The following is a 71518-nucleotide window of genomic DNA, read 5'->3' as shown; positions in this document are numbered from 1 at the left end:
CCCATGATCATGGCCACCCGTACCCTTTCTTCTACACGTGTGAGAAATCAACCTATTTTTAGAATATATTTGGCCTATGTTTTATGTGGTTACTATTTTTAAATGAAAATAAATCCAAAAATAAATTGAGAAGAGACTTTAATTAGTTGTTGGATTTAGTATGATTTATTTGCTAGTCTTTCATTTCTTTCTAGAAGGTTGGATTCTAACCATTTATAATGTTTTTATTCTTTAAAAATAAAAATAATTTGGATAATGATCTAATTAATTTTGGGTCCTTCTCATCCCACATCTTAGGAATTAAAAAAAAAAAAAAGAGTAAAGAAAATTAGCCCCCCAAAAAAGCTTTAATAAAAAATTATTATTTTTTAATTTGTAATTAATTTTATTTAAATTCTACTATATATAATAAAAACATAATAAAATGAACTTTTTTATAACTTTGTAATTGATATTTTATTAAATATATATATATTTATTTAAAGTTGTGAGTTATTGAAGCCTTGATTTTGAAAATTTTAAAATATTTTTAGCTTTAATAAAATAATGACTAACTTAGAATTGACTATACATTTATTTAATTTTTGATAAATTTACTATTCATTAAAATTAATCAAGCTTACATATGTAATGATGTCACGAGAATTTTTAAAAATAAATTTTAAAGATATAAGGTAAATCCATACATTTTGTATAAGATATTCTACTTTTACATAAAAATTAGTTGATGAATTCATCGTGTAACTTATTAACTCGTAATAATGAGACATATATTTTATCATATTACATATAATTTAGAAATAAAAGATTTCATCGTTCACTTATTAAAGTTTACTTAACTCTTTCCTTGAATATAATTTAAATCAACTCGAGGCCTCTTAACTCAACTCCAATCTAATCCTAATAAATTCCGAGATTAAAAGAAGTAATCCAAATTCAATATATCAACATCAAATTAGACTATAAATGAAATGTTAAAAATTAACTTACATTATTAATTTAGGCAAACTAAACCCAAAGTATCATATCATTAAACAAGAGTATAGACAAGATGCCATAAATGTTTTACATTTGGAATTCAGGAGGGTTCGTTAGTTTCGCCCGGGAAAGTTAGTTAGTTTGGCGGTTAGGACAACATTTAATAATTCACTTTTCCATTTACTTGACAAACAAGATAGCGGAGAATTGTGAAAATGTTAAAGTAAGAATTTGAAACATTTAGGCCGCCTCTGATTCTGTCCTTCGAATCAGTATATAAACCTTCCATTCCTCATGGTTTTCTAACATAGAACAAGGTTTTAGCACTACAAAGTGCATAGAGAAAAGAGGGGAGGACACCCATCTCTGACTGAGTTTTTTTCAGCTCCAGAGATCAAAACTTGGGCTTCTCCTGATTTTTTGGAAAAATTTCTGGGTTTTGGTGGGTTCTGGTTAGTTTTGCAGGGGGGTTCCTCGTTTCGTGTTGCAATGGAAACAGCTGAAATTTATACAGCCAGTGGTCGTAGAGCCAGTGGTAGTTTCAGGAAGAACAGTTCTTCCATATGGAGGAACTCTGGTGCGGAGGTTTTCTCCCGTTCTTCAAGGGATGAGGATGATGAGGAAGCTTTGAAATGGGCTGCCCTCGAGAAACTTCCCACCTACAATCGGCTGAGGAAAGGTTTGCTGATCGGATCAGAGGGTGAGGCCAGTGAAGTTGATATACACAACCTTGGGCCTCAGGAAAGGAAGAATTTAGTCGAGCGGTTGGTGAAAATCGCTGAAGAGGACAATGAGAAGTTCTTGTTGAAGCTCAAGAATCGTATGGATAGGTGCGATTTCTCTTCTTTTCTTGCGCTCCTCGCCTCTTTTTGAACATTGAAAACAGTGGAAAAGAAAGAATTCATCTTAAGTATGCCTGATAGTGTTTCCTATATTTTCTTTGCAACCAAACAACATCTTCCTTCGACTTTTTAATAACGAGTTTTCGTGGCTCTTCCATTTTTCAGAGTTGGGATTGATCTTCCCGAAATTGAAGTTAGATTTGAGCATCTTACCATTGATGCAGAAGCTCATGTAGGAAGCAGAGCTTTGCCTTCATTCATTAATTCTGTTTTTAATCAAATTGAGGTAACTAAAATGCAAATGCAGATCATTAGCTAATCAATAAGTACTCTCTTGGGAAAGTTTGTTTTTAGATTATAATTTTTCTTTCTGTTTTAAAGGATATCTTGAACACTCTTCGGATTCTTCCAAGTAGAAAGAAGAAATTCACCATTCTTCATGATGTTAGCGGAATCATCAAACCCGGAAGGTGAGAATTTGAATTTATTTCTAGTAAAAAATTGATTGATAAATCAAATGATTTTTTCCTTTCTCAAATTTAGAATGCCCTGAAGATCAATACTCAATTTTTTGTGCATATTTTTTTTCTGCAGAATGACGTTGCTTTTGGGTCCTCCAAGTTCTGGAAAGACCACTCTCTTATTGGCTCTGTCCGGAAAGCTTGATTCCAGTCTAAAGGTTGAACGGACAAAAAAAAAAAAAAAAAAAAAAAACTCTTATTGCTTTTCTTCTTTGATGCGTATTCAATTTTTAGCTCTTTAATCTCTTATCCAATTTGAAAACTGAAATTTCTTGTTTAGGTTACGGGAAGAGTGACATACAACGGTCATGGCATGAATGAGTTTGTACCCCAGAGAACTGCCGCCTACATAAGCCAACTTGATACCCATATAGGAGAAATGACTGTACGGGAAACCTTGGCCTTCTCTGCAAGATGCCAGGGTGTTGGAGATCGATATGGTTAGTCTAAACCATTGCCTTCACTTTTATTTTCTTTGTTTTTGAAGGTTGTGGATGTAGTTGTATGACATTTGCCTAGGCCAGGAGATTGACTCTTATTTTGGCTATCTGCAGACATGTTAGTAGAGCTCTCAAGAAGAGAAAAAGCAGCAAATATAAAGCCCGATCCTGATATCGATGTCTTCATGAAGGTGAGACAGAAGCTACTTAATGAAATTGATCAGCTATTTGTTTTTCGTGGAGAACATGGACACTTGTCTTCTCTAGAATGAAAATTTTGATCTCTCACATAGATATGCAAATTGACTTTGTTTTCTTGATGTTCTGTCGATCTTATCCATGGAATATCTTCATGTACCAAACTAACTTTAATGGTTGTTGAGATTTTCATTATTGGTTTCTAACATTTCAGGCAGCGGCAGCTGAAGGCCAGAAGGAGAATGTGATCACTGATTATACACTAAAGGTATCATAACCATAAAACTTTCAATGATGGAATACAGATTTCTGAGAAAATCCAGTTCTAACTCATAATTTGTTTATTTTCATTTAAACTTAAATTTACAGATTCTGGGACTAGAAATCTGTGCAGACACCATGGTAGGAGATGAAATGGTGAGGGGTATCTCTGGAGGACAAAGGAAGCGTGTCACAACTGGTAGGATAATTTGTGTTCTAACATGAAAAAGGAAAAAGAAAAAGAAGAAGATATTTTTTGTTCATTAATCTAATATAGTTCAATTATTTGAAAATATATGAATGATAGGTGAGATGCTGGTTGGACCATCAAAGGCACTGTTCATGGATGAGATCTCTACTGGCTTGGATAGCTCAACAACTTATCAAATCGTAAATTCTCTCAGGCAAACCGTCCACATTCTCAATGGGACTGCTCTCATCTCTCTCCTCCAGCCAGCACCTGAGACTTACGATCTTTTTGATGACATCATTCTTCTCTCTGATAGCCGGATCATTTATCAGGGTCCTCGTGAAGACGTTCTTAACTTTTTTGAATCCATGGGGTTCAGATGTCCTGAAAGGAAGGGTGTGGCAGACTTCCTACAAGAAGTGAGTGCTAATAGCTTTGTACCTTTTGGCATCTTCTCATTTTTTCCCTTCTTTAGAAAAAACCAAGCTAGAACACGAATTTTAAAATTGATTGCAGGTAACATCTAGGAAAGATCAGGAGCAGTATTGGGCACATAAAGATGAGCCTTACAGTTTTGTCACAGCCAAGGAATTTGCTGAGGCATTCCAGTCATTTCACTTTGGACGGAAACTAGGAGATGAGCTTGCAACTCCATTCGACAAGACCAAAAGCCACCCGGCTGCTTTGAAAACTGAAAAATATGGTGTTAGAAAGAAGGAACTGTTGGATGCTTGCATCTCAAGAGAGTACTTGCTGATGAAGAGGAATTCATTTGTCTATATTTTCAAGCTCACCCAAGTGAGTATTATTATTGTTGTTACTTATAACAATGGCTTTTAATTTTGTACATTTGATCGTAATTTATTATTTTTATTTCTGCTTTTAGCTCACAATAGTCGCAATGATTGCAATGACAATCTTCCTAAGAACTGAGATGCACAAAAACACAACAGAAGATGGAAACATTTACACTGGTGCTTTGTTCTTCACTGTCATGATGGTCATGTTTAATGGAATGTCAGAACTTGCCATGACCATTCTAAAACTTCCTGTCTTTTACAAGCAAAGAGGCCTGCTCTTCTATCCTGCATGGGCATATGCTCTTCCCTCATGGTTCCTCAAGATCCCCATCACATTTGTTGAAGTTGGTGTTTGGGTATTCATCACTTATTATGTCATTGGATTTGATCCAAATGTGGGAAGGTAAAAGTTAAAAACTTGTGAAGTTGCAGAAACTTGTCCAGATTTGTTTCACATGTTTTCTCTGTTCCAAAATGATCTATGCTCAATAAACAAATCTTCTTATTGCAGATTGTTTAGACAGTATCTACTCCTCTTGCTTCTTAATCAGACGGCATCTTCATTATTTCGATTTATAGCAGCAGCTTGTAGAAGCATGATTGTTGCAAACACATTTGGGTCATTTGCATTAGTTCTGCCCTTTGCATTGGGTGGTATTGTCCTGTCACGAGGTATAAGGAGGAAAGAAATTTTCAGGAAATGTAGAACCTTCTTGTTGATAAACACTAATAATGGATTTTTGTTTTCTTTTTGTATTTGGTCAATGCTGCAGAAAATGTCAAGAAATGGTGGATTTGGGGTTACTGGTCTTCCCCTATGATGTATGCACAGAACGCCATACTGGTAAATGAATTCCTTGGGAAGAGTTGGAGCAAAGTAAGTTCTTGAATTTTGCATGTGAGTATTTGTGTTTATTTATGTGTGTCAGTCACTGATGATTGAATGTATTTCCATTTTTCAGAATGCTTCTACCAATTCAACAGAATCCCTTGGAGTAGCAGTATTGAAGGCTCGTGGGTTCTTCACGGAGGCACACTGGTACTGGATAGGAGCTGGGGCACTGCTTGGATTCATATTTGTCTTCAACTTCTGTTACACTGTGGCTCTGACTTACCTAAATCGTGAGTATCTTTACCGTCTCTGCATTGAAACTCCTAAATGATTGGAGGTTAGTGTATTAAGATTTTTGCAAATTGTGCAGCATTTGAGAAGCCTCAAGCTGTTATAACAGTAGAGTCCGACAATGCCAAAACTGAAGGAAAGATTGAGTTATCGTCCCATAGAAAAGGCTCGATTGACCAAACCGCATCCACAGGTGATGAAACTCATACATGGTGCTTGCATGCCTTTGTGTGCCTGTGTTCTTGTCATTTAACCCATGTTCTATATTGCTCTCTAAATTTAAACTTAACATGCAGAGAGTGGAGAGGAAATTGGGCGAAGTATCTCATCCGTATCCTCTTCTGTGAGGGCAGAAGCCATTGCTGAGGCGAGACGTAACAACAAAAAAGGAATGGTTCTTCCATTCCAACCACTTTCTATCACCTTTGATGATATTAGATACTCAGTTGACATGCCAGAGGTAACTTCATATTTTTGCAAATAATGTACATGTTTTAGCAGCACTAATAAACCAAAAATGAGAAGTAAGTTGTTTGAATTGAATTTGCAGGAAATGAAAAGTCAAGGTGTCCCTGAAGACAGATTGGAGCTTCTGAAGGGGGTGAGTGGTGCTTTCAGGCCTGGTGTTCTTACAGCTTTGATGGGTGTTAGTGGTGCTGGTAAAACCACTCTCATGGATGTATTGGCTGGTCGGAAAACTGGTGGATATATTGAGGGTAGCATCAGCATTTCTGGCTACCCAAAGAAGCAAGAGACTTTTGCTCGCATTTCTGGATACTGTGAGCAGAATGACATCCACTCTCCTCATGTTACTGTCCATGAGTCCTTGCTCTACTCAGCTTGGCTGCGATTGCCTCCTAATGTGGATGCTGAAACAAGGAAGGTGAGAGTTTTCTGTGTTGTTTCCACATTTTTCTGATTGAATTTAGTGCTCTGAACAAGCAAAGCCCTAGAATTGATTTTTCAAACTTGGTTGAGCTATGGTCAGGTTCAAGTTTGGCTTGACCTATACTCTGAGGAAAAGTGCTGGTTCAAACAATTTCTAATCTTTGGTAATGGTTATAGATGTTCATTGAGGAAGTCATGGAGCTCGTGGAACTGACCCCATTGAGGGGTGCACTAGTTGGGTTGCCAGGTGTAAATGGTCTCTCAACCGAGCAGCGCAAGAGGCTGACCATTGCAGTTGAGCTTGTGGCAAATCCCTCAATAATATTCATGGATGAGCCAACTTCAGGGCTAGATGCAAGAGCTGCTGCAATTGTTATGAGAACAGTCAGGAACACAGTGGACACAGGAAGAACAGTTGTGTGCACCATCCATCAGCCAAGTATTGACATCTTTGATGCCTTTGATGAGGTTGGAAATGTTAATGGATAGAAAGGATTTATTCTCTTCTATGCTCTCCTGCATATAAGTACTGACATATTCAAAATGGGTTTGCAGTTGCTCCTGTTGAAGCGTGGAGGGCAAGAGATATATATGGGACCACTGGGTAGACATTCTTCCCATCTGATAAAGTATTTTGAGGTAAACTTCCATGATAAATTAAAAGCTATAAGCAGCAAATACTTTAGTTTAAGTTAATTCATATAAAGTGCTTACTAATACATGTGACTTGCTTTCATTAAGGGAATTGAAGGAGTAAGTAAAATCAAAGATGGTTATAACCCTGCAACTTGGATGTTGGAAGTTACCGCTTCTGCACAAGAATTAATTTTGGGGGTGGATTTCACCGAAATATACGAAAAGTCAGACCTATACAGGTGATTCAACTATAGGATATCTGAATGCTTTATGATATTGAAATGTCATATACAGCCATCTCAAAGTTCATCATGCAAGCTTGAATTTGTTGTTGAAGCCTTTTCTAAGATGTGGCATATGTTTCAGGAGAAACAAAGATTTAATTAAAGAATTGAGCCAACCTACCCCTGGTTCTAAGGACCTCTATTTCCCTACTCAATACTCCCAGTCCTTCTTCACCCAGTGTATGGCATGCTTATGGAAACAACGTTTGTCATACTGGCGAAATCCACCATACACGGCAGTGAGATTTTTCTTCACAACTTTCGTAGCCTTGATGTTTGGGACAATGTTCTGGGATCTCGGCACCAAAAGGTAGTTTGAAGTCAGTTCAGAATTTTGAGAACTCAGTATGCTTCTCCATATCAACTTTAATTTTTTACTTCACATTGGCAAATGCAGGACAAGACAACAAGATATATCTAATGCAATGGGCTCTATGTATGCCGCTGTTCTCTTCCTTGGGTTTCAGAATGGCCAATCGGTGCAACCAGTCGTGGCAGTTGAACGGACAGTCTTTTACAGAGAAAGAGCTGCAGGAATGTATTCAGCCATGCCATATGCCTTTGCACAGGTAATTAGTTTTCTTATGCTATAGACTTCGTATATCTCTAATACTTTATGGGTTTTATTAATCAAATTTCATCTCTTCTTTCAGGCTTTAGTTGAGATACCTTATGTCTTTTCACAAGCTGTGGTGTATGGTGTTATAGTTTATGCAATGATTGGATTTGAATGGACAGCTGCTAAGTTCTTCTGGTATCTGTTCTTCATGTTCTTCAGCTTATTATACTTCACCTTTTATGGCATGATGGCTGTGGCTGCCACACCAAATCAACATATTGCTGCCATCGTTGCCTCATCATTTTATACATTATGGAACCTCTTCTCAGGTTTTATAGTCCCACGAAATGTAAGTGCTCTCAACCCATAATTCTTTAAATTGCAACTTTCTTTAGCACATGGATACAGAAACGGTCTCATTTTGTTGCATTTCTTCCATGATGAATACAGAGGATTCCTGTGTGGTGGAGATGGTACTATTGGGCATGTCCAGTTGCATGGAGTTTGTATGGATTGGTTACATCACAGTTTGGAGATATCGAGGACACACTACTTGACTCAAATGTAACAGTGAAACAATACTTGGATGACTATTTTGGATTCAAACATGATTTCCTCGGAGTGGTTGCAGTTGTGATTGTTGGGTTTACGGTGCTTTTCTTATTTATCTTTGCCTTTGCCATTAAGGCATTTAACTTCCAAAGGCGATAACAGCACAAGTTCTTCACAGATGAAAAAAAGTTTTGGTCTATGTCTATATGCTGTTAGAGAGCATCATAGAGGGTAGTATTTATCTTGTTAAATTCTTGTATTTTGTTTTCTCCCAATTTTATTGTATTTTGTTTTCTCCTATTTTTTTGTATTTTGAAATTTGAAATTCAAGACAATAATATAACCTTATGCAATCCTTTCATGTTGATGACCAACTTACCGGTATGGTGCTCCAGTTTCAGTCTCTGCTTTAAGCTGCTGAAATCATAAAGACAGGTATCAGCATGAAAATAGTATGGTTTCAAGACCAACAAGTGTGTATGTGGGGCAGGGTTTGAAATACTATTAAATTTAGACTTGAGCTAGCAAAAAGAAAAGTTTTGGCCTTCTTCAGAAAGTTCAGAGGTATCTCCAGCAGTTCCATGACTGCACTTACAGATCCCATTTCTAGTTATATGCTTGACCCATGAAGAGAAGTAGTTCAGTTTTCCTAGTATTCAACTCATTCAATGAAAGAATGTTTGGTGCTCATACAGTGGTGTCCTGATGATCATATCCAGATGAAGCAGTTATACTTTGAATTGTAGAATCACTGCCTTCCAAATTTACGACTCTTCCAAGCTCAAAAACTCATCAAATTTCTTGAGTAGTTGAATCTAGGCGATAATAATTTCAAAATCTGTCATATTCTGAATGTTTTTCACTTGCTTTGATTGTTCAGAATTTTGGAAGCCTTGCTTAGTGTGCATCATCCCATAACAAATTCTGCACGAATCCTTGCTTAGTGGTGAGTTTGTAAAACCTTTTCTTCTAATTTTCTCGTCATCTAAACAAGGGTGAAAGACATGCAGGGGATCATCTGACTCTGTAAAAGTCACATTGAGAACTCTAGGACTCAAGGGAGCCAGGTTTGCTGCTCAAACTCAGCATTGAACTCAAGTAATCTCCATGAACAAAGCCAAGTCTCTTCATACAAAGCCTGCAATTTGAATGGATTTGAATGCAGTGTGTGTTTTAATAGTACAATGCCAAACACGGGGACCAAGTCAGAGGTAGAGTTTTATAGTATCCTGATAAAAGTAAAGGAAAAAGAAATTCCAATGGAAAAGACTGCAAATGCTACAAAATAGAAATACTAAATTGAGAAGGTGACTGCTATCATTTTGGCATCATGTCCACTGCAATCACTAATCTGTATCATATTTTCCATCACTAGACTCTAGTGACTCCGACTTCAATTTTTTTTTTTTTTAAATGTACAAAAAATGACATTCAAATCAAAATCAATATTCCTTTCCATAAACCTCCATAGGCAGTAAGATACAGTGATGAGAATTATGTACATGTCTATTTATCATTAGTCATTACTTTCCATATCTTTCCTTTAATTGTCTTGTTATGAATTAAGTGCACACTCTGAACTCTATATAAGTAAAATGAATTATAGTAGTGTGTTCTTCTCTAGGAGCTCCCAAAGTTGCTAGTTGAGGGCTAAAAGAGGAAGGGTTTGTACTTGCACATGAAGAGTGCAGTTCTTTCATACAAGTTTATAATTACAAAGTTCCTTCTAGCTTCGGAACACGGTCTTCTCTGCATTAGAAGAGCTGTTTGTACACAGAAACCAAACTGCAAAATGCTCATAATAAGCCTTACCATGGCTATGTTGGGCAATATGCCCAACTGCCTCTTCACCATTGATGAAAATTTCGAAAAATTTCGTCGAAATTTCCCCAAAATTTCTTCTGTCGGCAACTGGCGACACGAAATAAGCAAGCGAAAATCCAGTGAAGCGATTTTTCGGTCTGGTCAATGTGCTGTCAAAGCTTCAAAATTGTGCAATTGTGCATGTGGGCGCGGACTCAACCGCCTAACCCAAAAACAAACCAAGTCTTTCCTTGCATGACCACCGGGCTAACTACCCATTTGTTAAATACTATGCACCAGACAAATATATAATAAAACTATAAAAAATTATTTCCATAAACAAATTAGTTCTAATTATTTTATTTTAAAATTTCATTTAATTAATCACTAAAAATATGAAGTCTATCATTATAATTTTCTTAATCCTTTTTTTATATAATTTATATATTAATTAAATATAAAAATATAAATATTAAAAATAATTATACATATATCATCATTTATTTTATATTATTTAATATAATTGAAATTAAATAAATTATAATTTTAAAGTGAGATATATTATAATCAAATATCATAATATTATTGTCAAATAACATTTGATGTAATTTAATAAATTTATAAAATTCATATTTTTTTTTATGGATGCATACAATATTATTATCAAATATAATTAATTATGTTATATGCATATATTATTTATTTATTTTTAAATAACTTTAAAATGTATATTATGGTTTATTATATCATTTTTAGAATTTTTCTCAATATTTTCATAAGTTTTGATCAACTTTAGACTACCTAAATTTTTTTCCCAAAATATCTGTCTATATATTTCCGATATATCTGTAAAATTGAAATACCAATATATTCGTGATTACCGATATTTTCATCAATGCCTTTCACAGAAATTAAGGGATATAATGACAGTTGTTGTAGATACCACATTGCGCTGGGGGATACTTAGCTCCAGAAAGGGATAACTGATGTTACCGGGGGGATAGGGAATACTAGTGAGGGATGGTAAACACGACCCGTGTGGGCCTGCAGTTCTCAAAAAAGAGGTGATGATACATCCCTTGGAGAGACTCTGACTCCATGGAAAAATGAATGTTTGATTTTTAAAAACTCGTTTTTATTTTAGTTTGGATTTATCACTTAGTTTAGAAACAAAATAAGAAAGAAAATAGCATGTGACTAGTGGTCTAGTGGGAAGGTGTTATGCACCCTACTAACCTCAAAACAAAATCAGTTTTCAATAAATGGATGAAAATTTGACATTTGATTCACCGATAGATGCCAAATTAAAGTACACACACGCACATACGCATGCACGCACACATACGCATTGTTGTCAGTTAACTGCATGTATTATATGGCTCTCTAAATTTAAACTTAACTTGCAGAGAGTGGAGAGGAAATTGGGAGAAGTATCTCGTCCGCATCCTCATCTGTGATGGCAAAAGCGATTGTTGAGGTTAACCATAACAAGAAAAAAAGGGATGGATGGTTCTTCCATTCCAATCACATTCTATCACCTTTGATGATATTAGATACTCAGTTGACATGCCAGAGGTAACTTCATATTTGTGCAAATAATTTGCATGTTCTAGCTGTAAGTTGAATACACGTGTGAGTTCACACGTTCTCACTTCATGATATGGTCCAATACTTTGACCAAGTCTTCCACCATCTCACTTCCGCTACGATTAAGGAGCACGTTCCACCAACTGCTCAACATGGTGGCAAGAGGCAACGTGGTTTGATGGAAGCCACTGTTATAAATTTTTTCAGAAAATTGTCCCGAACTCACTCTGCTATTATCTTCAGAAAAACACCATCTAAAAAAAGGAGAGATCAGAGTTTGGAAATCTGGGTTTTTGAAACCAACTACAATGGCTGGAGGTAAGTAGACTATTCTTAGTCTTTTCGGTTTTGATTCATGTTGCAAGCATAGTGGAATCGAATATAGCATGTAAATTTCTAACATTTGGTATCAGAGCCATAAATCTTGCCTCTGCTTTGTATGATTTCTGAGTGAAAAAATTCTTGTTTTATGATCTCTTGATAATTATTTAAACTATTGTTGTTGGAGATCCATATATATATAGTTGGCATCATTCATTTATAAAAAAGGCCATTACAGGCGTTCAAAAGATGCCATTTTCTGGCGCTCCAGCAGCGCTATTAAGGCGTCATTTTCAGGCGCACCAGTGACTCCGTTTCAGGTGCCATTTTAGATGCGCTTTAGGCCCCATACCTGGCGCTGTTCAGCTGCCATTTTTGGGGCTGCAACCAGCCCCATTGCAGCGCCATACCAGCGCCAATTTTCAGGCGCGTTGAAATGCAATTTTCTGGACTGCAACATGCGCCATTGTAGCACCAATTTTCAGGCGCCATTCAGGCGCGTTGAAGTGCCATTTTTTGGGGCTACAACCAGCGCCGTTCAAGCGCTGTTACTAGGCGTCGTTCAGGCTCCATTTAAGGCGCACCTTAGCCACCATCTCAGCGCCGTTCAGGCGCCATTGGAAACGCCATTTTTTTGGGCTGCAAGTCGTCGTTCACATGCCGTGTTGAAGCACTGCAGACGGCTTCATGGCTTGGACTGCATCCAGCAAGGGTGCAGTCCACGTGGGTGGCGGCGAGAACGTCGCTGCCGGTATTGAAGCAGTCCACTAAGTGGCAGAAAAATAGGATCTTGGGTTTTGGGTTGCAGGTGATATTAAAATAGTGAGAAATCATAAAATAAGATGGGGCTCCACTAAGGTTATGGGCTTTTAAATAACTGGCTATTGGGCCCATTGGATTCAAAGCATGGACAGTGGCCCATTTTGCAAAGATAAAAGACATTAAATGTTAGGCCATGTATAAATGTAAAAATTGGGCCAGTTTATGCTCTTTTTGGCCCGATTTGAATTTTTTATTTTAACTATATTGGGCATGGAATTAATTGTGTTTTATTTGTATTTAGGCACTCATTCATACCTTTAAAATTATCATGTAAATTTTATACATGCAAAATAAATAATTATATACTGCTTTATATGTTTGTATATGTAAAAATGTTGCCTAAAATTTAGTTAGATATATTAAGATTATATCATATAGTATGCATGCAATTGTTGACATTGTTGACTAAATTTAGTTAGATATATTAAGATTATATCATATAGTATGCATGCAATTGTTGCCTAAAATTTAGTTAGATATATTAAAATTATATCATATGATTTTAATGTCTAGTGAATCCATATGATTTTTTAAATAATTAAGGAATAGCCACAGCATCCTTAATTATATAAAAAAATTATATATTAATAAGGATCGCATTATGGATATTAATTGTAATTAACTATATAAATATGATGTTTTACCCCACAGGGTTTTCATTATATTTATATAATTAATTAGGATAAAATATTAAAATTAATTTTTTCTAATTTACCCACAGGAGTTAGGAAGAATTAATTTAATAAGTTTATCATAAAGATTATAGACAGAAAATATCAAACTATATTTAGAATAAATTTCATGATTTAATAAAATAGTTTGATAAAGTCTATTATAAAGATAATGAATCTTATTGAATTAAAGATTTAGCCCACAGGCAATTTTTAATAAAATTAGATTCAATTTTAAGCATGTTCTACATTGGTAAAGCATGAATTTATATTAAAGCCTCAAATTTTTAATAAGCTTGTAATCCTTTTGTGCAGTTTTACCTAGCATATCTGATATTCGTTGTGAGGTTCCCGAACTTAGAGGAGATAATTTTAAGATATGGAAGGAGAGAAGTCTTCTTCAATTAGGGTGCATGGACATAGATTATGCTATAAGGAAAGATGAACCGCATAAGATCACTGATACCAGCACACCTGAACAAATTTTATTGTACGAACGCTGGGAGAAATCTAATCGCCTTAGCGTGATGTACATTAAGACAAAAATCAGTGCTGGTATACGTGGTTCAATCGAGCAACATGAGAATGTCCGTGAATTGTTAAAGGCTATTGACGAGCAATTCGTCACTTCAGATAAAGCCTTGGCAAGCACCCTAATTATGAAGTTCACATCCCTGAAGCTCACCGGTATAAGAGGTGTGCGTGAACATATCATGGAGATGAGGGACATTGTGGCTCAATTGAAGAAACTCGAGGTAGAAATGTCTGAATCTTTCTTGGTGCACTTTATCCTTAACACTCTTCCACTTCAGTATGGACCTTTCAAAATCTCTTACAACACACATAAGGATAAGTGGTCTATCAATGAATTGATGACCATGTGTGTTCAAGAGGAAGGAAGGTTATTGATGGAACAAGGAGAAAGTGCCATGCTGGTGACGCAAAGGAAAGGAAAGAAAGGAAAACCTCAAGCTAGTCAGAAAGGAAAGCAACAAATTCCTCCTAAATCTGACATTAAGAAAGACGAAAAGTGTTTTTTCTGTAAAAAGAAAGGACACGTGAAGAAAAAATGTCTGAAATTTCAGAATTGGCTTGAGAAGAAAGGTAACCCTACCTCATTTGTTTGCTATGAATCTAATATGGTTAATGTAAACACCAACACATGGTGGATTGATTCTGGATCTACAATCCACATTTCAAATTCCTTGCAGGGTATGCAAAACCTAAGGAAGCCAGTGACAAGTGAGCAATTCATCTTATCCGGAAACAAGATGGGCTCGCATGTGGAAGCAATAGGGACATGTTATTTAACTTTAAATAGTGGTTTTGTTTTAGAATTTCAAAAGACTTTTTATGTACCAAGTTTCTCACGAAACTTGATTTCAGTTTCTAGACTTGTACCGTTTGGATATTCCTTTCATTTTTCAGAAACATCTTTCAGTTTGATTTATAAATCTGAATGTGTTGGGAATGGTATCTTGTCTGATGGTCTTTATTGTATATTCTTACAAAATGATACTGCTTATAATTCATTGCATGTCCAAACTGGCATTAAGAGATGTGTTGTAAAAGAGGATTCCTCTACATTGTGGCATCGGAGATTAGGTCATATCTCCATAGATAGAATCAAAAGATTGGTGAATGATGGGGTACTTAGTACTCTAGATTTTACTGACTTTGAGACTTGTGTGGACTGCATTAAGGGTAAGCAGACCAATAAGTCAAAAAGAGGTGCTACTAGGAGTTCCACCATACTAGAGATCATACATACTGATATATGTAGTCTTGACATGGACTCTCATGGTCAGAAATACTTCATCTCTTTCATAGATGATTTCTCACGATACATGTATCTCTACATACTTCATAATAAAAATGAAGCTTTAGATGTCTTTAAAGTCTTCAAGGCAGAAGTAGAGAAACAATATGGTAAACAAATTAAGATTGTGAGATCAGATAGAGGTGGAGAATATTATGGTAGATACTTGGAAGATGGACAATCACCTGGACCATTTGCGAAGTTTCTTCAAGAGCATGGGATTGTTGCCCAATACACCATGCCTGGTTCTCCAGACCAAAATGGTGTAGCAGAAAGAAGAAACCGAACTTTATTGGACATGGTGAGGAGTATGCTTAGCAGCTCAAAACTTCCTAAATTCTTATGGACTGAAGCACTTAAGACAGCTGTGTATATATTAAACCGAGTTCCAACCAAGGCTGTCCCAAAGACGCCATTTGAGTTATTGAAAGGTTGGAAACCGAGTTTGCGACATATGCGCGTTTGGGGATGCTCGTCTGAAGTGAGAATTTATAATCCACAAGAGAAGAAACTGGACCCAAGGACTATTAGTGGGTATTTCATTGGATATGCTGAAAAGTCTAAGGGGTACAGATTTTACTGTCCATCTCACAGCACTAGGATTGTGGAATCGAGAAATGCTAAATTTCTTGAATATGACTTGGTCAGTGGGAGCGATCAATTTAGAAACATAGTTTCTGATATTGATCATACAGAGTCTCAACCTTCCACTTCAAGTGATAGATTGTTTATTGTTCATAACACCCCTCAAGTACAATCGGGTGTAGAACGAACAATCACTGAAGTTCAACCAGTTGTTGAAGTTCCACAAGCTGTTGACAACATTCCAGTAGATCAAGTTGATCAGGAGATTCCTGATACTTCTGGACAACAAGTTGAACCTCATACTTCCTTAGAAGATATTGGTGCAACCTTAAGAAGGTCTACTCGAACTAAGAGGTCAGCAATTCCTAATGATTATGTAGTGTATCTACAGGAATGTGACTACAATATAGGAGCCGAAAATGATCCCGAATCTTTTTCACAAGCCATGAGTTGTAAAGAATCAGAATTGTGGTACAATGCCATGAAGGATGAGATGAGTTCCATGAAGTGCAACGATGTTTGGGACCTTGTTGAGTTGCCTAATGGTGCAAAAACCATTGGTTGTAAATGGGTTTTTAAGACAAAGAAAGACTCATTAGGCAACATTGAGAGATACAAGGCCAGACTTGTTGCAAAGGGGTTCACTCAGAAAGAAGGAATCGATTACACGGAAACCTTTTCTCCTGTATCTAAGAAAGATTCCTTGCGCATTATATTGGCATTAGTAGCCCACTTTGATTTAGAATTGCAACAAATGGATGTGAAAACAGCATTTCTTAATGGGGAGCTAGAGGAGGAGGTTTACATGAAACAACCTGAAGGATTCCCCTCTAGTGATGGTGAGCAATTGGTTTGTAAGCTTAAGAAATCCATATACGGTTTGAAGCAAGCATCCCGCCAATGGTATTTAAAATTCCATAACATAATTTCTTCATTCGGTTTTGTTGAAAATGTTATGGATCAATGCATATACCTTAAGGTCAGTGGGAGTAAAGTTTGTTTTCTTGTTTTATACGTGGATGACATCTTACTTGCAACCAATGATAAGGGTTTACTTCATGAGGTAAAACAATTCCTCTCTAAAAATTTCGACATGAAGGATATGGGCGAGGCATCTTATGTCATTGGCATTAAGATCCATAGAGACAGATTTAAAGGTATCTTAGGTGTGTCTCAAGAAACCTATATCAATAAAGTTTTAGAGAGATTTCGGATGAAGAATTGTTCACCTAGTATTTCTCCTATAGTGAAGGGTGATAGGTTCAATCTGGACCAATGCCCGAAAAACGATCTTGAGAGGGAACAAATGAAGAACATTCCATATGCACCTGCAGTCGGAAGTTTGATGTATGCTCAGGTCTGCACAAGGCCTGACATTGCATTTGCTGTTGGAATGTTAGGACGATATCAGAGTAACCCAGGTATAGACCACTGGAAAGCTGCAAAGAAAGTGATGAGATATCTTCAAGGAACCAAAGATTACAAGCTTATGTACAGACGAACAAGCAATTTAGAGGTAGTTGGCTACTCAGATTCAGACTTTGCTGGCTGTGTTGATTCACGTAAATCAACATCTGGATACATTTTTATATTGGCCGGTGGAGCTATATCTTGGAGGAGCGTTAAGCAGACCATGACTGCTACTTCTACTATGGAAGCTGAGTTCATATCTTGTTTTGAGGCTACTTCACATGGTGTATGGCTTAAGAGTTTCATTTCCGGGCTTAGAGTTATGGATTCAATATCTAGGCCATTGAGTATATATTGCGACAATTCAGCTGCAGTCTTTATGGCGAAGAACAATAAAAGTGGAAGTCGAAGCAAACATATCGACATTAAGTATCTAGCCATAAGAGAATGTGTTAAAGAAAAGAAAGTGGTTATTGAGCACATTAGCACTGAATTGATGATCGCTGATCCTTTGACTAAGGGCATGCCACCATTGAAATTCAAGGATCATGTAGTGAACATGGGACTTAGTTCCCTTATGTAGTTTCTATTGTACAAACTCTTATTATGATGTTTTCTCATATTGATGCGCACTTTTTATTTAATTTTGAGAAAATTCAACTTCATTGGACCAAGAATGAACATAGGGTTTATTCATTAAGTAATATTGCCACATAAAGTATAATGTTAAGAAATGAGTACATTGTAATACATGGAAGGTAACACTCGTTAAATAGAGGACTTATCACCATGATTCATGTATTTGTTACTTAATGGGACAATTGATGGACTAAATTAGGACATTAGGTTAAAGGTGTGGACCAAGTGGGAGAATGTAAGTTGAATACACGTGTGAGTTCACACGTTCTCACTTCATGATATGGTCCAACACTTTGACCAAGTCTTCCACCATCTCACTTCCGCTACGATTAAGGAACACGTTCCACCAACTGCTCAACATGGTGGCAAGAGGCAACGTGGTTTGATGGAAGCCACTGTTATAAATTTTTTCAGAAAATGGTCCCGAACTCACTCTGCTATTATCTTCAGAAAAACACCATCTAAAAAAAGGAGAGATTAGAGTTTGGAAATCTGGGTTTTTGAAACCAACTACAATGGCTGGAGGTAAGTAGACTATTCTTAGTCTTTTCGGTTTTGATTCATGTTGCAAGCATATTGGAATCGAATATAGCATGTAAATTTCTAACACTAGCTCCACTGAAGTTTTGTTACTGAACTAATAAACCAAAAATGAGAACCAAGTTGTTTGAATTGAATTTGTAGGAAATGAAAAGTCAAGGTGTCCTTGAAGACAAATTGGAGCTTCTAAAGGGGGTGAGTGGTGCTTCCAGGCCTGGTGTTCTAACAGCTCTGATGAGTGTTAGTGGCGCTGGTAAAACCACTCTCATGGATGTATTGGCTGGTCGGAAAACTGGTGGATATATTGAGGGAAACATCAGCATTTCTGGCTACCCAAAGAAGCAAGAGACTTTTGCTCAAATTTCTGGATACTGTGAGCAGAATGACATCCACTCTCCTTATGTTACTATCCATGAGTCCTTGCTCTACTCAGGTTGGTTGCGGTTGTCTCCTGATGTGGATGCTAAAACCAAAATGGTGAGACTTTCCTGAGTTGTTTCCAGATTTTTCAAAATTGGTTGAGCTTCACTCTGGGGAAAAGTGCTGGTTCAAACAATTTCTAATCCTTGCTAATGGTTACAGATGTTCATTGAGGAAGTCATGGAGCTCGTGGAACTGACCCCATTGAGGGATGCACTAGTTGGGTTGCCAGGTGTAAATAGTCTCTCAACCGAGCAGCGCAAGAGGCTGACCATTGCAGTTGAGCTTGTCGCAAATCCCTCAATAATATTCATGGATGAGCCAACTTCAGGGCTAGATGCAAGAGCTGCTGCAATTGTTATGAGAACACGCACGCACCCACCGACGCATGCACGCACGCATAGAGGTTCAAGAATTAAGACAATACACCAACACAAGTTTAAGTGACCTTCAAGAAAAAATTCATAAGATCTTAAGTAATAAAAATCAAGATATCTTAGAATCCTCAAAAGTCAATGAAGGTTCATCAGACTCGTATCTCAATGTTATAAATAGGGTTATCTTTCAAAAATGAAATATTTTCCTAACAATTGTAATTAACAATGAGTTCATCATTAGGACAGTTGCCTCATAATGTTTTGAAATTATGAGAGGACATTTTAAAGACCAAACGATACTAAATTCCATTCATAATGTCCAAATGGTATTGTAAAAGTTGGTTTATACATGGTTTTTTTTTCTATGATCTGGATTTGCCAAAAAAGCTTGATTTCACGTCAAACTTAGAGAATATCCTACACTTAGCTAATCTCTGAAGAAGGTCTATCTTATTTGGAATATGATACCTAATCCATCTTAAGGCTTCATTAAGGGGTTTGTAACTAATCACAAGCCTAGGTGTTCCTCTTTCAAATTTTGTTTGTTTTTTTAACATAAACAATAGAGAAATTTGTAGCTATCCAAATTTTTAGTGGATTAAATTACCATTAAATAGGACTTCAAAATTGTAACTTCATATTTCAACAAAATTTAGGCTTGACAAGTCATGAGACATGTGGCATGCAACTCAGAAGGTAACACGTAGTAAAATTTGGAAGACTATGAAATTAAGTCTTCTAATCGAAGAGAAGTTGAAATAGATATTCTCTTTTTAACAAATTTCCTAAAAAAAGGGAGCAAAAATCTCCAACCAAATAATAGATATTATCTTGTTGACAAAACTTTAGCGAGGAAGGAGAAAAGTTATGAGAACAATCAAGGAACCAAATTCCTTGAATGAAGTAATCAAATCTTGAAATTCAAAATTTAATTTCCTATTTTCACATATAAATAAAGGTGACTTCTTTCAAGGAAAAGAGAGATTGGCAAAAGGACTTCACATAGGAAAAAAAGCTTTACAGAGAAAAAAAAAGATTTTATAAAATCTCCCTGCAAGTATGAGAAAATGCAAAAGTACTGCATATGTGTTTTTCACCATTTAACAAGTTCATTCGAGAAAAAACCACTCTAGGCCTTGGATTGATTTTCAAAAATCAAGAAAAGACTCTTGTCATCATCTTTAGGATTGTAATAAAAGTGAATGAATCAAAGGGAAAATATTCTTTTGTAAAGAATATTATATTTGAGTTAGTACCGCACAATCAATTAATTTTAATATAAAGTTTTTATCACATATATTTTTCCTATAGTTTTTGGTTGTTTTGCAAGACTTCACGAAATTTGCGCATACACAACTTCAAGGAGATTTAGATTCTTTATTAATTTTTTATCAAAGAGTTCTTAAATTTCCTTTTCATAATATCTCAATGGTTTTTGAATCATTTGAATTGGTCTTGCCTTAGTGGGAATATCATTTTCCCTAAATTCTAGGTTGTAAGGTAGTTCTATAACATGTTCATCCCTATGCCAAAATACATTAGGGAATTTAGGATGGGCTTCTCTAACCAACTTTTCTTTGAATTATTGGATAGCATCTTGAGTCTTTTTAACTTCCAATTGTTCTTCAATTCTCTTAGATCTAACTTCTTGAACTAAAAAAATGATATGATTATCCTTAGCCTGTATTTTTGTTAGAAATAATCAAGGATCTTAATTTATTTAGGTTTCTTTTTAGAGGATATGCAAATTCAATAAGAGTCTCTTGATTTAAGAGTTTAGTCTTATACCTTGACCATCTACTCTAGTGATAGGGTAGACAATTAAAAAGGGCATTCCAAGAATATTTCTTCTCTTAAATCTTATACCAAATTAGATGTTGTGTGCACCCCTTGATTATTGATATGAGCCTTAGACAATTTGTAGCTAATCTTAAGTTTGACCTATTAGCATGCCATAAAGAAGCTACTCCTGAATCTATTAAGACAGCAAGTAATCTTAGCGATGAACTCATTGTTAATCACAATTGTTAGGGAAACATTGCATTTTTTAAAGATGACCTTATTTATAACATTGAGATATAAGTGTGATAAATCTTCATTAACTTATAAGGATTTTAGGATATATTAATTCTTATTACTTACTATCTAATTAATTTGTTCTTGAAGGTTTGTTAAACATATGTTGGTTTATTGTCTTAATTCTCTAACTTCTAACATCATCATATTTCCTATTGAAGATCTTTAATAATCACTTTTTTAGGGAATTATAGTTAAATCTTGTCAAGATTTCATCGATGTTGTAAGGTTTTATAGTTTTTTTTTTCATTTCTAGTTTAGAAATAGATTTCTTACAAATTTCACATAATTATGTTTTTATTGAAGAATCTTTAACCTTAATAAATAATTCTAAAATCAATTCTTATTCCTTAGTGATTACATTTAAGGTCTTTGGCCGGCAACTATCTTTTATGCATATTTCTTGGTGATTGGAACTTTGGCTTAGATTTTCTTCAATGTTTTGAAAAAGTCTAACATCATCTTGATGATTTGATTCTATTAAGGATTTTGATTTTGAAGTAGTTTGATAATCATAGTCTTGTATGATTATACCTTGCTCTCATTATTTTCAAGCATCCTATTTTGATGTGATAATGAATAATTATGACCAAAATTTTAGATTTTCTTAAATTCATATGCTTAAGCATTATTAATATTTCTCTTATTAAATTTATACCAACATCTCATTAATTAACATTTGACTCTCATTTTTTTTTTTTTTTGTAACTTTTAAAGACAAATTCTTTGGTTTCATTATTTTCTATCGTAGTCTCATTTGATTATACCTTTCATTATTTTCAACCGTTCCTATATATATTTGATGTGATCATGAATAATTATGACCAAAATTTTAGATTTTCTTAAATTTATATACTTAAGATTGTCAATATTTTTCTAATAAATTTATATGTATGTTAATTCATATTTAACTCTCATTTTTTCATGCATTCACTATAAGAAAATGTATTTTTCGTGACAAAAATTTAGGGGCGAAGTCTACTTTTGTCACTAAAAGTAACTTTTATCGATGAAATTTTAAATGTTGTCAATAATGCCAATTTTCTACAAACTTTTCCTAATGAATTTGAAATTATTGTAGTTTAAAGATGTGGCGGGAAAATTTGGGCGCAAACACTTTTGTGACGAAAATAAACTATTTTCCTATGAAAATATTTATCACTAATTATAATTTTTTGTGATGAAAATAATTTCCTTACTAAAAGTTACAACTTTTTATCTATTTTTGCTTACAAAATGGTTTCGTTGGTAATTATATTATTTCCTGACAAATTGAGTAATTTTGTCACCAAATAACGTTATTAAATTGTGATATTAATAAAGAATATTAATAAATAAGTAGATGATTTATACTATGAAATAATGTAATATATATTTGTTGACACTTAATATTTATACTATAATATTTTATTTATATAAATAATAATAAAAATTAAGGATACATAAAATTAAATACTAGAATGTAGATTTATTTAAATTTAAATGTTTGTGGACCCTGTATTTCGGCTCATGCGTTTCCCACTCGATGGCGAAACTCGCTTTTTATATTTGAAAAATGATTTAATTCATTAAAAAAACTGACTTGGAGTCGCCACTTATTTTTGTTTTATTTTTTAAAAGTGTAAACAAAATAAGAAAGAAAAACCCTAAGTGTGACTCCTTGTTTTAAAAAAAGGCGGTCTGTGAAAAACCGGATCGGGTTCGGGGGTCAGGTTACTTATCGGGAAGGTACGGTAGAGACTGTAGCATCCCTCTAAGTCCCTAAAAACGGGTCTCTACTAATAAAATGAAGCAATCATGGCAATTGATGAGTAAATCCATGAATACCTAAGATGACCATGCTCATGTGAAAATCAAAACACTCAATAAGAACGATTGAAGTGGGAGCGGAGCATACCTTGGCACCAAACGATCAACGCGCCATCAAGAAAGGGGGTTAGCGCACAGTTAAGAAATAATATCATGCATGTCATAGAGCAGAATAACTCAATCATGTACTACCATCAAATCAACTAATTAATCAATCAATCATAAAAATGTGTATGTGGGGCCCCCACCAAAGCCCGATTTATATTGCATGAATTAATATCATAAATTCCATTATTCGGAATTACGGAAAATTCATTCTTGCTTATTAAAGTTGAGAAACATGAGATTATTTGAAAACCGGAATGGAATTAAAACTATTCGAGTGAAGACTAGATTTTTGAAATTTGTTTGAAAATTGGAGTATTAGGAATTAAATTTAAGAATTGGAATTTTAGAATTTAAGTTCACAAATTGGATTTATTTAAAAATTGGAATTTATTTAAAGTTGGAATTTTCAAAAATAAATAATTAAGATGAATAAAATAATAACAATAGCGAAAATAATAATGATTAGATAAAGAAATGTGAAAAATGGAATTTTGAGGGATTATTTAAAAATGGAATTCTTTTAAAAATGAATGAATCAACAAATAAATGGATATAATAATAATGAAAGTAATAATGATTAATTAAATAATGTGAAAATTGGAATTCCGAAAAATTGGATTTTTGAAAATTAGATTTTGAGAATTAAAGTTTCGGAAATTAAATTTGGAAATCGGAGTTTTAAAACTTATTTAAAAACAATTTGGGATTTTTGAAAAATTAGTTGAGAATTGAGATTTTGGAAATTAGATTTAAAAACCTAAGTTTTAAAAATTTTATTTGAAAACGTGAAGTGGAAATTAAGAAAGAGATGAGAGCATTTAATAAAAAGGGAGAATTGTGTTTTGGGCCCAGCTGGGCCCAAAAATTAACATTTGGTTCTCCAACCACCCATATTTAAGCCCAAGATCCAAACAAAGTATGAAAATTAAAATGAAGGATATTGTCTTTCATTAATTCCTAAAATACCCTAATCCCTTATATGCTTACAAGTGAGTGTGAATTTTAATTTTAATTTTTAATTTTTTTTCCTTTTCTATTCCCTATTAAATATTACTCATTTCTAACTTTTTTTTTCCTTTTTATTCCAATATATATTTCTATTTTATGTCAAATAAAAAATAATAATATTTTTTTATTTTTCATTTTTAAAGATATTGAATCTTTTTGCTCTTATTAAAAGCAATGATAAAAATTTTGGGATTTTTCATCCAAATATTTTTTATCCTTTTATATTTATCTTTTCGTTTAATTTTAATTTTTTATTTTAAATTTATAGTACCCTTTCATCTATATTTTTATCTTATTTTTAATTATTTTTTTATATTTTCTACATTAACCATATTTTAAAAAATTTTAAAATTAACTATCACTTCACTTTATTATATATATATATATATATATATATATATATCTTTTTAGCTTTTTAATTTTTAATGTTTTTATTTTAAAATTTTTCTTATCTAGATAGACTAATGCAAAGTATTTTGACCCACAACAAGAAAATTGTCAATACAATTTTTTAGTTAAACTTTAAAAATTAAGTTTCAAATAAAATATATTATATAAAATTTTATCTAAAAATTATTGAAAGTGGTATTTAATTTTTTTATTTATTGACTTTGAAACTTATCTAATTTTTTACTTGAAAGGTAATAGAACATGTTTACAAAAAAAAAAAAAAAAAAAAAAAAATTAGTTTTTCATTTTTTAAATAAATGAGTATAAATATATTAAAAGAATTAAAGATAATCTTAGTAAATTTTTTGATAAATATGATTATAATTTTAAATATAGATTCATTTGGATAAAATTTCACAAAAAAAAATATATATAGTGAAAAGAAATAACATTGCTAAAACTACAAAAACAAAATATGCAATTACAAATTTTTGATGATGAAATTTAAAAATAAAATTCGAAACAATTCTTGAGTGAGAGAATTTGAGTGGGGGAAAAATCTTTGAGTGGAAAAAAATAGGAAATTTTTTCAAAATCACTTGAAATCCTTAACAAAAAGTAGTCTTGTACACCCTTGTACAATCAGTAAATTTGTCTTGTACAATTAGTGTAATACCTTGTACAATAACTCAATAACTCAAAATTTTATTTCTTATGTGTTAATTTTTGTAGAGAATGTCTTAATGAAATAGTTTGATAAAAAAAAGAAAAAAAAAACTATCAATAATCGTCTTAATATCAAATTCAAGTTGTTTAAAAATCGTACAAAACCTATTAGGAGCCTCGTACACTCTTGTACACTTAGCACATTTCCCTTGTACAATTAGTATAATACCCTTGTACAATGACATAAATTTCATATTTGTCATAACTTAAACGTATTTTCAAAAAGAGGCAATATAGAAAATAAAAACTGGAAAAATATTTTAAAACCAAACTCAAATATAATCTATATAATTTTTAGTTACTTGTTTTCATCTAAAACAAGTAAATATACCTTTCAACCCTTTTATATATATAAAAAAATCAATCTCTACTATGTATTGATATAATCCACTTATAAAATTAGGTCATATGAAAACATTTTAATTGAGTACTAAAAATAAAAACTCTCCATCCATCCTCATTTTAATCGAGTACTTAAAATAAAAACTCTCAATCCATCCCCTTTCTTTATTTTTATTTTTCTTATTTTAATAAAATTTCAATTAATTCAAATCATTAAAAAAAATCCTTAATAAACAAATTTGTAGCATTTCATATAACTTATTACTAAAAGTCATGTTCAAAAAGTTGTTAAAATAAGGAAGGAAGAAGATTAAACAAAAAAAATTGAACTTTTTATTTCATAATAGTAAAAAAAAACCTTAAAATACTTTTTATTATAAAAAAATAAAATAGTGAATATATTTATTTTAAATGGTATTTTAATCATTAAATTATTTACTTCTAAAATGTAAACGATAAAAATAAATACAAAAAGATAATTTTTATTTATTTAAATTAATATTTTTTTAAAAAGTATTTTCTAAAATAGTCTTTGAATCATTAATATAATTTTTTTTATTTATAATTTAAAAATAAAAAATAATGTAAATTTTCAATTATTTATAAAAGAGTTTTAAAAAAAATGAAAAATCCAAAAATGGTTAAATAAGAAAGAAGAGTGACAAGTAGTAGAATAAAGATAAAAATGAGTCAAGTGGGTATTTTTGTCAATTACTATCTCATATCCTTGGACTTAAATATGGGTGATTGGAGGACCAAATGTTAATTTTTGGGCCCAACTGGGCCCAAAACACAATTCTCCCTAATAAAAAAAGAAAATGGGTCCATTGTCTGCAGGCTTCAATATTTTATAATGGGTTGTGTACTACTTTGTTGACTTTTGTTTTTTTAATTTATTTATTTATTTGTTTTTGCTTCAGCCTTTGCTAGAGACCTTCACAGTAGAGAAACCCATTTTCTGGTTTTTTTGAAATAGCGCTCAAATTTCTGGGCATGACTGGTTATGGATGGAGAGACCCATTTTCAGGCGACATCCGTGGCCAAGGTGGATGGAATTAACAGAAGCGAAAAGCATGATTTCGGGCATCAAACTCAAATAAAACAGAGACAAAAATAATTCCAACACCAAAATGAAGAAAACGAAATGAACTATAACTCAGTTAATGCAACTCACGAATTAGTTAAATATGCTATCTGATTCGCACCTGGAAAATCTCGAAAATCCCTTTTGCTGAAAATCCTTTTTCAAACCCTCTTTCCCAGCTCCTCTCTCTCTCTCTTCCCGTTCCTCTGTTCTGCTCTCCAGATTTTTTTCTCTTCCAAGAATCCTCCCAACTGCTACCCGTTTTCCTCTCTTTCACCCAGCCCCAGCTGTTCCTGATTTTTTCTCTCCCCGCTGCTGCTCCCCAAAGAAATACATATATATTTTTTTTCTGCTGGCAGCTTCTCCTCCAAGCTGTCTCTCGCCGCCACCAGCAACTCGCCTCATCCCATCCCATGGCCGCCCAAAACAGCTCGTTTCCCGGGTGGTTAGAAAAGTAATCATGATAGCAAAATAAAAATGGCCAAAAACTCCTCCTCCCTGGGAGGGGGTCTACAATGTTCTATTATGTAATAATAGTATTGTTATGAAATAAAAAAAATGTAAATTATTTGACTATTAGCCCAAGGATTCTCCTAATAGGTTTTTTTATAATTACAAAATAAAGTTAAAATTACTAATAGTTTAAATCAAATTAAGTTTTTTAAGTTTGCTATTGAAAATCCAAAGAAAGCTCAAGTAATATGGAAGACTTAGGATCCTTGAAAACTTAAATTAACCTAAAATGTTGTGTAAAATTAAGATCATATATATATCAAAGAAGTGGAGGATTTTTTATTTTCCATTAAAACCTTGAGCTAAATTACTTCTAAATTTATTCTGAAAAGTTTTAAGAGGTTAACGTAAATTATTGGAGGTTTCAAACCTTAAACCATGTCATTTACAATTGAGGAGTTGAGGAATCGGTTGAATAGATTAGAGTTGATAAATTAAGAGACATTTGTTATTTTTCTTTTTTCTAGTAGTTAAAGCTTTGACTAGTCGAGTATCCGTCAAATTGATTGCTCAACTAATTAAGGATGTAAGCCTAAGTGATCATCTGTCAATGCATTAAATGCATAATGACTAGTAACTGATTAAATATATATATATATATATATATATATATATATATATTTTCAAATTTCTAACATTAGCAAATTTTTTTTTCCTAGAACCATAATCTCATATTTAGTAATAAAACTAGGGATCAAATATTAAAATCATGCAAAACTAGATCCTCTTAATGATCTCTCCTAAAAATTTGACAATAATAAATAAAATTATCATAAAATTGATTTCTCATATTAATTTATTAAAATTATATTGCTAATAAATATATTTATAAATTTATTAAAATTATCTTACTAATAAATATATTTATTAATTTATTAATTATATAATATTGAGTGCAAGTCACTATGGAAAAATCCTCACATAATAATTTTATATTTTGCATTATATAAATCAAACATTCTTGATTAAAACATCCCATCTTTTTATCTCTTTTAAAAAAATTGAATAAAAATTTTGTTGGTTGGCCTAAATAATAAAATAAAAGATTTTAAAAATAAAAAATACAATAAAAAGTAAAAAAAAAAACTTTAATCCTAAAAATATAAAAATGACATATATATTAACTCTTAATGCATTTTCAACTCTTTCTCAATATCTATCTTTTGTTTATTTATTATTTATCATTATTGTTATTACTACTATTATATACAATAATAATGAAAATTATTATTATTGTTATTATTATTATTATTATTATTTATGTTTATTTATATTCAATTTTGTTTTGCAGGAATTTTAGTATATAATAATGATAATAAATAAATAAACAAAAGATATTGTGGACCCTACATTTTTGCACGATGCTTTCCCACTCGATGATGAAACTTGTTTTTATTTATTTATTTGGTGAAAATTTGATTTTTAGAAAAAGACTTGGAATGACTACTTATTTTAATTTTTTTTTAAGAAAAAAACAAAATAAGAAAGAAAAACTCTTAGTGTGACTCCTGAAACAGGTCTGTGGAAAACCGAGTTTGGGTCGGGGGATCAGGTTACTTATTGGGAAGGTACGGTGGTGAGCTGTAGCACCCTTCTAAGCCCGTACATGCACGACCTCTATTAAACGAATTAAAGGAATTATGACAATTAATTAATTAATTATGGATACCAAGAAAAATAATCAATGTATAAGTCATGATGAAAATCAATATATGCAAAAATAATGATGAAAATCTAATTATAAGAATACACAAAATAAATTATAAGAGGATTATGCAAAATGATTTATTGAACTAAATAAAATAAAATAAAAAAGATATTAAAAAAATTAGTTTTCAAGAAACTTCAAAGAATTTTATTAAAAATGATTTTGAATTAATGATTTCAATTTATTTATTTAAAAAAAAGGTTATTTACATATATTATATCAAAAGAATTTATGACAAAAATTTCAATTTGGGCACAAAAATTATTTTTACTTACTTTTACTAGAAAATAATGAATTTTTATAATTTTATTTACAAAAGTATTTTGATTCATTTTCATTTAAAAAAAAAAGTGATTTATACAAATTATTTAAAAAGACATAAATTTATTTGCAAAAGAAATTTTAATTAAAAAGAAAAAAAAATTTAAATCCTCTATTTCTAATCTAATTAAGAAAAAAAAAGAATTCATTTAAAAGAAACATTTTTTTTGGACAATTTTATTAAGAATTAATTTTTGGGACAATTTTATTTACAAAAAAAAATTTGGATAATTTTTATTAAACAAAGAAATTTTTGGACAATTTTTATTAAAAACAATTTTTCAAATCCTACGAAAAACAATTCTTTTGGATTTTTCTAAATGCATTTTTATGATTTTTTATAACTAAAAAATATTATTAAAAAAAATATTTTAAAATTATTGTTTTATTAAAACATATTTATTGAATTCTTCCTCTCATTTAAACGAAATTTCTAGTTTGTTCGATATTCAATTCTATACACACTTAATAGGTATATACAAACGAATATTTACAAGAACTAATAAAAATAAAATCAAATAAAAGTGAGAAATAAAATATGTACCAAAATAAACTCACAACAAATTTTTCTATGAAATTCCATGCTACATGCATCATAAATTCGTATTTAGCCAATAGAATTGGGGAATGGACCCATGCAAAAACAAAAAATACCCAATGTAAATATCTAGAGATGTACAAAATCCCAAACAAATATTTAAACCCAAATTCAAAATTCAAATTAGTTTTATAAATTTCACAATTAAAATGAGTCTAAATTATTATAGGTCTTAGCCCAAAACATCCAAATTAATAACCAAAAATACAAGTACGATTAACCAAACTTAAAATTGGATAAATTAAAATAAATTCTACTAAGCCTAAATTTAATATCTCATAATTCAAGCCTAATATACACCACGATTGTTTCATGTCCAAATTAAACAATTCAAATTATCCAAGCTCATATCAAATATTCAAGTCACCCAACAAATCCCACCCACATTGTGGGCTCAAAATTCATTTCAATTAACAAACAAATTAATAATGTACATGACCAAAGAAAATAATATCTCAAGCTCAATCCAATTAGCCCAAACAAATAACCAATTAACAATAGGCCCAAATCCAAATAAACAATATGCAATTTATATAATCTAAATATCCCAAATTAATAATCAAATGCAATATAACCACAAACCCAAATTAACAAATTTCAAATTAATCCACCAATAATAAATTGGCCCAAATTTTATACTAATTAATAAAGCTCAAATTTCATATTCATTCAATAATCCAAATTTCATAAACAACAATTACTATTAAAATCAAATCAAGAATAACAATAACAATAACAATAACAATAACAACAATAATAATAATAATAATAATATTAATAATAATAATAATGGAAAGTGAGTGGGATGGGAAAATGAGGGAATGAGAGGAAATAAGAGGGGTTCGCCGATCGACAGTGGCTCGCCGACGGCGACTGATAGGAGCTCGCCTACGACAATGAGGGTTGATGGTGTTTTTGAAAGACAAAAATAATACTAATACTAATAATAATAAGGAAGATAATAAATAAAAAAAATGGAAGAGAAGAAATGGGTCGGTCGTCTCTACAAGTGGGTGTTTGGATAGAGAACAAAAATGAAAAATAGGAAAGAAGAAAATGGGGGGCCTCTAGTCATGTGGGAGTGAGTAAGAGGAAAGAGAAGAGAAAAAAATGGAGAAAATGGGGGAGGAAAAATAGGAAGAAGAGAATCCAGAGTCCCGGGATGTGGTGTTTGGGTAGCCAAAATAAAATAAATAAAAATAAAAATAAAAAAGATCAAGAAAACTGGGTGAGTCGATTGTGGTCGTCTTTGGAGTGAATGAGGAAAAAGCTGAGAAACGGAGTGGGGGAGATGGGACCGTCGGCCACTGTGGGAGTCTGCGGAGAAGCGGAAAAAATCTAGTGAGAATAAGGCAAAAAATGGGCACGTGTGTGTCCCAGGGAGAGAAGCAGAAAAAAAAAAGAAAAAAAAAAGAAAGGGGAATGGGGGACCGATGAGAATGAAGGGGAAAAAAATAAAATAAAAAAACAATAAGGGAATAGGGAATGATAATGGCATGAGAGGTATGGGAGGAGAGAGAGATGTAGGGAATTAAACCGAATTCCCAACCCGTGAGAAACAAAAATTAGAGAAAACACACGCCAAAGAAAAAACAATCACACACAAGACAATATTTACGTGGTTCGACAATTTGCCTACGTCTACGGAGTTGTAGGGATATCACTATTATCAGGGAAGAATACAGAGTACAACGTAGCGACTACAATATTCTCTATATATATATATAGCATGGCAACCCTACCATACTAAAAAACCCTAATTAAAAAGGTGGTTCCACAATGGGCTAAACGGGTCCAACAGGACTCAATAAATCTCCCATTAAAAAAGCCATGCAATATTATTCGGGTCGGGTCGTCAAACCGGATCAAACAAAACTAGGCTCCACAAAGCCCAACAAATCTCCCACTTGGAGACTAGTCCAATCACCAACATCAAACCGCTATCCTCCAAGAAACGATCCCTCATCCCTACAACTCATCCTCCTGTCCTCAAGCTAGAAGACCAATTGAAGCTGCACACAGCTTCAACTTCTTAATAGTGACACCCTTAGTCAACATGTCTACAGGGTTCTTAGATCCACAAATCTTCTCAAGTATTACCAGTTTATCCTCAACAAGATAACGGATAAAGTGGTATTTTGTTTGTATATGTTTCGACTTTGAATGAAAAGCTGAATTTTTGGCAAGAAAAATTGCACTCTGACTGTCACTGTGTAGAATGCCCATCTCCTGCTTCTTACCCAATTCATCTAAGAAACCATGTAGCCAAATCATCTCCTTTCCAGCTTCAGTTGCTACAACATACTCAGCTTCTGTAGTAGACAAAGTAACAATCTTCTGTAGATTTGAAGTCCATGATATAGCTGTACCACCTAGAGTAAAAACAAACCTAGTAGTACTCTTTCTACTATCAATATCACCAGCAAAATCAGCATCTACATAACCCTGCAGTTTCAAACTTGCACCTGTGAAGCAAATACATGTATCTAATGAACCCTTCAGATATCTTAAAATCCACTTGACTGCCTCCCAATGCTGCTTTCCAGGCCTACTCATGAATCTGCTCACAACTCCCATTGCATGTGCAATGTCTGGCCTTGTACACACCATAGCATACATCAAGTTGCCAATAGTTGAGGCATAGGGCACCTTGCTCATATGGTCCCTTTCTTCTTTTGTCTTTGGTGACTGTTCTTTGCTTAGTTTGAAATGACTACCCAAGGGTGTGCTCACTGGTTTAGCTTCATTCATGTTGAACCTGCTGAGAACTTTCTTCACATACTCTGACTGTGAAAGCTTCAATGTACCATTAGCCTTGTCTCTAATGATTCTCATACCAAGATTTGCTTTGCAGCTCCCAAATCCTTCATTGCAAACTGTTTGGATAATCGCTTCTTCAGATTATTAATCTTCTCAGTGTCAGACCCTGCAATAAGCATATCATCCACATACAATAGTAATATGATATAAGAATTGTCAAAGGACTTAAAATAGCAACAGTGATCAGCTTCACATCTCTTGAACCCAATTCTATGCATAAAATTGTCAAACTTCTTGTACCACTGTCTAGGAGCTTGTTTAAGGCCATACAAGCTCTTTCTCAGTTTGCAGACTAGATTCTCTTGTCCCTGAACAATGAACCCTTCTGGTTGAATCATGTAAAGGTCTTCCTCCAAGTCACCATGAAGGAATGCTGTCTTCACATCTAATTGCTCAAGATGTAAGTTTTCTTCAGCCACCATTCCAAGTACAAGTCTCATTGTTGACATCTTCACAACTAGAGAAAATATCTCTGTGTAGTCAATGCCCTCCTTCTGCTGGAACCCTTTAACAACTAATCTGGCCTTGTAACGTTTGCTACCATCATGCTCATTCTTTATTCTGTATACCCATTTGTTGTGCAAAGCCTTCTTTCCTACTGGCAATTCAGTCAGTTCCCATGTCTGATTCCCCAACAGGGAATCCATCTCATCCTTCATGGCTAACTCCCACTTACTTGAATTCTCATCTTGCAAGGCTTCATCATAACACTCTGCCTCACCACCATCAGTCAACAGGAGATAGTTTAAAACAGGTGAATAACACTGCGGAGGTCTAATGTTCCTAGAAGATCTGCGAACTTCAACTACAGGTGTACTCAGATCTACTTGTGAATTTACATTCTCTTTATCTTCTTCACCCCCTTTTTGGACAGTACTTTCAGTCAATTCATCTAAGTTGACAAACTCAAATTTCTTTTGATCTATCTCTGTAACATCTGACACTACAGATGACCTGTCTTTGTACATAACCTGTTCATTAAATATCACATTTCTACTTCTGATGATTTTCCTGTTTTGTTCATCCCAAAACCTATAGCCAAATTTCTCATCACCATAGCCAATGAAAAAACATATTTTTGACTTTGCATCAAGTTTACTACGAGCATCAGAATCAATATGAACATAAGAAATACAACCAAAAACTTTTAAATGTGAAAACTTCACCTCTTTACCACTCCAAACCTCCTCAGGAAGTCTGAACTCCATGGGAACTGATGGTCCTCGGTTTATCAGGTAAGCTGCAGTGCTAACAGCATCAGCCCAAAAAGTTTTTGGTAGTCCAGCATGCAACCTCATACTTCTAGCACACTCATTGAGAGTTCTGTTCATGCGCTCAGCCACACCATTCTGCTGTGGTGTCCTAGGAATGGTCTTCTCCATCCTAATTCCCTGTGCAGCACAATACTCACTGAATCCTCCATCTATGTATTCTCCTCCATTATCTGACCTCAAACATTTTACTTTCAAACCTATTTCTGTCTCAACCATGGCCTTCCACTTCTTAAAAGTTGCAAATACATCAGATTTATTTTTCAGAAAATAAACCCATACCTTTTAACTTGAGTCATCAATAAAGGTGATGTAGTACCTTGAACCTCTTAGGGATGCAACCGGAGAAGGCCCCCACAAATCAGTGTGTACTAGTTCCAATTTTTCAGCCTTCGGTGTCCTGCCAGTTTTCAAGAAGCTCACCTTTTTTTGCTTTCCTAAGATGTAACTTTCACACATGTCAAAATCAATGGACTTCAATTCTGGTAGTTTTCCTTTTGACAGCAACATCTTCATCCCTTTCTCACTCATGTGACCAAGTCTGCGGTGCCATAGGCTTGTATTAGTACTTGCATCAGCAACTGCAATTGTGTCTCTTGGACATGAGGTCATATACAGAGTGTCAGTCTTCTTTCCACGAGCCAATACCCTAGCTCCCTTTGTAACCTTCCAAGTACCACCAACAAATAGTATTGCATGTCCTTCATCATCAAGTTGTCCAACAGAAATCAGATTCCTCCTCAGGTCAGGAATATGTCGAACCTTCTCCAGTAACCAAACAGACCCATTGGGCAAAGATATCCGGACATCTCCCAGACCCACAACATCCAAGGCTGAACCATCAGCCAAATACACCTTACCAAAATCACCTGCAACATAATTCTGTATGATTTCTCGGTATGGAGTGGTATGAAACGAAGCTCCTGAATCCAAAACCCAATCATCAAGTGGACTGTCTACTGCAAGAAGTAATGCATCCTGTACCTCTTCTATTACAGCATTAGCAGAATCATCTTCATTCTTCTTCTTAGGGCTTTTGTGTTGCCTTTTAATTGACCTGTTTTCCCACAATTCCAGCATTGTACTTGTTGGCCTAATCTAGATTTGCTTATGTTCCGATTAGAATTTCTGGAATTTGATCTACCCTGATTTGAATTTCTGTTATTACCTCTACCTTTTGTCTCAAGGTTTAGGGTAGAACCAGATCCTGAGGTTTCACCTGCATCTCTTCGGCGAATCTCCTCAGCCAGAATTAAATCTCATATATCATTGTACTTGAGCTTTTCCTTTCTTGTAGAATTGCTTACTGCCATCCTCATTGTCTCCCAACTGTTTGGCAAAGAAGCCAAAACGATCAGAGCACGAATCTCATCATCAAAATCAATTTCTACAGACGACAATTGATTTGTGATTGTATTAAATTCATTCAGATGTTGTGCTACTGATGCATTCTCTGCCATCTTGAAATTGAACAATTTCTTCATCAGATGCACCTTATTGTTTGCGGACGGCTTTTCATACATACCGGACAAAACCTTCATCAGATATGCTGTGGTCTTCTTCTTTACAACATTGTGTGCAACAGACCTAGACAGAGTTAACCTAATAACTCCTAGAACCTGTCTGTCAAGAAGCGCCCATTCCTCAGCCTTCATACTCTTAGGTTTTGTCCCCAAAAGAGGCATATGCAATTTCCTCCTATAGAGATAATCTTCAATCTGCATCCTCCAATACGCAAAGTCTGTGCCATCAAACTTTTCTATTCTAGACGCCTTTCCTGCTTCCTCTGCCATTGCTCCCACTCAAACCTAACCCTAGGCTCTAATACCAGTTGTAGGGAATTAAACCGAATTCCCAACCCGTGAGAAACAAAAATTAGAGAAAACACACGCCAAAGAAAAAACAATCACACACACAAGACAATATTTACGTGGTTTGGCAATTTGCCTACGTCCACGGAGTTGTAGGGATATCACTATTATCAGGGAAGAATACAGAGTACAACGTAGCGACTACAATATTCTCTATATATATATAGCACGACAACCCTACCATACTAAAAAACCCTAATTAAAAAGGTGATTCCACAATGGGCTAAACGGGCCCAACAGGCCTCAATAAATCTCCCATTAAAAAAGCCATGCAATATTATTCGGGTCGGGTCGTCAAACCGGATCAAACAAAACTAGGCTCCACAAAGCCCAACAAGAGAGAGGGAGTGGGTGGGGTAATTGGAGAGTAGAAAGAGAGAGGAGAGAGGAGAGAGAAAAGAAAGAGAAAAAAGAAAAACAAAAAAGAAAAAGAAAAAAAGAAAGAAAAAAAACATAATAATAATAATAATAATAATAATAATAATAATAATAATAATAAAATATAAAATAATAAAAATTAAGATTAAAGGGTGAATGGACCAAAAAACATATGTGATCGGGATTTAAAATTTATTAATAAAATTGAACTCAAAATTAATGTAAAAAATGAAATTGAGACAAATTTTGAGGTTTACAAATATATATTGAGAAAGCGTTGAAAATGTAGTTTGGGTCAATATTTTTTTTATATATTTTAAAACTTAATTATATTTTTAATTTAAAAAATTTTAAATTTATTTTTGATTGTTGATATCAACTCAATTTTTTTTTGAAAGAGATAAGAAGATGAGTGTTTTAAAAGGGAAGTTTGATTTATCCAATGTGAAATATAAAATTATTATCAAACTTTTGAGCATTTAGAAATTTTTTCCACTTAAAGTAATCTATACTCGTATTCATTACTATATTTATTTATAAGATAATTTTAAAAAATTAGTATGAAAATTAATTTTATGATAATTTTATTTAATATTATCAAAATTTTAGTATCATATTAATAAAAATGGATAGATTAGTATAATTTTATTTTTCACTATCATTACCACTAAATATGGAATTATGGTTGTAGAAAAAAATGAAAAAAAGAACAGGTAAGATTCGAAGTTTGGAAATTAAAGTCAGTAAGAAAAGAAAGAGAAGATAGGAAGAAGACTAAAAAAATTGGGGATTTTTATTTTTATTTTTAAAAAAATTAGAAAGGAAAAAATAAAGAAAATGAAACTTTTATTTTTTTTTAAAATAAAATAAGAAGAAAAGTAGACATGGTTTTCGTTTTTGTTGTTGTTTTTATATTATGATTATTATCATTTTTTTTTGCTATTTTTTTTATATATATAAAAATCAAAAGGACACAGCCGTGCGTATACGCGAGGTCGAGGGAGTCTAGATTGAAACGTGCGTGTTCAGGAGGTCAAGGAAATCTAGAGAAACGTGCGTGTCCGTGAGGTCAGAGAGTGTGCGCACAAAAAAAACATCATTGTTATCTATCTGTTAAACCTTTATTTTCCATGGTTGACTTTCCGTTTGACCAAAACATTTCCGTTTTAGAACGTCTAGAAGGACAATCCTCCAAGGATTTTCGGTAAAGTCGTCAGAAGACATATGTGCAAAAGCCGGGAAAAATGTATTTAATCCGTTAAAAAAAATGCCAAATATATTTATAGTTTTGGAGGATTTGGGTCCACCAGGAACCTTCCTGGACCCAACAGTTGGAAGGAAAAAGTTTGTTCATTTGGCAGGTGGGAAGCTTTAAACAGATCGCGTTCCCGTTGGGAAACTCTAGAAGTGTTTTATTTAAGAATTTGACGGGTCAAACTCGGTGGAGTCGTTACCCAGCCGCTTATATATTCAATTTCCCCGCTAATTTTTTTTTAAGGAAAAGTCATAGGAAACCAAGAAGTTAGAAAACTTGAGGGTCTGTTCAACCCATCACCTATATAAACCCTGCATTCTGAAGGCATCAAGTATTAGCAGTTCAAAGGTAGAGACTTTTATGCAGAGAAAAGGGAGGAAGGGGACGCGTATCTGATTTTTAGCTTCTTTGGGCTCCAGGGTTCAAAACTCCGAGCTTCTTTCTCAGACTTTTGAGGAAAGATTTCTGGGTTTTTGTGGGTTTTGATTGGTCTTGCAGGAGGGTTCTTCGTTTCAGGTTGTAATGGCCACTGCTGACATTTATAGAGCCAGTGGTAGTTTAAGGAGGAACGGTTCTTCGATATGGAGGAGCTCCGGTGCGGATGTTTTCTCCCGATCTTCGAGGGATGAGGATGATGAGGAAGCTTTGAAATGGGCCGCACTCGAGAAACTTCCCACCTACAATCGGTTGAGGAGAGGTTTGCTGATGGGATCCGAGGGTGAGGCCAGTGAAATTGATATCCATAACCTTGGGTTTCAGGACAAGAAGAATTTAGTGGAGCGGTTGGTAAAAGTCGCTGAAGAGGACAATGAGAAGTTCTTGTTGAAGCTCAAGAATCGTATCGATAGGTGAGATTTCTCCTCCTTTCTTGCATTCCTTGCCATTTGTTTTTGAACATTGAAAACAGAAGAACATAAAGAGGAAAAAAAAATGAAAACTTGACCTGAAATATGCCTCATGAGTGTTTCCCACATTTTCTCCACAGCCAAGCAACATCTTCCTTTGAATTTTTTGATAATGGGTTTTCATGATTCTTCCATTTTTTCAGAGTTGGAATTGATGTTCCCGAAATTGAAGTTAGATTTGAGCATCTTACCATCGATGCAGAAGCTTTTGTAGGAAGCAGAGCTTTGCCTTCATTCCATAATTTCATTTTTAGTAAACTTGAGGTAACTTCATGCAAATGCTGATCATTACTTCTGTACTCAGTATTCTTTTAAGTAAGTTTGTTTTTAGATCTAATTTTCCCTTCTTTTCCAAAGGGTATCCTGAACGCTGTGCGCATTCTTCCAAGTAAAAAGAGGAAATTCACTATTCTCAATGATGTTAGTGGAATCATCAAACCACGCAGGTGAGAATGAATTTGTTTCTAGTAAAAAATGGATTGATAACTCAAATGATTTTTTCGTTCTTCAAATTTAGAATGTCCCGAGGATCCATACTCAAGATTTTTGTGCATATTTTTCTTCTGCAGATTGACTTTGCTTTTAGGTCCTCCAAGTTCTGGAAAGACCACCCTCTTATTGGCATTGGCTGGAAAGCTTGATCCCAATCTAAAGGTTGAAAGAAAATGATTATTACTCCTCCATTCTTTATGGAATGTTTGATTTTTTATTTCTTTAATCTCATATCCAATTTCAAAACTGAAATTCCTTCTTTAGGTTATGGGAAGGGTGACATACAACGGCCATGGCATGAATGAGTTTGTACCCCAGAGAACTGCAGCCTATATCAGCCAACATGATACCCATATAGGAGAAATGACTGTAAGGGAAACCTTGGCATTCTCTGCAAGATGCCAGGGTGTTGGAGATCGATATGGTTAGTCTAAACCATTGCCTTTGCTTTTATTTTCTCTGCTTTTTGCAGGTTGTGAATGCAATTTTATGACATTTCCGTAGCCTAGAAGATTGACTCTTATTTTTGCCATCTGCAGACATGTTAGCAGAGCTGTCAAGAAGAGAGAAAGCAGCAAATATTAAGCCTGATCCTGATCTTGATGTCTTCATGAAGGTGAGACAGAATCTACTTTTTGTGAAATTTTAATCAGCTCTGCAGAAATTGAGCTATTTGCTTTTAGTGAACATGGATACTGCTCTTTTCCAGAAATTAAATTTTGAATTCTGACATAGATGGGCAAAATGGCTTTGTATTGTCGGTGTTCTGTCTGTTCTGGAGTTTGTTTCTTTCTTTTTGTACTCAAATGAATGGCTTGAGTCAATCTAATTTGTGAATTTTATGCTACGTCGGAATCTTTTATCTATGAAATTTCTTAATGTACTGAAGTTGCTTCCATGGTGGTTGACATTTTCATCATTGGATTCCAATATTTCAGGCAGCAGCAACAGAAGGTCAGAAGGAAAATGTTGTCACTGATTATACATTGAAGGTATTAGAACCATAAAACTTTCAATGATGGCATATAGATTTCTGAGAAAACCCAATTCTAATTCATGATTTGTTTGTTTTTCTTTACTTTTAAATCTACAGATTCTGGGACTAGACATCTGTGCAGATACCATGGTAGGAGATGAGATGATAAGGGGTATCTCTGGAGGACAAAGGAAGCGTGTCACAACAGGTGGAATAATTTGGTTTCTAACTAAATGAAAGAACAAATCAAATTAGATTTTTTGTTCATTAATTTAATTTAATTCAATTATGTGAAATGTATGAATAATAGGTGAGATGCTGGTCGGACCATCAAAGGCACTGTTCATGGATGAGATCTCTACTGGCTTGGACAGCTCAACAACTTATCAAATCATCAATTCTCTCAAGCAAACCATCCATATTCTCAATGGGACTGCTGTCATCTCTCTCCTCCAGCCAGCACCTGAGACTTACAATCTTTTTGATGACATCATTCTCCTATCTGATAGTCAGATTGTTTATCAGGGTCCTCGTGAAGATGTGGTTGAATTTTTTGAATCCATGGGCTTCAAATGTCCTGCAAGGAAGGGTGTGGCAGACTTCCTGCAAGAAGTGAGTGCAAATTTAGCTTTGTAGCTTTTGGTATCTTCTATCTTTTTCCCTTTTTTTATTTTTAGAAAAAAACAGAGCTATAACATGAACTTTAAAATTCATTGCAGGTAACATCTAGAAAAGATCAGGCCCAGTATTGGGCACGTAAAGATGTGCCTTACAGTTTTGTCACAGTCAAAGAATTTGCTGAGGCATTCCAGTCATTTCACATTGGACGGAAAGTAGCAGATGAGCTTGCATCGCCATTTGATAGGGCCAAAAGCCACCCAGCTGCTTTGACGACCAAAAAGTATGGTGTTAGAAAGAAGGAACTGTTGGATGCCAACATGTCAAGAGAGTACTTGCTGATGAAGAGGAACTCATTTGTTTATATTTTCAAACTCACCCAAGTGAGTATTATTATTATTATTGCTACTTATAACTATGGCTTTTAATTTTGTATATGTGATTGTAATTTATTATTTTTATTTCTATTTTTAGCTTGCAGTAATGGCAGTGATTGCAATGACACTCTTCCTAAGAACTGAGATGCACAAAAATTCAACAGATGATGGAAACATTTACACGGGTGCTTTGTTCTTCACTGTTGTCATGATCATGTTTAATGGAATGGCAGAACTTGCCATGGCAATTGCAAAACTTCCTGTCTTTTACAAGCAAAGAGACCTTCTCTTCTATCCTGCATGGGCATATGCTCTTCCCACATGGGTGCTCAAGATCCCCATCACATTTGTTGAAGTTGGTGTTTGGGTGTTCATCACTTACTACGTCATTGGATTTGATCCAAATGTGGAAAGGTAAAAGTTAAAAAGTTATGAAGTTGCAGAAACTTATCCAGATTTCTTTTACATGTTTTCTCTGTTCCAAAATGATTAATGCTGAATAAACAAATCTCCTTATTGCAGGTTGTTTAGACAGTATCTTCTCCTCTTGCTTGTTAATCAGATGGCATCTGGATTATTTCGATTTATAGCAGCAGCCGGTAGAAACATGATTGTTGCAAACACATTTGGGGCATTTGCTTTACTTATGCTCTTGGCATTGGGTGGTTTTATCCTGTCATATGGTATGATGAGGAAATATTTTTTTAGGAAACATAGAACCTTCTTGTGCATAACCCCTGATAATGAATTTTTGTTTCCTTTTTTATTTGGTCAATGGTGCAGATAATGTCAAGAAATGGTGGATTTGGGGTTACTGGTCTTCCCCTCTGATGTATGCACAGAATGCAATAGTGGTAAATGAATTCCTTGGGAAGAGTTGGAGCAAAGTAAGTTCTCGAATGTTCCATGTGAATATTTGTGTTTATTTATGTGTGTCAGTAACTGATGATTGTACTTATTTCCATATTTCAGAATGTCACCGATTCAACAGAATCCCTTGGAGTCACAGTATTGAAGTCTCGTGGGTTCTTCACAGACGCACACTGGTACTGGATAGGAGCTGGGGCACTGCTTGGATTCATATTTGTTTTCAACATCTTTTACACCCTCTGCCTTAATTACCTAAATCGTGGGTATCTGTACCTTCTCTGCATTGAAACTCCTAAAAATATGAGCTTAGTGTACTAACATTGTGCAAATTGTGCAGCATTTGAGAAGCCTCAAGCTGTTATAATAGAAGAGTCTGACAATGCCAAAACTGCAACCACAGGTGATGAAACTCATACATGGTGCATGCATGCATGCCTTTGTATGACTCAATTCTTGTCATTTAACTACATGTTTTATATGGCTCACTGAATTTAAACTTGACATGCAGAGCGGGGAGAGCAAATGGTAGAAGCCATTGCTGAGGCTAATCATAATAAGAAGAAAGGAATGGTTCTTCCATTCCAACCACATTCAATCACTTTTGATGATATTAGATACTCAGTTGACATGCCAGAGGTAAAGTCATATTTATTCAAATGATGACATATGTTTTAGCAGCACTGAAGTTTTTTCATAATGTACTATAAACCAGAAATGAGAACTGAGTTGTTTGAAATGAACTTGCAGGAAATGAAAAGTCAAGGTGCCCTTGAAGACAGACTGGAGCTTCTGAAAGGGGTGAGTGGTGCTTTCAGGCCTGGTGTTCTTACAGCTCTGATGGGTGTTAGCGGTGCTGGTAAAACCACTCTCATGGATGTACTGGCTGGTCGGAAAACCGGTGGATATATTGAGGGTAACATCACTATTTCTGGCTACCCAAAGAAGCAAGAGACTTTTGCTCGAATTTCTGGATACTGTGAGCAGAATGACATCCACTCTCCTCATGTTACTGTCCATGAGTCCTTGCTCTACTCAGCTTGGCTGCGGTTGCCTTCTGATGTGAATTCTGAAACCAGAAAGGTAGGAGTCTTCTTAATTGTTTCCATATTTTTCTTGTTCAATTTAGTGCTCTAAACAAGCAAAGCCCTAGAATTGACTTTTTATACTTGGTTGAGGTAAGGTCAGGTTCAAGTTTGGATTGACCTTCACCTGGGAAAAAGTGCTGGTTCAAGTTTCACTGACTTTTAATCCAATTGGGTGAAGTTCATGCAAGCTAATGAGTGTTATTGAGCATTTGCATCTACTAACCGATCCATTTAGTAAGACTAGGGAAACCTCTTCACAACCTGCTAACAGAAGAGTCACAAGCAGTGTCAAATTTTTTACCATCTCTACTATGGTTTGCAACGTTTTTTAAACAATTCATAATCATTGCTAATGGTTACAGATGTTCATTGAGGAAGTCATGGAGCTTGTGGAACTGACCCCATTGAGGGATGCACTGGTTGGGTTGCCAGGTGTAAATGGTCTCTCAACCGAGCAGCGCAAGAGGCTGACTATTGCAGTTGAGCTTGTGGCAAATCCCTCAATAATATTCATGGATGAGCCAACTTCAGGGCTAGATGCAAGAGCTGCTGCAATTGTTATGAGAACAGTCAGAAACACAGTGGACACAGGAAGAACAGTTGTGTGCACCATCCATCAGCCAAGTATTGACATATTTGAGGCCTTCGATGAGGTAGGAAATGTTAAGGGATAGAATTATAGTTTCTCTTCTGTTCTCTTTGCATATAGGCACTGAAATATTTAAGATGGATTTGCAGTTGCTCCTGATGAAGCGTGGAGGGCAAGAGATATATGTGGGAACACTGGGTAGACATTCTTCCCATCTGATAAATTATTTTGAGGTAAGCTGCCATGATAAAGTAGAAGCTATAAGAAGTGAATACTTCAGTTTGAGTTAATTCATATCAAGCACTTACTAATACATATCACTTGCTTTCATAAAGGGAATTGAAGGAGTCAGTAAAATCAAAGATGGTTATAACCCTGCAACCTGGATGCTGGAAGTTACCACCGGAGCACAAGAAGGAACTTTGGGGGTAGATTTCACTGAAATATACAAGAATTCAGACCTATACAGGTGATTCAACCATATGTTATCTAATTGCATAATAAGATTGAAAAGTCATATACATCCATCCTAATGTTTCTCATGAAAAGCTTAAATTTGTAGTTGAAACCTGTTCTAACAAGTGGCATATGTTTCAGGAGAAACAAAGATTTAATTAAAGAACTGAGCCAACCTGCCCCTGGTACAAAAGACCTCTATTTCGCTACTCAATACTCCCAACCCTTCTTCACCCAATTTTTGGCATGCTTATGGAAACAACGTTGGTCATACTGGCGCAACCCACCATACACGGCAGTGAGATTTCTCTTCACAACTTTCATAGCCTTGATGTTTGGGACAATGTTCTGGGATCTGGGCACCGAAAGGTAATTTGATGTCGGTTCAAAAATTTGAGAACTCAGTATGTTTCTCTATATCAACTTTAATTTATACTTGACGTGGTAAATTGCAGGACAAGGCAACAAGATCTGTTAAACGCAATGGGTTCTATGTATGCTGCTGTTCTCTTCCTTGGGGTTCAGAACGCCCAATCGGTCCAGCCAGTCGTTGTAGTTGAACGAACAGTCTTTTACAGAGAAAGAGCTGCAGGAATGTATTCAGCCCTGCCATATGCCTTTGGACAAGTAACTAGTTTTCTTACACTATAGACTTTGTATATGTATAATATGTTTTGCATTTTAATCAAATTTCTTCTCTTGTTGCAGGCTCTAGTTGAGATTCCATATGTATTTGCACAAGCTGTTGTGTATGGTGTTATAGTTTATGCAATGATTGGATTTGAATGGACTGCCGCTAAGTTCTTCTGGTATCTGTTCTTCATGTTCTTCACGTTATTGTACTTCACCTTCTATGGCATGATGGCTGTGGCTGCCACACCAAATCAAAATATTGCTTCCATTGTTGCCGCAACATTTTATACATTATGGAACCTCTTTTCAGGTTTTATAGTCCCACGAAACGTAAGTGCTCTCAACCTGTGATTCTTTAAATTGCAACTTTCCTTACCACATGGATATAGAAATGACTCATATTGTTGCATTTCTTCCTTGATGAATACAGAGAATTCCGGTGTGGTGGAGATGGTACTATTGGATATGTCCAGTTGCATGGACTTTGTATGGATTGGTTACATCACAGTTTGGAGATATACAGGACACACTACTTGACAAAAATCAAACGGTGAAACAATTCTTGGATGATTATTTTGGGTTCAAACATGATTTCCTGGGAGTGGTTGCAGCTGTGGTTGTTGGGTTTGTGGTGCTGTTCTTATTCATCTTTGCCTACGCCATTAAGGCATTTAACTTCCAAAGGCGATAAGAAGTCATTCGGAGCACAAGTTCTTCAAGGATGGTTGGTTATTTTATGTATGTAACCTTTCAGTTCAACATTTGATTGTAAGATGAAAAAAAAGGTTTTGTTCTTTGTGTACGTAGGATGTTAGGATATTAAATTCTTTAATTTCTTTGTCGTCCCAATTTTATGTAATTTGAAATTCCAGACAGTAATAGAACCTTGAGCTATTCTTTCATCCTTGGTTACCAACTTAACAGTATGGGCCTCCACTTTCAATCTCTGCTCTAAGTACCAAAGACATAAATAATAGGATGAAAATATAGAAACTATAAAAAACTAGACCTGTGTTTTTAATCTGCAGCGTTTGCAATGCTATTAAATTTAGAATTCAGCAAGCAAGAAGGGAAGTTTAGGCCTTCCTTGGAAAGGCGGGAGTTATTTCCAATAGTTTTATGCCTATATTTACCAATGCTTTCAAAATTGGATTGGTTGTTGACTCGATTGAACCGGTTTGAAAATTAAAAATTATTATAATAAGTGAAAAAATATATATAAATAATTAAAATTTTAAAAATATTTCATCATTTTATTTGATATTTAAGATTTAAGAACAACATGGGGGCCCACATTTCATGGTTAAAATAATAAATAAAAAATCAATTGTGGGGCCATGAATTTTTGTATTACAAGTCATATGATCAATGTTTAATTGGATTGGTGATTGAACTAGAAAAGTTACTTGTTCATGGTTCATTGGTCGGACCTCGATCGACATCATAAATAATAATTTATATATTATAAAATTTTAAATAATTATAAGAAATTAAAATTATATATAATTAAAAATTTTAATAATTTCATTTTTATATTTGACATATCAAATTAAATGATGAAGAGAAATATAAATATATTAATATTTTAAATTTTATTAAATAGACCATTTATAATATTTAAATATAAGGATATATATAAAATGAAAAAAAAATTATAATATTTAATTTTATTTGCATGTCTTTTGTATTTTATTATTTTGAAATTATTATATTAATTAATTTGCATTATTATTTTTAATTACATTATATAATTATTATAAAAATAAATGTGAAAGTGTTTTATACTTTTATACAATAAAAGTATATACGTGTTTTTCATCATTTAACAAGTTCATTTGAGAAAATCACTCTAGGCATTGGATTGATTTTCAAAATTCAAGAAAAGACTCTTGTCATCATCTTTGGGATTGTAATCAAAGTGAATGAATAAAGGGAAAATTTTCTTTTGTAAAGAATATTATATTTGAGTCTATACCGCACAATCAATTAATTTTAATATAAAGTTTTGATCACATATATTTTTCCTATAGTTTTTGGTTGTTTTGCAAGACTTCAAGAAATTTGTGCATACACAACTTAAAGGAGATTTGGATTTTTTATTAATTTTTTAAAGAGTTCTTAAATTTCCTTTTCATAATATCTCAATGGTTTTTGAATCATTTGAATTGGTCTTGCCTTAGTGGGAATATCATTTTCCCTAAATTCTAGGTTGTAAGGTAGTTCCATAACATGTTCATTCCTATGCCAAAATACATTAGGGAATTTAGGACAGGCTTCTCTAACCAACTTTTCTTTGAATTATTGGATAACATCTTGAGTCTTTTTAACTTCTAATTGTTCTTCAATTCTCTTAGATCTAACTTCTTGAACTAAAAAATTGATATGATTATCCTTAGCCTGTATTTTTTTAGAAATAATCAAGGATCTTAATTTATTTAGGTTTCTTTTTCAAGGATATGCAAATTCAAAAAGAGTCTCTTGATTTAAGAATTTAGTCTTATACCTTGACCATCTACTCTAGTGATAGGCCAGACAATTAAAAAGGGTATTTCAAGAATATTTCTTCTCTTAAATCTTATACCAAATTAAATGTTGTGTGCATATCCCTTGATTATTGATATAAGCCTTAGACAAATTGTACCTAATCTTAAGTTTGACCTATTAGCATGCCATAAAGAAGCTACTCTTGAATCTATTAAGACAACAATTAATCTTAGCGATGAACTCATTGTTAATCACAATTATTAGGGAAACATTGCATTTTTTAAAGATCGATTCTTATTACTTACTATCTAATTAATTTGTTCTTGAAGGTTTGTTAAACATATGTTGGTGTATTGTCTTAATTCTCTAACTTCTAACATCATCTTGTTTCCTATTGAAGATCTTTAATAATCACTTTCTTAGGGAATTATAGTTAAATCTTGTCAAGATTTCATAGAAGTTATAAGGTTTTATAGTTTTTTTTTTTTCATTTCTAGTTTAGAAATCGATTTCTTACAAATTTCACATAATTATGTTTTTATTGAAGAATCTTTAACCTTAATAAATAATTCTAAAATTAATTCTTATTCCATAGTGATTACATTTAAGGTCTTTGGCCGGCAAATATCTTTTATGCATATTTCTTGGTGATTGGAACTTTGGCTTAGATTTTCTTCAATGTTTTGAAAAAGACTAACATCATCTTGATGATTTGATTCTATTAAGGATTTTGATTTTGAAGTAGTTTGATAATCATAGTCTCGTATGATTATACCTTGCTCTCATTATTTTCAAGCGTCCTATTTTGATGTGATAATGAATAATTATGACCAAAATTTTAGATTTTCTTAAATTCATATGCTTAAGCATTATTAATATTTCTCTGATTAAATTTATACCAACATCTCATTCATTCACATTTTACTCTCATTTTTTATTTTTATTTTTTTGTAACTTTTAAAGACAAATTCTTTGGTTTCATTATTTTCTATTTTAGTCTCATTTGATTATACCTTTCATTATTTTCAATTGTTCCTATATATTTTTGATGTGATCATGAATAATTATGGCCAAAATTTTAGATTTTCTTAAATTCATATACTTAAGATTGTCAATATTTTTCTAATTAAATATATATATATATATATATATATATATATATGTTAATTCATATTTAACTCTCATTTTTTCATACATTTTAGAGAATTTTTTTAGTTTTATTATTTTCTATCTTAGTCTAGTTTAGTTATACATTGATCTCATTATTTTCACCCATCACTATATATATTTGATGTGATTATGAATAATTATGACCAAAATTTTAGATTTTCTTAAATTCATATATTTAAGCATTATTAATATTTCTGTTGTTAAATTTATCCCTATATCTCATTAATTCATATTTTACTGTGATTTTTTCATACCTTTTAGAGACAAATTTTTTGGTTTCATTATTTTCTTAGTCTTGTTTGCTTATACATTGCTCTCATTATTTTCAACCCTTCCTATATATATTTATTGTAATCATGGATAATTATGGTTAAAATTTTAGATTTTTTTAAATTCATATCTTTAAGCATTGTTAATATTTCTCTAACTAAATTTACCTATATTTGATTAATTCATATTTGATTCTCATTTCTTGGTACTGTTTAGAGACAAATTTTTTGGTTTCATTATTTTTCTTAGTCCCATTTGGTTACACATTGATTTCATTATTTTCAACCATTCTGTAGAAAACCACCCCCCCAGGAGCTTTAGCTTATTATTATTATTATTATTATTATTGTTTTTCTGACCGCCTCTCAAGCGGGCTGCTCTGGGGCAGCTAGAGGGGATGAGGGGTAGCCACCAGATGGGATGGGTAGCAGCAGGCAGGATGACTTGCTGAGGAAGACACAAACAGAGGAAAAAGAGAAGAAAAAGAAAAGGGGGGTTCCGGGGGGTGATGGGGGGGGACATTTTGAAGCTTGGAGAAAAGAAGAGGGGGCGCAGGGGGATTCAGACGAGAGAGAGGAAGGTGACGTGGTGGAATATTCAGGTAAGGTCTTCTGTTAATCTATGAAGGTTATTTTGTGATTTGCTGTGGGTATCCAAGACCCTGAAAATGCTTGCTCTGTTTTTTTTTTTTTTGCTTCCTGCAATTTTGTTGATTTTTCCCTTGCAAGAGATTGGATCCTCACTTGGGTTTGATGTTTGATCAATGGCATTGAGAACTTCCAGTTTCTCTCCACCCTTGCATGGCTGCGTTGAACCCATACCAATACCCACCACAGCTATCCTAGTTCCCATCCACGTCCCTGCACCCATTCCTCTCCCCTCGCATGGCTATGCATAGCCATGCATGGCTGCCACCTTTCATAACCGATGAGCCCCTAAAGAGGAGCTCTGGATCGGTGCTAATCCCAAGCATCGTCGCCGCAGCCACTGCTCCCACGGCGGTCAAGGCAGCCCGAATCCGACGGGGTAGCATGGAGAGCTGCTCGATGTAGACACGAGAAGGCACGAGGCGCGCGCAGGACGCGCCTTCGATCTCGCCTGCGTCGTACCTGACTCGGGCGACGTCGCTGCCGGAGGGAGAGCGATCCAGAGAGAGCTCAACCAGCTGTCGTCTGCTTGCGTCGGCGACATGCACATGACCACCGTGAAGAAAGGAAGCTCGATCTCAGCCGGTAGAGCACGTGGACGCGCCGAGAAAGCGGCGCGCGCCGACTGCCAGCTTCATCCAGGCGTGATGGAGTCAGCCGCCGCCGCCGCGGGGAGATGTTGAAGGGGTTGCAGCCAGGCGGGACAAGTTGGTGAGGGAGATGAGTCTCTGAAGCCGCCCATGCTAGCATTGGACTTGGGCTTAAGTTGGAGCCCAGGCCCATTTACATTGATGAAGGCCTCATGCCAATTCCCCTTATTAAAGTGGCCCATGCCCACTTCAAGTTAGCCCATCAGGTTGCCCAATTCCTAAATAATCATTTTAAAAAGAAAACAAAACAAAACCTCTAATATCCATAATTGATTAATCAAATCATCCCCTTTTATTTGTCATCTTATTTTTATACATTTGGTTAACTCATCTTAAAGAAAATTGAAAGTCAAATTATTATTGTTAATTATAGTTTTATCTTGAAGCTTATATTATTCAATTTGGCTAGCTTAAACATTATAACTATTTATTATTATTATTATTTTTTTGTGTATATCTATTTATCATATTTTATAAATCTCGTTTATTAAAGTCAAAATTCTAATCCTTCAAAAACCCCATGTCTCAATTTAATTTTTCAAAAGCTCGTTTAGACCTTGTTTCCATCAATCGGAATTATAATCCCATACTTACCTAGTTACTTAAAGTCTAATCCTTCAAACATTCCATATTTAAATTTAATTTTTCAATCCTAAAAATTCAATAATTAGTTCAAATCTCATTTTCATCCATTAGAATTATTTATCTCATATTTATCTAGCTATTTAAAATCTGAATCTTTTAAGAAAATCCCATGCCTTAATTTAATTCTTCAAATATCTGTCTCTCATGTTCATCAATTGGAATTATTATCCTATCGTTTAAATCTTATTTTCATCAAACAGGATTATTATCCCATATTCATCTATTTATTTAAAACCTAGTTCTTCAAAAAATCTCTTGTCTTAATTCAATCTTTCAATCCTAAAAATTCTACAATTCGTCTAAATTTTATCTTCATCAATTAGAATCATTTATTTCATGTCTATTTAAAGTCCAATCTTCCGAAAACCCCATGCCTTAATTAAAACTCCAATCTAAAAAAAAAATTCTACTATCCATCTTTATTCGCCTAAATATTATTCTCATTAATTAGTATTATAATCCTACCTATTTATTCAAAGTCATATCCTTTAAAAATCCAACGCCCTAATTCAAATTCTTGATTAGAAAAATTCTACTATTATTTTTTTACTCGTTTAAACATTATTTTTGCTAATTAGTATCATTACTCCATACTTATTTACTTATTTATTTCAATCATTAAAATTCAATTCTTCAAAAACCGGACTTCCAAATTTAACCTTGAGACTCAAAAATTCCACCATTCACTTTTATTCATTCAAATATCATCTTTGTTATCATTGTTATAAATTCCACGTTTACTTATTTCTTTCTTCTAAAAATTCCAATAATTAGAGTCCAATTATTCAGAGATCCGACTTTCAAACTTAAATTTAAAAATCCCACTATTCACTATTCATCTGTCCAAATATCGTTTTGATTAATTAATAACATTATTCCATATTTACCTATTTATTTCTCTTAAAAATCTCAATCATTAAAATTCAATTCTTCAAAATTCCAATTTCTAAATTTAGCTATTTGAAACTCCAATTGTCCAATCTCCGAACTTAATTTTCAGTTTTCCATGCTCCAATTCCCGTATTTATCCCACTACTTATTATTATCATTATCATTATCATTATCATCTTATTCATTATTTCTATAAATTCCGCCTTCGAATGATTTCTAAGATTTCCAATTTTTACTCATCAACTTTCATAATTTCTATTTCTCAAATAACTTACGATTATGATATCTTTCAAAATTCAACTCCCAAAGTCTCAATTTTCGCAACTTAATTTTTCTTTAAAATCCCGAACCTTCAAATCGTTTTCAAAATTCCAACCTCTTTCAAATTCAGTTTCTAAAAATTCTCATTCTCACATTCAATCTCTAAAAGTCTAATCTCCAAATAAACTCTAAAACTCCAATTTTCTAGTGATCTTCGAGATTCCAATTTTTCAATTAAATTTCAAAAATCTAATTTTCTCCCGAATAGTTTTAATTTCGCTATGGCTTTCAAACAATCTTCTGCTCCTATGGACTTTAATAAGCAAGAATGAATTTTCCGTAATTCCGAATAATGGAATTTATGGGATTAATTCATGCAATATAAATCGGGCTTTGGTGGGGGCCCCACATACACGTTTTTATGATTGATTGTTTAATTAGTTGATTTGATGGTAGTACATGATTGAGTTATTCTGCTCTATGACATGCATGATATTATTTCTTAACTGTGCGCTAACCCCCTTTCTTGATGGACGCTGATCGTTTGGTGCCAAGGTATGCTCCACTCCCACTTCGATCGTTCTTATTGAGTGTTTTGATTTTCACATGAGCATGGCCATCCTAGGTATTTATTGATTTACTCATCAATTGCCATGATTGCTTTATTTTATTAGTAGAGACCTGTTTTTAGGGACTTAGAGGGGTGCTACGGTCTCTACCGTACCTTCTCGATAAGTAACCTGACCCCCGAACTCGATCCGGTTTTTCATAGACCACATTTTCCAAAACAAGGAGTCACACTTAGGGTTTTTCTTTCTTATTTTGTTTACCCTTTAAAATAAAACAAAAATAAGTGGCGACTCCAAGTCATTTTCAAACAATAAATAAAATCAAAATTTCAAATTAAAATCGAGCTCGCCATCGAGTGGGAAACGCATGAGCCGAAATGCGGGGTCCACACATTCCTATATATATATTTGATTTGAGAAAAATTATGGTCAAAATTTTAGAATTTCTTAAATTCACATATTTAAGCATTATTAGTATTTCTCTTATTAAATTTATACTTGTATCTCATTAATTCATATTTGACTCTCATTTTCCATACCTTTTAGAGACAAATTATTTGATTTCATTATTTTCTTAACATCATTTGGTTATACATTGCTCTCATTATTTTCAACCATTCCTATATATATTTGATGTAATCATGAAAAATTATGGCCAAATTTTAGATTTTCCTAAATTCATACATTTATTACTTCAAATGTTTGGTTCCACAAAAATTTGTGGGAAAATGAAAGGAAAATAAAAAATAGATTAAAAATCGATAAATTATTTTTATTTATTACTTCAAACTCATTTTGTTTATTTTAATTAATCGATATAAAGATTAAATAATTAAAAGATACGTAAGTTTCTAATTAGTTTTAATTATACTTGACTTTCTTTTATATTTTTCATAAGACAATCAAATATGAGAAAATCATTTTCCTTTATATTTTTTTTTTATTTTTTTAATATTTTCTTGGAACCAAACATAACCTTAAGCGTATTTAATATTTCTCCTATTAAATTTATACCTATATCTAGTTAATCGGTATTTGAATCTCATTTTTTCATACCTTTTAAAGACAAATTCTTTGGTCTCATTATTTCCCATCTTAGTACCATTTGGTTATGCATTGCTCTCATTATTTTCAACCATTCCTATATATAAATTTGATGTGATCATGAATAATTATGATCGAAATTTTAGATTTTCTTAAATTCATAGATTTAAGCATAATTAACATTTTTCTTATTAAGTTTATACCTATATCTCCTTCATTCATATTTGATTCTCATTTTTTCATACCTTTTAGAGACAAATTCTTTGGTCTCATTTTTTCCTATCTTAGGTGGTGTTTGTTTTTTTAGCTTTTTGCTGAAAACAATTTAGTTTTAAAATTTAGGTTGTTTGTTTTTCTACTTTTTCATGACTTATTATAAACTTTTTACTAAATAGAAAAAACCAAAATATGTAACTTTTTCTAAATAGAGAAAATAATATATTGATTTTTTTTACTTTTTAATACTTAATAGAAATAAAATACTACAAAAACAAACAACCTAATATTTAACACTATTAAGTATTAAGACTCTATTTAGAATTAAGTAAAAAAACAAACACCATCTTAGTCTTATTTGGTTATACCTTACTCTCATAATTAATGTCATCATGAATAATTAAGTAAAAAATTTGTGAATATTTCTCTTATTTAATTTATTTTCAAGTCTTCAACAAATTGCTAATGAAATAATTTAAATATATATATATATATATATATATATATATATATATATATATATATATATTTATGGAAAAGGATAAAAATGATGAGGAAAAAGATGAAAAAATGATAATATGGAAACCACGTGAGGAAAGATCGATTGCCTGACCAATTAGCAAACCAAAAGAACAATCAACACGTAGGATTGAATTGTACTTTACAGTCAAACTACTTGGAGGCACAGTTTGATACCTTTAGATTCTATATATAGAATGTTCCTTTTAGAAGGAAAAAAATGAAAATCTCTTTATCAAAAAAAGAAAAAAGAAAAGGGCTTTGGTTTCCTTGAAAGGTTGGATCCAACCATTTATAGTATTTTTGTTTTTTAAGAACAACTTTGAGGACAATCTCAGTAGCTATATGAAATCGTTCTGATCATCCCATGTATTATTGACAATGTTTTTCTAAGACTTGTTCGATCTTCAATTTAGTAAGTTCTTCTATACTCTCTAATATCATTACCTTTTTCATGTGACTGTTTTTCTTTTAAAAATCATTAGCATTGTGTGTGTCTATATATATAGTTGGTAGGATAGGGTATTTGAAAAGTGTTTTTTTGAAAATAATTTTTAAAAATAATTTTTGAAAATTGTTGTTTGATTTTTTATAAAACAAAAGTCTATTTAAAAACCTAAAATATTATTAACATGTTTTTTATATTTTTAAATATGTTTTAAAAATAATTTTTATATGTAGTGTTTTATTTTTAATCATTCTTCATATTTGTATGATTATTTTTAAAAAGTAATCCTTTAAAAAAAAGCGAAAACAATTAAAGGATTGAAAATACAATGTTTTTCTTAAAAAAAAAAACAAAACAATAAAATGCTTTTTGTTTTCTATTATCAAACTTGTTTTCTTGTTTTTTTTTTGTTTTTTTTATTTTTATTCTGGAGACTAAAAATTGTTTTTAAAAACAATTATCAATAGAACCTAATACTTCATTTGAGTGATAGTTATTGTTTTAATTAATTTCTATGCTCGTTATTGCTTTACTAATTTATTTTTTAATTAGCAAAGAAAAAACAGATCCACAAAAAAGTTTACACCAAGTTCCATAGGTTGTATGCTCATAGTTGCTTTAATAATCCATATATATTAGTTATTCGCCATTAATAATTTTTAATGTATGATATTATCAATTATGAATATCGATTATTAGACTAATATGTTTTTTTTATTCAAAATTAAAATACGGTTATATTACTAAAAAATGTATTCCATTTATTGAAGCATAAATATGTTTACGTTTTCACAAATACTTTTATTAGAAAATAATGTTGGTTAACATTGATATTCTCTTACTCAAAATCAAGTTGATTATTAATTTTAATTAGGATAGAGAGGCAATCCTAATAAAAAGAGTTGCTTTAAGATGGAAGTCATTTTTCAAATTATTTTTTTAGTTTATCATTTTTAAAAGAAAATTTTGTCTTAATAACAAAAGTTTTCATTTTATTTTATTTACTTTTATCTTAAATTTTAAAGCAACTAGCTTTAAGATTTAAGTTTAAAAAACAAATAACCTCCTAGATTTCAAGCAATTTCAAAGAGGTTAAACCTGCTTAAATCTTATTTGAAAGGTGGTGCTTTTTTTGAAAAAAAATAAAATTAAATAAACCTTGCATCTAAATAATACTTAATAGTGTTAAGACTTAAGTCATTTTTAAAATTATTTGTTTTTTAACTTGTTACTTTTTATAAGACAATTTTATCTTAATATAAAAAATAAATTTTTATATTTTGATTTTAAATTTTAAAATAATTTGCTTTATGACATAAATGAAAAAGAAAAAACAAATAATCCCATTACTTTGAAACAACTCTAAAAAAAATTCTTAAAGTAAATTTTTATTTTTTTTTTATTTTTATTTTTATTTTTTAAGATTCTAAGCTTAAAGCTTAATAAAGTGGAATGTTATTAAATATTTAAATTGTTTATTTTTCATTAGTCTAAATAGAGCGAAATATCATTTGAGTGTTTGATTGTTTAGTTTATATAAGTAAATTGTTTGTTTTCATTAATGTGGATGTTATTAAACATTAATTTTTTTTATATCCGTAAGGTCATGGTTTGGTTGGGTGGATGTAATACATGGTAGAATAAGTAGTGAGATATATTATCTATATCTTTTTTATATTCCTTATAGGATAAGTAGTGAGATATATTATCCTATGTATTATAAATTTATTTTTCTTTTATTATTTTTTATTTTTTATCACTTATTTAGTAAAATAATTTTTTTATTGTGAAGTTAAATTTATGGTTAAAATAGAAGAACCAAAAAAAATTTACAAAATATATTATAAAAAAATATATATTCTATTTTATTTCTTATTAATTTTACAAATTAAATATAAGCATAACGTTACATTACCTATCTCATTAAATATGTTACCTTGGAATATTATATCCATTAGACTTGATAATCTTAAAAATATATGGAAATAATTTATTTTAGGAAATGCATTGGATATGTCATCTCACAATATCATATCGATTGGATTTAATATAAAAAAATAACATATTTAATTGAAAAATTATATTTTAAAATATGCATTTTTCATTTAATGGAATTTGATATTATAGAATATAAATACTCTATCCTATCATATCTCACATACCAAACATGCTTGAAAACATGTATAAAATTAAGTATTATATTTCTTCTTATTTTAAAAACTAACAAAACATTCAATAATTCACATTTCTATTTACTTGCTAAAGAAAGTGTAAGAAACCAAAAATTATCAACTGTGAAAGTCTTAATATAGGAAGTTGAAGGGAAAAAAAAAGATGGTGGCATGTGTACATTATTATGAAGTCGTTGTGCAGACTCTTTTATAGTCGATTTCCCTCACCAATTTTCTAGGCTATGTTTGGTTCCCGAAAAATATGAGAAAAAATATGAAGGAAAGAAAATAAAGAGGAAAAGTAGAAAGAAAGAAAAATATAAAAAAATTAATATAGATTTAAATTTAATAAATTACTTTAGACTATGTTTGGTTCTCGGAAAATTAAAGAGAAAATGTGAGGGAAAGAAAATAAAAAGGAAAAGTGGAAGGAAAGAAAAAATAAAGGAAAATAAAAAATAAATTTAAAATTAATAAATTATTTATATATGTTTCATCAAACTCATTTCACTTCATTTCATCCATTATATAAAAATTAAATAATTTTAAAATGTATAAATTTCTAACTAATTTTAATTATATTTAATTTTTTTTAAAAAAAAATTATATTGAAATCAAACATGAGAAAACCATTTTCCTTTACATTTTTTTTTCTTTCCTTGGTACTTTCCGGGAACCAAACATAACCTTAATATATTTCTTCAAAGTTATTTTACTTATTTTCGTCTATTATATAAAGATTAAATAATTTAAAAATATATAAAATTTTAACAAATTTTAATTATATTTTATTTTCTTTTGTATTTTTCATTATGAAACTAAACATGAGAAAATCATTTTTTTTTCTTTTCTTAGTACTTTTTTAGAAACCAAACATAACTTAAAGAATCACAAGAAAATAAACCAGTTTCAAATCTTTTGACGCTTCATTTTCTGTCCTACCAATCACTATATAAACCTTCCATTCTATATGATTTTTACAATGCAGTAGCAGCAATACAACAAGACATAACATTGTACTAAGAGAGAGAAAAATGAGTTTATATTCTAGACTCCAATTGCTATTATACCAAAAGTCTTAATTAACATATAAATCTAAATAAATAATAATTTTTAATATTGATCAAATTCCTAAAATTCTTTTAGTTTGACTTTAGCTTGGATTATAATTTCAACAGTTCGGGTTTTGGCGGGTTCTTGTTGGTTTTGCAGGAGAGTTCTTCCTTTTTGTTTGCAATGTCGACTCCTGAAACTCGTAGAGCTGGTTCTATGAGATGGAGGACCCCTGACGTCGAGATTTTCTCCCAATCTACGAGGGGTGAGGATGACGAGGAAGCTTTGAAATGGGCCGCACTTGAGAAACCCCCCACCTACAATCGGTTGAGGAAAGGTTTGTTGCTGGGATCAGAGGGTGAGGCCATTGAAGTTGATATACACAACCTTGGGCTTCAGGACAAGAAGAATTTAGTGGAACAGTTGATAAAAATTGCTGAAGAGTACAATGAGAAGTTCTTGTTGAAGCTCAAGAATCGTATGGATAGGTGAGTTTGCCTGATAGTTGTTTCCTACATTTTCTCCCCAACCAAACAACTTTCTTTAACTTTTTAATGATGAGTTTTCATGTCTCTTCCATTTTTTCAGAGTTGGGATTGAACTTCCCAAAATGAAGTTAGATATGAGCATCTTACTATTGATGGAGAAGCTTATGTAGGAAGCAGAGCTTTGCCTTCATTCTTTAATTTCATTTTTAATCAAGTTGAGGTAACTACAATGCAAATGTAGATCATTATCTATGCAATAAATACTCTTTTCGATATGTATACTTATAGATTATAATTTTCCTTCTGTTTTAAAGAATATCTTGCATAGTCTTCAGATTCTTTGAACTAGAAAGAGAAAATTCACTATTCTTTGAGATGTTAGCGGAATCATCAAACCTAGTAGGTGAGAGTATGAATTCGTTTCGAGTGTAAAAATGGATTACTTAATAAAACAAACGAATAGTTCCTTTGAATTTAGAATATACTCAAAGATCTATATTCAATTGTTGTGCATTTTTTTTTTCTACAGATTGACGTTACTTTTGGGTCCTCCAAGTTCTGAATTGGCGTTGTCCGGAAAGCTTTGTAGGGAATTAAGCCGAATTCCCAACTTGTGAGAAACAAAAAATAGAGAAAACACATGCCAAAGAAAAAAAAAATCACACGCACAAGACAGTATTTACGTGGTTCGACAATTTGCCTACGTCCATAGAGTTGCAGGGATATCATTATTATCAGGGAAGAATATAGTATACAACCACGACAGCTACAATATTTTCTCTCTATATATAACTGCCATAACTTGTCCAAGTAGCTCCTCCATCATTTGGCATGCTTGAATTGATTCATAAGCTGATAAAAATATGTAAACTTGCCCACAAAATGGTTAAAACCAATTACTAAGGACCTTAATGAATTAATTGGGTTAAATGAATATGATTACTACTCAAAGGTGCTTAAAACCATTATAATTAGGTCTACAAAATAGCACTTTTTGGTAGTAATCAATAACACGGCAACCACACCACACTAAAAAACCATAATTACAAAAGGTGGTTCCATAATAGGCTAAACGGGCCCAACAAGCCTCAGTAAATCTCCCATTAAAAAGCCATACAATATTATTTAGGTCGGGTCACCAAACCGGATCAAACAAAACTAGACTCCACAAAACCCGACAAATCTCCCACTTGGAGACTAGTTCAATCACCAACATCAAACCGCTATCCTCCAAGAAATAATCCTTCATCCCTACAACTCATCCTCATGTCCTCAAGCTAGAAGACCAATTGAAGCTGCGCACAGCTTCAACTTCTCAATAGTGATACCCTTAGTCAACATGTCTGTCGGGTTCTTAGATCTACAAATCTTCTCAAGAGTTACCAGATTATCTTCAACAAGGTAACGGATAAAGTGATATTTTGTTTGTATATGCTTCGACTTTAAATGAAAAGCCAAATTTTTGGCAAGAAAAATTGCACTCTGACTGTCACTGTGTAGAATGCCCATTTTCTGCTTCTTACCCAATTCATTTAAGAAACCATGTAGCCAAATCATCTCATTTCCAGCTTTAGTTGTTGCAACATACTCAACTTCTGTAGTAGACAAAGTAACAATCTTCTGTAGATTTGAAACCCATGATATAACTATACCACCTAGAGTAAAAACAAACCCAGTAGTACTCTTTCTACTATCAATATCACCAGCAAAATCAGCATCTACATAACCCTATAGTTTCAAACTTGCACCTGTGAAGCAAAGACATGTATCTAATGAACCCTTCAAATATCTTAGAATCCACTTGACTGCCTCCCAATGCTACTTTTCAGGCCTACTCATGAATCTGCTCACAACTCCCATTGCATGTGCAATGTCTGACCTTGTACACACCATAGCATACATCAGTTGCCAATAGCTGAGGCATAGGGCACCTTGCTCATATGGTCCATTTATTTTTCTGTCTTCGGTGATTGTTCTTTGCTTAGTTTGAAATGACTTCCCAAGGGTGTGCTCACTGGTTTAGCTTCATTCATGTTGAACCTGCTGAGAACTTTCTTCACATACTCTGACTGTGAAAGCTTCAATATACCATTAGTCTTGTCTCTAATGATTCTCATACCAAGGATTTGCTTTGCAGCTCCCAAATCCTTCATTGCAAACTGTTTGGACAATTGCTTCTTCAGATTATTAATATCCTCAATGCTAGACCCTACAATAAGCATATCATCCACATACAACAGTAATATGAGGTAAGAATTGTCAAAAAACTTAACATAGCAACAGTGATTAGCTTCACATCTCTTGAACCCAATTCTATGCATAAAACTGTCAAACTTCTTATACCATTGTCTAAGAGCTTGTTTAAGGCCATACAAGCTCTTTCTTAGTTTGTAGACTAGATTCTCTTGTCCCTGAACAATGAATCTTTCTGACTGAATCATGTAAAGGTCTTCCTCCAAGTCACCATGAAGGAATGTTGTCCTCACATCTAATTGCTCAAGTTTTCTTCAGCCACCATTCCCAGTACAAGTCTGATTGTTGACATCTTCACAACTAGAGAAAATATCTCTGTGTAGTCAATGTCTTCCTTCTGTTAGAACCCTTTAACAACTAATCTAGCCTTATAACGTTTGCTACCATCATGCTCATTCTTTATTCTATATACCCACTTGTTGTGCAAAACCTTATTTCCTACTGGCAATTCAATCAGTTCCCATGTCTGATTCCCCAACAAGGAATCCATCTTATCTTTCATGGCTAACTTCCACTTGCTTGAATTCTCATCTTGCAAGGCTTCATCATAACACTTTGACTCACCACCATTAGTCAACATGAGATAATTTAAAACATGTGAATAACGCTCTGGAAGTCTAATGTTCCTAGAAGATCTACGAACTTCAGTTATAGGCCGGTGTACTCAGATCTACCTGTGAATTTACATTCTCCTTATTTTCTTCACCCCCTTTTTGGACAGTACTTTCAGTCAATTCATCTAAGTTGACAAACTCAGATTTCTTTTGATCTATCTCTGTAATATCTGACACTATAGTTGACCTGTCCTTATACATAACCTGTTCATTAAATATCACATTTCTACTTCTGATGATTTTCCTGTTTTGTTCATCCCAAAACCTATAACCACATCACCATAGCTAATGAAAAAACATATTTTTGACTTTGCATTAAGTTTACTACGAGCATCAGAATCAATATGAACATAAGAAACACAACAAAAAACTTTTAAATATGAACTTCCAAGGGATGCAACCGGAGAAGGCCCCCACAAATCAGTGTGTACTAGTTCCAATTTTTCAGCCTTCACTGTCCTGCCAGTTTTCAAGAAGCTCACATTTTTTTGCTTTCCTAAGATGCAACTTCCACACATGTCAAAATCGATGGACTTCAATTCTGGTAGTTTTCCTTTTGACAATAGCATCTTCATCCCTTTCTCACTTATGTGACCAAGTCTACGGTGCTATAGACTTGTATCAATACTTGCATTAGCAACTGCAATTGTGTCTCTTGGACATGAGGTCATATATAGAGTACCAGTCTTCTTTCCACGAGCTAATACCCTAGCTTCCTTTGTAATCTTCCAAGTACCACCAACAAATAGTATTGCATGTCCTTCATCATCAAGTTGTCCAACAGAAATCAGATTCTTCCCCAGGTCAGGAATATGTCGAACCTTCTCCAATAACCAAACAGACCCATTGGGCAATGATATTTGGATGTCTCCCAGACCCACAACATCCAAGGCTGAACCATTAGCCAAATACACCTTACTAAAATCACCTGCAACATAATTCTGTATGATTTCTCGGTGTGGAGTGGTATGAAACGAAATTCCTGAATCCAAAACGCAATCATCAAGTGGACTGTCTACTGCAAGAAGTAATGCATCCTGTACCTCTTCTGTTATAGCATTAGCAGAATCATCTTCATTCTTCTTCTTAGGACTTTTGCATTGCCTTCTAAAGTGACCTATTTTCCCACAGTTCCAGCATTATACTTGTTCGCTTGATCTAGATTTGCTTCTGTTCCGATTAGAATTATGGATTTTGATCTACCCCGATTTGAATTTCTGTCATTACCTTTGCCTCTTGTCTCAAGGTTTAGGGCAGAACTAGATCCTGAGGTTTCGCCTGCATCTCTTCGGCGAATCTCCTTAGCCAGAATTAAATCTTGTATATCATTGTACTTGAGCTTTTCCTTTCCTGTAGAATTGCTTACTGCCATCCTCATTGCTTCCCAACTGTTTGGAAAAAAAGTCAAGACGATCAGAGCACGAATCTCATCATCAAAATCAATTTCTACAGACAACAATTGATTTGTGACTGTATTAAATTCATTCAGATGTTATGCTACTGATGCATTCTCTGCCATCTTCAAATTGAACAATTTCTTCATCAGATACACCTTATTGTTTGCGGATGACTTTTCATACATACCAGACAAAGTCTTCATCAGATCTGCTGTGGTATTTTCCTTTACAACATTGTGTGCAATAGACCTAGACAGAGTTAACCTAATAACTCCTAGAATCTATCTGTTAAGAAGCACCCATTCCCTAACCTTCATACTCTCAGGTTTTGTCCCCAAAATAGGCAAATGCAATTTCTTCCCATAGAGTTAATCTTCAATCTGCATCCTCCAATACGCAAAGTCTATGCCATCAAACTTTTCTATTCCAAATGCCTTTCCTGCTTCCTCTGTCATTGCTCCCACTCAAACCTAACCCTAGGCTCTGATACCAGTTGTAGGGAATTAAGGCGAATTCCTAACCCGTGAGAAACAAAAAATAGAAAAAACACACGCCAAAGAAAAAAAAACAATCACATGCATAGGACAGTATTTACGTGGTTCGACAATTTGCTTACGTCCACGGAGTTGCAGGGATATCACTATTATCAGGGAAAAATACAGAGTACAACTACTGCAGCTACAATATTTTCTCTCTATATATAACACGACAACCACACCACACTAAAAAACTCTAATTACAAAATGTGGTTCCACAATGGGCTAAACGGGCCCAACAAGCCTCAGTAAATCTTCCATTAAAAAATCATGCAATATTATTTGGGTCGGGTCGCCAAACTGTTGATCCCAATCTGAAGGTTGAATGAAAAAAATAATCATGACTATTCAAATTTTAGCTGTTTTATCTTATGTCTAATTTGAAAACTGGAATTTCTTCTTTAGGTTACTAGAAGAGTGACATACAATGGTCATGGCATGAATGAGTTTGTACAATAGAGAACTGCTGCGTATATCAGTCAACATGATACCCATCTTGGAGAAATGACTGTACAAGAAACCTTGGCCTTCTCTACAAGATGCCAGGGTGTTAGAGATCGATTTAGTTAGTCGAAGCCATTGCCTTTGCCTTTTATTTTCTCTATTTTTGAAGATTGCCAATGCAGTTATATCTCATTTGTATAGGCTAGGAGATTGACTCTTATTTTGGCTATCTGCAAAAATGTTAGCAGAGCTCGCAAGAAGAGAGAAAACATCAAACATTAAGCTTGATCCTGATATCAATGTCTTCATGAAGGTGAGACAGAAGCTACTTTCAATAAAATTTGTACCAGTTCTTCTAAATTTGATCTATTTGCTTTTAGTGGAGAACATGGATGTTTGTATTCCCTAGAATGAAAATTTTGATCTCTTGACATAAATAGGCAAATTAGCTTTGTATTCTTGATGTTGTGTCTATTCTGGAGTTTGTTCCCTTCTTTTTGTACTCTTTTGAATGGCTTGAGTCGATCTTATTCCTGAATTTTGCTCTATTGCAAAATCTTTTATCCACGGAATTTCTTAATGTACTGAACAGAATTGGTTTCTAATATTGTCATTACTAGTTTCTAATATTTCAGGCAGTAGCAACTGAAGGCCAAAAGAAAAGTGTGGTCACTGATCATATAATGAAGGTACTATAACCATATGACTTTCAATGATGACATACGGATTTATGAGAAAAGCCAATACTAGCTCATACTTTGTTTATTTGTCTTTATGCCTGCTTCTATCCACAGATTCTGGGATTAGATATCTGTGCTGATATCATGGTAGGAGATGAAATGATAAGAGGTATCTTTGGAGGACAAAGGAAGCGTGTGACAACAGGTTGAATAATTTGGTTTTTAACCGAAAGAATAAGAAAAAAACTACATATGTATTTATATGTATGGTTCATTGATTTAATTTAATTTAATTATGAGAAATGTTTGAATGATAGGTGAGATGCTGGTCGGTCCATCAAAGGCGCTATTCATGGACGAGATCTCTACTGGCTTGGACAACTCAACAACTTGTCAAATTGTGAATTCTCTCAGGCAAACCATCCACATTCTTAATGGGATTGCTGTCATTTCTCTCTTCCAACCACCACTTGAGACTTGTGATTTTTTTTATGACATCATTCTCCTCTTTGATAGTCATATTGTTTATCAAGGACCTCGTGAAAATGTGCTTGAATTTTTTTAGTCAATGGGCTTCAAATGTCCTCAAAGAAAGGGCGTGACAGACTTCCTCCAAGAAGTGAGTGCAAATCTAGCTTTGTAGTTTTTGGTATTTTCTTCTTTTAGATAAAATCAAGCTAGAAGATAAGATTTACATATTAAGATGCACAATTAGTCTTTTTGAAAACTGAATTCATTGCAGGTAACATCTAGGAAAGATCATGAGCAGTATTGGACACTAAAAAATGAGCCTTACAGGTTTGCCATAGCGAAGGAATTTGTTGAGGCATTCCAGTCATTTCATGTTGGAGAGCAACTAGCAAAAGAGCTTGCAACTCCAATTAACAAGGCCAAAAGCCATCCAACTGCTTTGACAACCAAAAAGTATGGAATTAGCAAGAAAGAATTGTTGGTTGCTTACCTCTCAAGAGAGCACTTGCTGATGAAGAGGAACTCATTTGTCTATATTTTAAAGCTCATCCAAGTGAGTGTTATTATTATTGTTACTTACGATGATGGCTTATAATTTTGAATATGCGATCCTAATTTATTTATTCTTTTATGTTTTTAGCTCATAATAATGGCACTCATTGCAATGACACTTTTCCTAAGAACTCATATGCACAAATGTTCAATGGAAGATGGAATCTATGGGTTTTGATAGAAACAAAGTGTAGAAACTCTCAGGAAGCAACAAAACATTGAGGAATCTGAAGTAATTTTTTATTAAGCTTCAAAACACTTATTTATACAGCTAGCTTAAAACAAAAAAACATAAAAAAAATAGCAACAAACCTGCTACCTATAGATACTTCCTAAAGAATAGAAACAAACCAACAAATACTTCCTAAGGAATAGGTAAATATTCCACATGACTAACTTATTTGACTACTTCCACTTCCATGTACTCAGCTCCATGTCAGTAGCTCCTAGGACATGTCATTCAACACTCCTCCTTGTCTCTGGAACTGTAGACTCCAAGCCTTTGCCTCAAGAACTCATATCTAGCTTTGGGAAGTGGCTTGGTTAAGATATCAGCATTTTGACTCTCTGTTTTGCAGTAGACCAACTGTATTTCTCCCTCCTTCTGTACCTCTCTTAGGAAATAAAGTTTCAGCTTGAAATGTTTTGTTTTGCCATGGAACACCGGATTATTTGCAATTGAAATTGCAGCTTGGTTGTCTACGAGTATTTGTGTGTTTTTCTTTTGCTCCATAAACAAGTCAGCCATCAATTTCCTGATCTAGAGAGCTTGATTCACAACAATAGCAACAACTACATATTTTGCTTCTACTGTGGATTGAGCTATGACTTCTTGCTTTTTGGAACACCATGAAAAAAATAGTAGAACCAATGCTGAAACAATAACCTAAAGTACTTCTCATGTCATCAACACAACCTGCCTAATCACTATCTGAATAACCATGGAGAGTAAAGTTTTTAACTTGACAAAACCTCAGACCATAGTCAATTGTACCCTTGACATATCTAACAATTATTTTTGCTGTTTGGAAGTGAATTTCACTATCACAATGCATGTACCTTGAGCGTAAACTTACAGCATTCATAATATCTGGTCTAGTTGTCTTTAGGTACATCAAGTACCCGATAATGGTCCTGTAAAGCCTTTCATCAACTTTTGCAGCTCCATCTTCTTTGCAAAACTTCTCATTTTGATTCATTGGAGTTGCACTTGGATTGCACTATTCCATCTTGAACTTTTTCAGGATTTCTTTGGCATATTTCTGTTGACATATGAACATCTCATTCTGCTTTTGTTGTATCTCCATGCCAAGAAAGAATGTCATCCTCCCAAGATCAGTCATCTCAAAAACATCCTTCATTTTCTTTTTGAAATTGTCAGTTTGCTCCATACTGCTTCCTGTCATAAGTAGATCATCAACGTATAAAGATACCACAAGTGTTTCATCACAAACCTTCCTGAAGTATAGAGTAAATTCACTTAGGCTTTTTGTAAAGCCTAAGCCTAACAAAGGTGAATCAATCCTGCTGTACCAGGCCCTTGGTGCCTGTTTTAAACCATACAAGGCCTTTTTCAACAAATATACTTTCTCCTCCATTCTTTGAACAATAAAACCTTCAGGCTGCTCCACAAAAATTTCTTCCTCCAAGTATCCATTCAAGAAGGCTAATTTGACATCCATCTGATGTATATTCCAACCCTTTTGAGCAGCAAGAGCCAACAACATTCTTATAGTGTCCAATCTAGCAACTGGGGTAAAAGTCTTAGAGAAATCCACCCCAAACATCTGAGCATATCCTTTGACAACTAGTCTTGCCTTGTGTTTGTTTATAGAACCATCAGAATTGAGTTTGGTTCTATAAACTCACTTGACTCCAATTGCCATTTTGTGTGTTGGTTTGTCCACTAGCTCCCAAGTTTGGTTTTTTTCAATCATTATAAGCTCATCCTTCATTGCATCCATCCATTTTTTATCAACTGCAGCTTCTTCATACCTTGTAGGCTCCATTATAGCAACATTGCACCCATGATAGATGTTAGAGAGTGATCTGGTTCCCTTGATAGGTTCATCATCAATATTTTCATTCTTCTCTTGAAACTTAAGGTCATTTTAGAACTCAAGATTCTCTTTAAACACAAGCTTCTTATCATTCTCCCAACTCCAACTTTCTGATTTGAAGAATTTGACATCTCTGCTAACTATTACTTTGTTGTTTTCTGGAAGGTAGATTCTATAGGACTTTGATATTGAGCTATAGCCTATAAAGATCCCAGCTTTTGCTTTCTTATCCAATTTGTCTCTCTTAACATGTGGAATAAAAGAGAAACAAAGACAACCAAATGTTTTAAATTTTGCAGCCTTGGTTTATAGCCATACCATGCTTCAAATGGAGTCTTTTGTTGGCAGTCTATTCAGCAGAAAGACTAATGTATGTGTAACCTCAGCCTAGAATTTTTTTGGTAGCCCTTTGTCATGTAGCAAACGCCTTGTCATTTCCATAAGTGTTATATTTTTCCTCTCAACAACTCCATTTTGTTGAGGGGTATAAGGTGTTGTAAGCTGGTGCTCAATGCCTGCATCCTCACAAAATTTGTTAAATTTCTCCGAGGTGTATTCAGTTCCATTATCAGACCTGATCACTTGCATTTTACATTTACTTTGATTTTCAGCCTAAGCTTTAAACTTCCAAAAGATGTTAGCAACTTCAGATTTAAATTTCATGAAATAAATCTAGCACATTCTTGTGTGATCATCAATGAAAGCAATATAGAACTTACTACCATTCAGTGATGGTGTTCTCTGAGGTCCTCCCACATCAGTGTGTACTAATTACAACTTCTGAGTAGCACTCCAGGCCTTGTTTTGTGGGAAAGGAAGTCTTGTTTGTTTCCCATACCAACAGGCCACACAAGTAGGAGGCTTCACCTCTAATTCAGGCAAGCCTTCTCCAAGATCGTTCTTCTTCATAAAGAGAAGGGCGGTATGATGAAAGTGCCCCAAAAGCCTATACTAAAGCATTGTATTGTTTTCTTCTTTGTGAATTGCAACCTGTTCTTCTTGCATCAAATCCAAGAAAAAGTTTTTGTCTTTCATTTGGACTATAAATACCTCTTTGCCTTGTGCATCAGCAATCATGCAATGACCGTCCTCAAAAAATACCTTATAGTTTTTTTCCAGTAGTTGACCAACACTCAACAGATTTTGATTAATCTCAGGAACATATAAGACATTAGAGATTAATTTCAAACTTGTGTGGCCTTCAATTGCCACTGTTCCTTTTCCTTTTACTGCAAAATATACTCCATTTCCAATTCTAACTTTGGAAGTAACAGTCTTGTCAAGTTCCTTAAAGAGCCCTTGATCACAAGTCATATGGTTTGTACAACCACTGTCTATAAGCCAAGTTTCTAGGGAGCTGCTAGTGGCAAAGCATGATACCACAAACAGTTGCTCATCTTGAAGTTCTTCCACAACAGCCTTAACTTTTCCTTGCTGCTGTTGAGATTTGCATATCCTTTCCACATGCCCTAGCTGACCACACTTGTGACATTTTACATCCGGCCTCCACCAACACCTTTTTTGTGGATGATTGGATTTTTTACAGTAAGGACATGGTGGAAACTTTTGAGTGTTGTTGCTTCTGTTATTGTTGCTTTGCATCTCTTTCTTGTACTGAGATATGGCCTGAAATGCACCCTCCACAGATCCTTCTTGTCTCATAATTAACCTCCTTTGTTCTTGAGTCTGTAATGCATTCAACAGCTATGCCAAGGTGATACTTGACACATTTTTTGAGTTTTCTAGAGATGATATTGTAGTCTCAAACTTTTCAGGAACTGTTATAAAAATTTTCTAAACTATTCTAAAATCAGAAAAGTTAGTACCAAGAAGTCTTACTTTGTTAACAATACTAAGAAGTCTGTCTGAGTAATCCATGATTGTTTCTGATTCTTTCATCATTTGCATCTCAAATTCTCTAATCAAGTTCAGCACTTGCATACCTTTGACTCGTTCATTTCCTTCATATTCCTTATTCAGGAAGTTCCATATTTCATTTGTTGTCTTCAGTGTCATGATTCTGGTGAAAATTGTAGATGAGACAACTGTAAATAGACTAGCTTTTGCCTTTGATTTCCTTTGCCTCCTCTCATTGTGTAGTTTTATTTGAGCCATAGTTGGATTGTCGGATAGGGGAGGAACTTCATATTCCTCACTAACAGCTTCCCACAGATCACTAGCATCAAGGTAGGCTTCCATACGAACAACCCACACTTGATAATTTATTCCATCAAACACTAGAGGTGCTAGTGCATTCAATGAAGCTTCTGAGGTCATTCTGGATACTTTCTGTAAATAGGGTAGATGGTGGTGCATCGGCTCACAGGTTACTCAAGAACCTGGCTCTGATACAATTTGTGGGTTTTGATAGAAACAAAGTGTAGAAACTCTCAGGAAGCAATAGAACGTTGAGGAATCTGAAGTAATTTTTTATTAAGCTTTAAAACACTTATTTATACAGCTAGCTTAAAAAAGAAAAACATAAAAAATAGCAACAAACTTGCTACTTATAGATACTTCCTAAAAAATAGAAACAAACCAACAAATACTTCCTAAGGAATAGGTAAATCTTCCACATGACTAACTTATTTGACTACTTCCACTTCAATCTACTCAGCTCCATGTCAACGACTCCTAGGACATGTCATTCAACAGAATCATATACATTGGTTATTTGTTTTTCACTGTGATCATGATCTTGTTTAATGGAATATCAGAAATTGCCATGACCATTGTTAGACTTCCTGTCTTTTACAAGCAAAGAGACCTATTCTTCTTTCCTTCATGGACATATGCTCTTCCCACAATCATTCTCAAGATCCTAATCACATTTTGTGAAGTTAGTGTTTGGGTGTTCTCTGCTTATTATGTCTTCGGATTGGATCCATGTGTGGAAAGGTAAAAGTTACAAGTTAGGAATTTGTAGAAACTTGTCGAAATTTGTTTCACATGTTTTCTCTATAAAACAAATCTTCTCATTGCAGGTTGTTTAGACAGTATCTTCTTCTTCTTTTGATTGTTAATCAGATGGCATCTGCATTATTCCGACTTATAGCATCAACCGGTCGAAACATGATTGTTGCAAACACATTCGGGTCATTTGCAACACTTCTACTTTTCGCATTGGGTGGTTTTGTCCTATCTCGAGGTATAATGAGGCAAGTTTTTTTTTTTTTTTTTTGGGAAAAGTCGAACCTTCTTCTGCATAAACCCTAACAATGATTTTTTTGTTTCCTTTTTGTGTTTGGTGAGTACTGCAGAAAATATCAAGAAATGGTGGAAATGGGGTGTCTGGTCTTCCCCTCTGATGTATGCACAGACCTCAATAATGGTAAATGAATTCCTCGCGAAGAGTTGGAGACATGTAAGTTCTTGAATTTTCCATGTGAATATTTGTGTTTACTTATGTCAGTCTGCAAAAGTTGGCTGATGATTGAACAATTTTTTTTTTTTTCAGAATGTATCTACAAATTCAAAAGTATCCCTATGAGTCGCAATATTAAAGTCTCACGGTTTCTTCACAGAGTCATACTGGTACTAGCTAGGAGTTGGGGCACAGATTGGATTCCTGATTGACTTCAACATCTGTTATACTATGGCTCTCACTTACCTAGATCGTGAGCATCTTTATCTTCTCTGCTTTGAACTCATAAGAATTGGATCTAGTTTATTAAAATTTGTACAAATCTTGCAACATATGATAAGCCTCAAGCTTTTATAATAGAAGAGTAAGAGAATTAATGACAAGACTGACTCTATTGACCAAACTGCATCCATAGGTGGAAACTCATACATGGTGTATGCATGCCTTTGTGTGCCTATGTTGTCATTTTAACTTGTATGGCTAATTAGATTTGAGCTCAACATGCAGAGAGACTAGAGGAAAGAGGGCAAGTTATCTCATCTGCAGCTGTGAGGTCTAGAGCTGTTGTTGAGGCTAACCAGAACAAGAAAAAAGGAACGCTTCTTCCATTCCAACCACATTCAATCACCTTTGATAATATTAGATACTCAGTTGACATGCCACAGGTAATGTCAAATTTATGCAAACAATATACACGTTTTAACTGCAGATGAGTACTAAGTGGTTTGAATTGAACTTGCAGGAAATGAAGAATTAGGGTGTCCTTGAAGACAGATTGGAGCTTTTGAAGGGGGTGAGTGGTGCTTTCAGGCCTGGTGTTCTTACAGCTCTGATGGGTGTTAGCGGTGCTGGTAAAATCACTCTCATGGATGTACTGGCTGGTCGGAAAACTGGTGGATATATTGAGGGTAACATCACCATTTCTGGCTACCTAAAGAAGAAAGAAACTTTTGCTCGAATTTCTAGATACTGTGCGCAGAATGATATCCACTCTCCTCATGTTACTGTCTATGAGTCCTTGGTCTACTCAGCTTGGCTGCGGTTACCTTCTGATGTGGATTCTGCTGCCAGAAAGG

General features: G+C 33.5%; 3 protein-coding genes and 1 pseudogene across 3 annotated transcripts; all 4 read left to right on the top strand.

Moving 5' to 3' along the window:
* The first annotated feature begins 1312 nt into the window (after window positions 1-1312).
* LOC100251490 (pleiotropic drug resistance protein 1) lies at window positions 1313-8623 on the top strand. The gene is made up of 24 exons (XM_010656416.3): window positions 1313-1808; window positions 1986-2106; window positions 2202-2290; window positions 2415-2499; window positions 2622-2781; window positions 2896-2972; window positions 3194-3247; window positions 3349-3439; window positions 3548-3849; window positions 3947-4228; window positions 4317-4633; window positions 4742-4902; window positions 5004-5107; window positions 5193-5352; window positions 5433-5546; window positions 5650-5813; window positions 5904-6236; window positions 6419-6709; window positions 6797-6880; window positions 6983-7116; window positions 7244-7471; window positions 7559-7730; window positions 7815-8069; window positions 8171-8623. Exons 1-24 carry the CDS (start codon window positions 1468-1470, stop codon window positions 8429-8431), a joined length of 4380 nt encoding a protein of 1459 aa, XP_010654718.1. The 5' UTR covers window positions 1313-1467; the 3' UTR covers window positions 8432-8623.
* A 5266-nt stretch (window positions 8624-13889) lies between these two features.
* On the top strand, window positions 13890-14452 carry LOC132254361 (uncharacterized). Its single transcript, XM_059739841.1, has 2 exons — window positions 13890-14287; window positions 14368-14452. Exons 1-2 carry the CDS (start codon window positions 13890-13892, stop codon window positions 14450-14452), a joined length of 483 nt encoding a protein of 160 aa, XP_059595824.1.
* Window positions 14453-37801: 23349 nt separating this feature from the next.
* On the top strand, window positions 37802-45447 carry LOC100244707 (pleiotropic drug resistance protein 1). The gene is made up of 24 exons (XM_059739525.1): window positions 37802-38392; window positions 38593-38713; window positions 38807-38895; window positions 39019-39103; window positions 39206-39365; window positions 39481-39557; window positions 39880-39933; window positions 40035-40125; window positions 40228-40529; window positions 40637-40918; window positions 41010-41326; window positions 41435-41595; window positions 41696-41799; window positions 41885-42041; window positions 42120-42182; window positions 42291-42418; window positions 42530-42862; window positions 43230-43520; window positions 43606-43689; window positions 43792-43925; window positions 44054-44281; window positions 44368-44539; window positions 44621-44875; window positions 44976-45447. The coding sequence occupies exons 1-24, from the start codon at window positions 38067-38069 to the stop codon at window positions 45234-45236; spliced, it is 4275 nt and encodes a 1424-aa protein (XP_059595508.1). The 5' UTR covers window positions 37802-38066; the 3' UTR covers window positions 45237-45447.
* A 12319-nt stretch (window positions 45448-57766) lies between these two features.
* Window positions 57767-71518, top strand: part of LOC104880251 (pleiotropic drug resistance protein 1-like) — a 20871-nt pseudogene continuing 7119 nt past the window's right edge.

The sequence above is a fragment of the Vitis vinifera genome, chromosome 9, assembly GCF_030704535.1.
Source record: "Vitis vinifera cultivar Pinot Noir 40024 chromosome 9, ASM3070453v1".
Classification (NCBI taxonomy): Eukaryota; Viridiplantae; Streptophyta; class Magnoliopsida; order Vitales; family Vitaceae; genus Vitis; species Vitis vinifera.
This window is presented reverse-complemented; position numbering and strand designations above follow the sequence as displayed.

Bases quoted from the DNA above. Each gene is read 5' to 3' on its own strand.
- LOC100251490 (XM_010656416.3), top strand. From the start codon at position 1,468: ATGGAAACAGCTGAAATTTATACAGCCAGTGGTCGTAGAGCCAGTGGT. The intron at 3,850-3,946 runs GTGAGTGCTAAT...AATTGATTGCAG, and splicing joins TGGCAGACTTCCTACAAGAA to GTAACATCTAGGAAAGATCA. The intron at 7,117-7,243 runs GTGATTCAACTA...CATATGTTTCAG, and splicing joins GAAAAGTCAGACCTATACAG to GAGAAACAAAGATTTAATTA.
- LOC132254361 (XM_059739841.1), top strand. From the start codon at position 13,890: ATGGACATAGATTATGCTATAAGGAAAGATGAACCGCATAAGATCACT. The intron at 14,288-14,367 runs GTATGGACCTTT...TGTGTGTTCAAG, and splicing joins CTTAACACTCTTCCACTTCA to AGGAAGGAAGGTTATTGATG.
- LOC100244707 (XM_059739525.1), top strand. From the start codon at position 38,067: ATGGCCACTGCTGACATTTATAGAGCCAGTGGTAGTTTAAGGAGGAAC. The intron at 42,042-42,119 runs GTGGGTATCTGT...CAAATTGTGCAG, and splicing joins CTGCCTTAATTACCTAAATC to CATTTGAGAAGCCTCAAGCT. The intron at 42,183-42,290 runs GTGATGAAACTC...CTTGACATGCAG, and splicing joins TGCCAAAACTGCAACCACAG to AGCGGGGAGAGCAAATGGTA.